Source organism: Chelonia mydas, chromosome 3, assembly GCF_015237465.2.
Source record: "Chelonia mydas isolate rCheMyd1 chromosome 3, rCheMyd1.pri.v2, whole genome shotgun sequence".
Lineage (NCBI taxonomy): Eukaryota > Metazoa > Chordata > Testudines > Cheloniidae > Chelonia > Chelonia mydas.
Genome location: NC_057851.1, coordinates 116,494,876 through 116,560,132, shown reverse-complemented (window position 1 = coordinate 116,560,132; position 65,257 = coordinate 116,494,876). Strand labels below are relative to the sequence as shown.

The window sequence follows — 65,257 nt, the reverse complement described above, 5'->3', positions numbered from 1 at the left end:
CCCCAAAGCCTTCACCCCTAACCAGAGTGCTCACCCCCTGCACCCAACCCTCTGCCCCAGTCCTAAGCCTCCTCCCACACCCCAAACCCTTCATCCCCAGCACCACCCGAGAGCCCACACCCCCAGCCAAAGCCCTCATCCCCCCCACTCCCCGAAACTCTGCCACAGCCCTGAGCCCCTCCCACACTCCAAACCCCTCATCCCTGACCCCACCCCAGAACCTTCACCCCTAGACAGAGCTCTCACCCTTTGCACCCAACCCTCTGCCCCTGCCCTGAGCCCCCTCCTGCACTCAGAACCCCTCAGTCCCACATCCACCACATGAATTTTGTTATGTGCACCAATATGAAGGTGATATGTCACACATCACCTCCATATTGGTGCACATTACAGAATTCATTCCACACACCGATGTAAAAAATTAGAGGGAATACTGATTGCCAGCGTCATCTAGTACACCACTGCTTGTTATCTGTCCAGTCAGGGTCATGGAGTAGCAGCTCTCTCCCATTCTAGCTCCCCTCTGTTGTCTGGGGAACACACCTACTTCTGGGAAATGGAAGAACCAAACAGATACTGAATTCCTTGGAGGGGGGGTTTGGGGTTTGTTTGTTTGTTTGAAAGATGTAATGCTGTATGTGAATAATTGATTAACGATGATACATTATTACTGTCATGGATATGTCAGATTTTTTATGTGTACAACAAACGCTTAGCAGCAAACAAGTGCATTTAATTCCTTCCACTGTCACAGTGCCACGAGGTCCCCCTAGAAAGTCTTTCACTTTGCTTCACAAGGATTCCAGATAAAGCTCTTAATTCTGATGGACACCCTCCTCCCCCTTTGAAATCACAACTTCATTTTTGGCTTGTCTACATTTGCCTCCTTTTCCTAACATTTCCCCTCATGGTTACTGCCTGTGCACCTCTCCCAGTAGAAGCAACAGTGGGAGCACTAGTGAAGACACATCACCAGCTTTCAACTATTGTGTGGTCTAACACTCCTCAAAGCAGCTGTAAATGATAAAAGGGCGAGATTCTAATACCCTTACATTCAGTAGTTCCTTATGTAGGAAGATGAGGCCCTGAAACAAACCCTTGTATCAGAGGCCCGGTATGAGGCCTAAGGCCTGAACTAAAGTAATGGTCAAGACTTTGTTAACATAAAGCAAAATTAAGCTGTGAGCAAGAGGCAGGCCCTGCTCAGAGTCTGGCAAGGAGAGGGCTGATGTTGCAAAAACACACATACCTAAAAGGTACTGGACACTAGAGGTATAAACATATGCCAAGATAGTACCAGAACACTCCGATATTAGCACATTCTACACAGATAGCAAGGAACATGCTGACCCATCCTAAAGACAGAGGCAAAAGGTTAATATGATGGATGGGGTTGTTTTGATTGAAGCAACATGTACAAGGTGATAGGCGGCACTTTACTACGTAGAGGGATTGTATCTCAATATGTCAGGCGTGAGGTGTAACTTGTTTGTATCTGTGTATAAGAATGCACCCCTGAGGGGTTGTCTTTGTCTGGCCTAGGGGGCAATGGTAAATCCCACCACCGAATGAGCCGGTCCATTGTCAGGGAGCATATATGTACTAGCAGAACTGTAGAAAACTGATCTGGGGAGCTAGAGACTGTGTTTCGTTTGGCAATAAGGTATGAAGGCACCCAGCCAGGTTTATCAGAGTCTGTGGTCTTTGAGGTTTCTCTCAGGGTCTGCTGTGCCAGCTATCTGCACAGAGCTAGGGCAGCACGCAGAGGGAACACACACACGCAGCCGACTGTTATCAACATTGGACAGAGCTAGGGTGAGCAGATGTCCCGATTTTATAGGGACAGTACTGATCTTTGGGTCTTTTTCTTATATAGGCTCCTATTACCCCCCATCCTGTCCCGATTTTTCACACTTGCTGGCTGGTCACCCTAGACAGAGCAGAGCACCACACTAGTGATGTCGAACGGCATTACTACTACCCAAGAACTACTACCCAAGTTTTATTCATGCCTGGTCCCCTCTGACCCTGACAACACTGACAAATAAGTTTCTTACTTTGATACATTTACCTTGCTTTGAAGATTGATTCTCTTGGATTTTGTCACTATTCAGTAATTAGTTCCGAGAAGTAGGGCTTGCAAATTTTTTACTTTACATGATATAATATACATTACAAAAGAACTCTACATCCTGCACTGACAAAGATCACTAGAGTTTTAAACAGACTAGTATAGGAGACATTAACATCTTGCTGGCTTAACAAGGACTCTATCTGGGTAGGTCTACACTGCAGCTAAAAACCCACAGCTAGCCCATGCCAGCTGACTTGGGCTCACAGGGGCTTGGGCTAAGAGGCTGTTTAATTGTGGTGTTAATGTTGGTGCTCAGGCTCCAGCCTGAGCTTTGGGATCCTCCCATCTCAGAGGGTGCTAGAGCCTGGGCTGCAGCCCAAGCTCAAATGTCTACATAGCAATTAAACAGCCCCCTTAGCACAAACCCAGGCCAGCTGGCATGCATAAGCTGTGGGTTTTTAATTGCAGTGTAGACATACCCTCTGTGATGGGATCAGAGTACTTCATAGGCTAATATGCATTCCATCCAGCTGCAAACTAAAATGAAGCCACGTGATTTCTCAAGATTTTTTTTTTTTAAGTGAGATTGAGGGCTCCATAAAATGTTGATTAAAAAGGAGTCTGAGAAACTAAATTTTCCTCTAGGTCCAGACACAAATTTACCAAAAGTGCAAAACTATACTTACCCAGGGTTCCAGCTTAGACTCGTGTATGTCTGAAATTGAAAAAGGCAAAGCTAAAATTACTAAGGGCACCTGTTTACATACACAAAACAGTTCCATACAGCATGCTTACTGCACAGAGTTCTCTCCTAAGCTAAGGCATCAAATACCTCCAATGCCAATATAAAGAAGTACAACATAAAACAAAAAAGATTTTAAACCCCAAAGGAAAACCCCAGTCTGTGCTATTTTTAGACAGACAGGGAGTTTCTGTTCTGTCTCCAATCAGTTCTGGTTTTTGCTGCCTGACCTCTATATCACAGCTGTGCTTCCACTGTTTGATTGCACACCAGTATATGCTCATGCCACCCCCATGGGCTGCAGATCACAATTTCAGGCAGCCTTCCACTGAACCTGAGCAGAGCTCTTGACTCAGAGAAGGAAACTCTTGTCCTGTTGAGTACTATGCCGCAAAGGCACTCACTTACCTCAGTAATGAGCCCAATACAAAAGTCTAGACAGAAACTAGGCACCTGAGTGGAGTAGCAGGACCTATAAGAAAGGTTAAACATGAAGATATTTACATACTGGCCTCCAATGGCCTAGTTCTGAGTCACAGAGCTGCATTCTGAGGGCCTACCAGAATACACAAGGACAAAGAAGAATAATTCCTTTCCACCTCGGGGAACTAAAGATAGAATCATAGAATACCAGGGTTGGAAGGGACCTCAGGAGGTCATCTAGTCCAACCCCCTGCTCAAAGCAGGACCGATCCCTGACTAAATCATCCCAACCAGGGCTTTGTCAAGCCTGACCTTAAAAACTTCTAGGGAAGGAGATTCCACCACCTCCCTAGGTAATGCATTCCAGTGTTTCACCACCCTCCTAGTGAAAAAGTTGTTCCTAATATCCAACCTAAATCTCCCCCACTGCAACTTGAGACCATTACTCCTTGTTCTGTCGTCTGCTACCACTGAGAACAGTCTAGATCCATCCTCTTTGGAACCCCCTTTCAGGTAGTTGAAAGCAGCTATCAAATCCCCCTCATTCTTCTCTTCTGAAGACTAAACATCCCCAGTTCCCTCAGCCTCTCCTCATAAGTCATGTGTTCCAGTCCCCTAATCATTTTTGTTGCCCTCTGCTGGACTCTTTCCAATTTTTCCACATCCTTCTTGTAGTGTGGGGCCCAAAACTGGACACAGTACTCCAGATGAGGCCTCACCAATGTCGAACAGAGGGGAACAATCACGTCCCTCGATCTGCTGGCAATGCTCCTACTTATACATCCCAAAATGCCATTGGCCTTCTTGGCAACAAGGGCACACTGTTGACTCATATCCAACTTCTCGTCCACTGTAACCCCTAGGTCCTTTTCTGCAGAACTGCTGCCAAGCCATTCGGTCCCTAGTCTGTAGCGGTGCATTGGATTCTTCCGTCCTAAGTGCAGTCCTTAGTCTGCACTTGTCCTTGTTGAACCCCATCAGATTTCTTTTGGCCCAATCCTCCAATTTGTCTAGGTCCCTCTGTATCCTATCCCTACCCTCCAGCGTATCTACCACTCCTCCCAGTTTAGTGTCATCTGCAAATTTGCAGAGGGTGCAATCCACGCCATCCTCCAAATCATTAATGAAGATATTGAACAAAACCGGCCTCAGGACGGACCCTTAGGGCACTCCACTTCATACCGGCTGCCAACTAGACATGGAGCCATTGATCACTACCCGTTGAGCCCGACAATCTAGCCAGCTTTCTATCCACCTTATAGTCCATTCATCCAGCCCATACTTCTTTAACTTGCTGGCAAGAATACTGTGGGAGACCGTGTCAAAACTTTGCTAAAGTCAAGGAACAACACGTCCACTGCTTTCCCTTCATCCACAGAGCCAGTTATCTCGTCATAGAAGGCAATTAGATTAGTAAGGCGTGACTTGCCCTTGGTGAATCCATGCTGACTGTTCCTGATCACTTTCCTCTCCTCTAAGTGCTTCAGAATTGATTCCTTGAGGACCTGCTCCATGATTTTTCCAGGGACTGAGGTGAGGCAGACTGGCCTGTAGTTCCCAGGATCCTCCTTCTTCCCTTTTTTAAAGATGGGCACTACATTAGCCTTTTTCCAGTCATCTGGGACCTCCCCCGATCGCCATGAGTTTTCAAAGATAATGGCCAATGGATCTGCAATCACATCCGCCAACTCCTTTAGCACTCTCGGATGCAACGCATCCGGCCCCATGCACTTGTGCTCGTCCAGCTTTTCTAAATAGTCCTGAACCACTTCTTTCTCCACAGAGGGCTGGACACCCCCTCCCCATGCTGTGTTGCCCAGTGCAGTAGTCTGGGAGCTGACCTTGTTCATGAAGACAGAGGCAAAAAAAGCATTGAGTACATTAGCTTTTTCCACATCCTCTGGGTTGCCTCCCTCATTCAGTAAGGGGCCCACACTTTCCTTGACTTTCTTTCTGGAAATGCCACAGAGATCTGGGACAAAAGGGGAATGGAAAGTAGCACGCTCACTCTTCACTCATATCTCATACACAGATGAAGGCTTGAACGGAATGAAGTAGAAAAATTCTCTGAACTGCAAAGGATTTAAAACTGAAACAAAGGGTCCTGGGGAAAAGAAAAGGGAACTCCTACTCTCCTTTTCCAGGAGCTCCAATCTCAACCATTCCCTAGAGAAAAACATGACTACATAAGGGCTGTCAGGCACCTTATGCCTCTATCAACTGGATTTCTCTTGAAAACCTCCTTTCCACAGGATCCTCAGGAAAAAAAAAAGCCACCTACATCAAACTAATAGACACACAAAACCAACACACAAAAGAAATTGGAGTAGATCACACTGCCAAAGCCTCCAAAGCAAAAATACTATTCTCTCCAATAAATCTCTCCTCTCCAATAAATCCCTTAATCCATTCCCTCTAATGGAAAGAAAATTAGAGAGAGAAAAATGAAAAACTGTGATTCAATATAATTCAACGTTTTTATTCAATATAAATCACGTTGCCAAGTAATATGCACTCCAATCATTCCACTTCTCTACTAATGCTGCAAAATGGATTCTGTTAATAGAACTACTTCCCCACTGCTTTTACCTCATGTGGTCACTTAGACCTGTGCAAAGTGGGTGGCAAATGCTATCACTCTGCTCCAGTACTATTTTTGCACTCTCTTTGCAAATGACCTCATGAGGTGCAAGGAAGTCGAGAAACCAACTCCCAGGTCAGGGCCTACTATAGCAGAGTCAGTCTGCAGGCAATCTAAGAAGCACATCCGGCCTGCAGTAGGCTGTCTGATTGGTTAGAAGAATTAGCAGACTGGCTCTTAAGCCCAGCAGCTGTTCAATGGCAGCTCAAAGCATTTGACCATGGCTGTGATTTTTCATGTGCCAGTTTACCCCTAGCCTTTGGTTCTAACCCTTGGCTCTGATTCCTAATTACCAACTCCTGTGCTAACCACTAGGCATGACTCCTGCTCCAACCAACGGGAATGATCACCCAAGTCCTTGCCACTGACACAGTGACTCATTTAGATATTCTGTCCTCACAAGTGTTTCAAACCTATAAATCACAAAGTCCAGGTGCAGATCACATGCAACTATTACACATAGTATCTCCATTAATTTTTGTTAGCAACAGTAACTCCTAATTCTATCGTATACATCTCCAGCAGGGCTAATTTTGACTAAAAGGAAACAGGAAACCCACAGTACTCTCTGGTTTCTTAGAATTTTGTTCAGTCAGTGTTTATCTCTTGTGTCATCAGAACAATGTGTGACTACTGTCTAGCAGAACTTGTTAAAACCTAAAATTCAGGAGGGGTGATTACAGTTTAAATAATAACAATAATCTACTTGGTTTACAGACGCTATCATTTGAAAATCATTGTGCATTCCTCTCTCATCCACACACACCCCGTTTCAACTCTCCCTGGATTTGTCCTCTGGTTAGACTACTGGATAGATGTGCCTACTGGGGACTCAGAAATAGAAATTATCTAATTATCATTGTGTTTTTTCTATAGAGCTTATACCTATGCTTCACTGCTGTTTAAAACTAACCTCTCAGTTTCTATGGTAAGTGTTCTGATTCACATTTCCTGTTCACTCTGAGTGCAGCCAGTTCTAGATTTTTCATTCTCTTCCACAAAGGCGAGAGAAGGTATAGTTCCAGGCTATAGGACTGCAGAAGGGTGGTCTTGTGGTTAAGGTCCTGGATAGTACTAAGCATATAGGAGTTCAATTCTTGCCTCAGCCATAGACTTTCTGTGTGATCTGGGGCATGTTATTTACTTTCTCTATGCCTTGGTACCACATATCTAAAACAAAGATTATATTCCTCTGACTTCCAAAAGACTTGTAAAGATACATTCATTAGACGCTTGTTAGGCAATCACATTACGGAGACAGGTTTCAGAGTAGCAGCCGTGTTAGTCTAGTGTATTCGCAAAAAGAAAAGGAGGACTTGTGGCACCTTAGCGACTAATAAATGTATTTGAGCATAATCTTTCGTGAGCTACAGCTGAAGGCATCCGATGCCTTACACTGAAGGCATCCGATGAAGTGAGCTGTAGCTCATGAAAGATTATGCTCAAATAAATTTGTTAGTCATTATGGAGACAGGAGTCATATAAACTGATATTCAGGTCTCATTCCCAGCCTACAGACAGAGGGATAAGCAAGGCTGTTGCTGTACAGATTTATCCCTAGATAATGCAGGTGAACAATGACTATATACTCCTGAGGGCATTCTGTGCCAAAAAATTAAAAATTCTGTGCATAATATTTTAAAATTCTGCAAGTTTTATTTGTCAATAAATACATGTAGAGGCTCCAGCATGACAGTGGGGAGCACAGGCCACTAGCTGCACAGAGCTGGGAGATCACCCTGCAATGCCTCCACCCCCTGGGACACTGACTCAGCAGTGAGGCTGCACCCAACCCTAACACAGCCCAAATCCTGGACCTGTCCCAGAAACACGTTGGGGCCCTGCCTCTCTGCACCAGGCACACCAGGTGTGGGGCAGGTAGGCTCAACCAGCAGGATCCAAGTGTGGAGAGGCTCAGTGTGGGGGGATTGAGGTGTGGGGTGAGAGGGTTCTATGTGGGGCAATCTGGGTGCAGACAGCTCAATGGGGGAATCTAGGTGTGGAGGGATCTGGATGCACAGAGGCTCATTTGGGGGGTGTTCCAGCATCAGGGCAATGGGACTCTGCAGGGGCTTCTAGGTGAAGGTGGTTGGGGCTCAGTGGAGGGGTCTGGGTGTGGGGGTCTCAGCGGGGAAGTCTGGGTGCTGAAGGAGTGGGACTTGGTGGGAGTCTGGATGCAGCTGGTTGGGGGTCAGTGGCATGGGGGTCTGGATGTGGGGGCTCAGGGTGGTGCAGGGGGTGGGACTCATCAAGGTGGGGGGTTGAGTGCAGGGAATTCAGTGGGGGGTGGTCTGGGTGCAGGGAGGGTTTAGAGGCAGGAGGTCTGCATGCAGGGGGCTCCAGATGCAGGGGTTAAGATTCAGTCGGGTGGGGTTTGGGTATGGAGGGCTAGGGGGGTTCTAGATATACAGGGTGAGACTTGGAAGGGGTGTCTGGGAATGGCAAGTCAGGACGCACCAGGGTTGGGGGTTGGAGCAGCTCCCCATACAATGATCCTCCCTCCCACTCACAGCTGAGGAGCAATGGGGGCAGGAAGCAGGGGAGGATGCTGAGCTTCCTGCAGCTGGGGGAGGTTTCTGAGGGTGGGTCTGACAAAGCCCCAGCCACTCCTTGCAGGGGAAGAGGAAGTCCCATCCTCTCCTGCCTCCAGCCCAGCTGGGACTAGCAGCTGATCCCGGCTCAGGGTAGGAGCCACTAGCTTGGGTGTCCCCAGCAGCATGGTGATTTACCTCTCCATCGGCTGCTCCAGGTGTCTGATGTACCTGCACTGCTAGGGAGTGGTGCATGACTGCTCTTGCAGCTTCCCTGTCAGAAAATCATTTCTCTGTGGGGAAGCAAAGAAATCTGCAGGGAAAATGAATTCTGCACACATGCAGTGGTGCACAATTCCCCCAGGAGTAACTATAGATGCAGTGGAATTGAAAGGAAGGGGAAAAGGTAGCTGGAATACAAATTTGAGGCTTCCTTAGTGGCAGAAGAAAACTGAGAGTGTTTCAGTGGGGAAATGAAAATGTCCTTCTTGTCAGGGTTGAGAAGAGGGTGGACAGGGAGATTCAGTGTCATTTGCACTTTAAAGATCAGGGACCAAACTGAGACCTAGCACTAAGCAATGCCCTACTCTTTTTTCCCCCATTATTTTCTGAAACACACACACACCATTCCTCACTCTTCTGCATTCTAGATCATGCTGTTTCTTATTTCCTCTCACTGCCTGGGTACCAGCAAATGGGTCACTGAAAGCATAAGAAAAACAGTCTCCTTGCTTAGTTCAGGTGCCAGGTACCACAGTGGGGTAAAAGTCCTGCTAAGCTACTACAGCTCTAGGAGAGAGCATGCTCAGCTGCTCTGGAGAGATGGTGCATGCACAGTCTGATGACCCAGGAGAGAAGAGGGGCTGGTGCATGCTCAGTACAGACAGAATCTTTGGAGAAGTCAGTGGCCAAACCCTGACAAGTCTCTACTGAGGATATACAAACTGTGATTATTTTAAAAAGGCTCATAACTCTGTGTGACAGTTACAGTATCCAATCAGATCTACTAACCAGGCACTCAAAGTCTGGTTACTCTGGGCATAGGAGGCAGGGAGGCACCAGGTCATCACCCATGCCATGCCAGCCCCTACTCCACCAGGGCTGCCTCCTACCTGCATCAGGTGGCTGCAGCTTCCAGCCCCGGCTCCACATGAGTCCCTCCCGACCTGGGCAGAGGGGAAGGGAAGGAGAGGGGAAAAGCAGCAAGCAGCAGGGAGATGGGGGAAGAGGAGTGAATGGGGAAAGGGGTGGGGCAGGGGTGGGGCCTCAGGGCAAGGGTGGGGCTTCAAGGAAGAGGAATAGCTCAAGAGGGAAGAGGTGGGGTGGGGGAGGTTCTGGTACTCCTGTTGGAGTGTATGTTTTTTAAATACAGTAGAACCTCGAAGATACGAACACCAGAGTTATGGACTGACTGGTCAACCAGACACCATGTGAAAGGGAAAGGGACACACACACCCCTGCCCAGAGGGAGACAAGTTTGCAAACTCATGCTGGGGCTGAGGAGGGAGCTTAGCTGTTGCTGAAGCCTGGCCTGGAGTGTCAGCTGGTGGATCTGGAGCCCAAACTGCACTTTGCTCAGAGTTACGAACATTTCAGAGTTATGGGCAACCTCCATTCCCGAGGTGTCCATAACTCTGAGGTTCTACTGTATTTCAAAATTGGCAACCCTAGTAGTCAACTCTCTCAGATTAAGAGTACAGTGATCTGGCTGCTGCAACTGGAGCTCTCGCAGGCTGGTTGATGAGCTTCCAGCTTCTTCCCAAATCCCAAAATTTTAAGTAATTAATTCTGTGCCCCTCTCAAGGCTGATTCCCCACTCTGGCACTTCGAGTGCAGAAGGTGGAGGCTCACGAGGACTCTAAAAATTAATACTTGCCACTCTGGGCTTGTATTAAACTCCCACGGTTACAGCTTTTCTCTGACCTTGGATTGGTAGATGCTGCCACCACCCAAGTGCAAAACCCCTTTGAGAACCCAGGAAGGTGCGCTTGGGAATTCCTTCCTGTGGGCTACCCTCAAGCCCTTTCACCACCACCCCCCTCCAGGGTAGAGTTGAGAAAGAAAGAAAAAAGGAAATCAGCTGTTGCCACCAGCTAATTAAACAATATGTGCACAAACCTCTTAGGACACAAAAATCCAATTCTGTTTTTAAAAAAGGTAAATTTTATTAATTAAAAAAAAGAAGAAAATACATCTGGGAGTTTAGGCTTTTGCTAGATTAAAAAAAAACTGCAAGGATTAAGCATCAAGAATAGCTCTCTTGAGGTCCATCTTAAAGGTTACGAGCAAAACAAAAGCACCTGGGGTTAGCACAGGGGAATCCACAAGCCATAAAGAAATAAGAGGGATAAATCTAATCATGTATTCCTAGACATGTCCTGATCTACTTACATATCTAGAGTTTTAGATGAATAGTTTCTAGGTATGATCCGGATGATTTTTCATACCTGGTCCAAGCTTCTCACAGCATAACTGCTCCCTGTCTGCCTCTCCCCGAGAACAACAACAGACAGACAAAAGGGGAGTCTTGTTTTGATTTTTAAAAATTCTAGCCTTCCCATTGGCTCTTTTGGCCAGGTGCCCACTCACTTCCTTTTACCTATGCATAGCAATGAGACTTTTTAATGCTTTACAGGTAGAGCAAGTAGAGAACAGCTACTAAGAGGGATTTTATAGCTACAAGCTGGCTGAGTGTCCATAAACGGGAGCTCCCCCCAGCTTCATTTATCACAGCTCCACCAGCCCAGAAATAATTATGCACTCCCAGTCCTCTCTCTGTCCATCCCTCAGCCCATCAATTTATTATGCACTCAATCTGCCCCTTGAAGCACCTCCACTCCCTCTGCAGCTGCAAGGTTTCTTCACTACCACCACCCCAAGTCTGTTGTTGCGGGAATGGAGATGGGAAGGATGAACAGACTGACCCATTGTTCACGGGAGGAGAGGGAGAGGATGGAGCAGAGCCAGCCTAAGGAGCTATTTCTGCTCCCACACTTCTCCTGTGAGAATGGTAACTGCCCCCTTTGACTCCTCCCCTCCCAAAAATCTCCTCTGAGCTTCTAAGGGGGAGCTCTGCCCACCTCTTGTAGCAGCCCAGTTTAGCTGCTTTTCCCCAGGAGGCTGGGAAGTGGGGAAGGCAGCCAATCAGAGGGAGTTTTTCCCCAGTGAGGGGTTGGAACTCATGTGGAGGCTGGAACTTCCGGCATCATTGAGAGACTGGCTCAAGTAGGGTCCAAAAACACATTATTGGTGATGAAATCATGAGAACTGGCAATGCTGCACTGTTTCTCCAAAAAAATCTTACAACCAATTCATTAATATGGGCAAAGCAACTTATTTCCCCAATTTTGTTCTCTGAAATGGATGAACCGTTTTTGCTGAAACCTTCCAAACAACTTCAGCCTGGGGAAGACACCGGTCATGGAAATTTTTAGTCTGAATGGTTAAAGTTTGGCAAAATTATAAGCAATTTAAACTAGGATCTTATAATAGGAAGAGTCAGGTAAGCTTTTTCATGGAGTTTTAAGGCCAAAAGTCTAAACTCATGTATAACATAGGCAATTAAATTACACCAAGTTACCCCTGTACTGAGCCCAGTAATTTCTGTTTGGCTAAAGCTTATCTTCCAGAAAGGCACCCAGTCTTGATGTGAGACATCAACAGATGGAGAATCCACCATTTCCCTTGGTAGTTTGTTCCAGTGCTTAACTAACCTCACCGTTAAACATTTGTGCCTAATTTCTAAAATGAATTTCTCTGGCTACAGCTTCCAGACACTGGTTCTTTTTATGTCTTTCTCTCCTGGATTAAAGAGCCCTCCCAGTATTTTCTCCACAAGAAAGTACATATATACTGTAATCAAGTCACCTTTCTGTCTTCTTTTTGATACATTAAACAGATTGAGCTCCTTGAGACCTTCACGGTAAGGGATTTGCCTGTAAAATAAGACAAAAGAATTACAGTGACACCTTGTGGTGAAAATATCTTTTTACATCCGTTATGATATTCTTGAGACTTGTCTGAGAACATGCTGCTGATACTGGTGCTTCTAATACAGTATTTATTCTGCTCCATAGAAGTTTTCTAAAAAAAACCACACAAGATAAACAGTATTGTAAGTATAAGTATATCCACTAAAAAGATTATTTCTAAAAAAAAATCTAAGCAGCCAACTGGACCAGGAGTTTGAACCAAAAGCATAACTAGAACTGTAGCTTCTACTTAATATTTCAACATGACTAATAAAATAAATAAATTAAACATATAAAAATTACCACTTATTCGCATTGAATGGAATTATATGTTTCTTCATTCATCCATCATTTGGAGAGGCAGCTGGATCTAGTGGATTGATTTCAGGAGTTTGTGTTAATATTTATATGTGCAACTGTCTGAATTTGCTCACAAATCAGATTGTTAAGTACCAAAATCAATCCTTTAATGTTAACTTCTATGTTATATTATGTTGTTAGTGAATTTGATTCGAAAGTGGTCTCATAAATTTGGTAGAGATGGAGCCAAGCAATGAATCTGAATCTGGGCCTGAACTTTCCTAAAGTTCAAATAAGCTAACTCATTCTAGCAAGGAGAATCATGTATGAACAGATCCTGCTCCTCTATTTTCTGGTTAGATTTTAATAATCATAATTTTATTTGTATACAGTGTGACAAAGTTCCTCCTCTACTTTGGTGGGTATTGCGCTAATTGGCGGATTTGCTCGCCTTGGAGCTTCACAGCAGCCCTCAGTTTGGCCTTTTTCATGAATCCACAGTCCAGGTCAACTCCTCCTGTATCTGACCAGGAGTTGGGAGGTTTGGGGGGAACCCAGGCCCACCCTCTACTCTGGGTTCCAGCCCAGGGCCCTGTGGAATGCAGCTGTCTAGAGTGCCTCCTGGAACAGCTGAGCAACAGCTACAACTCCCTGGGCTATTTCCCCATGGCCTCCTCCCAACACCTTCTTTATCCTCACCATAGGACCTTCCTCCTGGTGTCCGATAATGCTTGTACTCCTCAGTCCTCCAACAGTCTGCATTCTCACTCTCAGCTCCTAGCGCCTCTTGCTCCCAGAGGCACCTTACACACGCACCACAAACTGAAGTGAACTCCTTTTTAAAACCCAGGTGCCCTGATTAGCCTGCCTTAATTGATTCTAGCAGCTTCTTGATTGGCTGCAGGTGTTCTAATCAGCCTGTCTATCTTAATTGTCTCCAGAAGGTTCCTGATTGTTCTGGAACCTTCCCTGTTACCTTACCCAGGGAAAAGGGACCTACTTAACCTGGGGCTAATATATCTGCCTTCTATTACTCTCCTGTAGCCATCTGGCTGGACCCTGTCACAACAGACAATTTCTCAATTCCTTTAGAATGTTTTACTTGTATGTGTTTTCCGTTTGTTTTTGGATTACATATGTGTTTCTTCTGTAACTGATATAAAAGACAAGAAATAATGTATTAATTCTAAAGTATCAAAGCAATTGGAAAAATATTTGAAACACTTTTAGAAGAAAGTAATATTAATATTATGTTCTTAAAATTGTAATAAAGTTGGTAAGATTATATACATATATTAGAGCTATTAATTTCTAACATACATATACATATGGGAGTTGTTGACCTATTATTTTTAAAAGTCCTTGTGAAAATTCTACAATGCTAGATAATATATGAAAGTCTATAACAGATATGTAAACACTGGGCTTTTCCATCTTAGCATTGTTCAAGTGCTGATATCATAAGAAAAAAGTTACTTCATAAAAGTACATGATGAAATGAAAAGGCATTTGTCTTTTGTGATATATAGAAAAATTGTCAATGAATGAATGAATAGAAAACTGTCAGTTAATGAGGGGACGAGAAACAAGTGGGTGTATGTATGACAAGGCTGTTAAAATACACAGTAAATTCCCAGTCCTTTAAACACTTACTCGTGTGCTTAACTTTACCGCCATGAATAATCCCATTGAAAGCAAGCTTGATGTTCACCGGATCAGATACTAAGGATACGTCTGCATTGCAATGACATGGCTGCAGCTGACCCAGGTCAGCTGATTCAGGCTCATGGGCTTGTGCTGCCAGGCTATAAAATTGCAGTGTAGATGTTCAGGCTCAAGCTGGAGACCAGGATCTATGATCCAGCAAGGGGGCACACACTGCTATTTTTAGCCCAGCAAGCCAGTCAACTGACCCAGGCTCTGAGGCCCCTGGAAGGTGGGAGGGTCCCAGAGCTCTGGCTGCAGCCCGAGGCCCAACAGGACCACAGTTAAACAGTCTGTTAGCCCATGGCCCTGGAACCTGAGTCAGCTGACACGGGCCTCCACCAGGTTTGTAATTGCAGTGTAGACATACTTTACGTAAGTGGGTTTGACCTACAGCAGGGGTTCTGAAACTGGGGGTCAGGACCCCTTAGGGGGTTGCGAGGGTATTGCATTGGGGGTCACAAGCTGTCAGTCTCCACCCCAATCCCCACTTTGCCTCCAGCATTTAAAATGGTGTTAAATATATTAAAAAGTGTTTTTAATTTATAAGGAAGGGGTCACACTCAGAGGCTTCCTATGTGAAAGGGATCACAAGTACAAAATTTTGAGAACTACTGACCTACAGAAATAGGGAGTGGAAGAAAAGAATGTGACAAGGAGATCTATTTTACTGTACAACTTCATTAATTTGCAAAACCCATCATGATTTACTGAATTCTGAGCATAGGCGAACAAACATTTAAAAAACCAAAGATAATGCATCACAACACATATTTTGTTATTTTGACAATTGTTCAGTTCAATTTATGATCATACTTCACAATATACTATATATTTTGTAAATGTAGTAGTGAAGCTATAATAATAAGAGCCCTTAAACATGTGATGAGAAAGGGTGGAAGATTGCAATCTTTGTGTGCAAATTATGTGGATTAGTGTGGTTTCTATTGCATATTAGACGATCTACCAGTACTTCAGATATGCATATTTAGGCCAGTGGGCATCTAGCAATATGAACAAGCCACTCAAGGTTTCATCTTATTGCTTATGTCAAGGACACCATAACTCCTCAGAAGAAATTCAGTATTACAGAACCAAATTTTTCAAGGGGACTCTATCCAGCTTCCACTTTTGTGCACATTTTTGTGCTTTGCTATAACAGAAAAAATATATTTGATTTTGGCACAAAACTTGTTTTGATTTTAGTTAATGAAACAAGCCGAAAAAGCCCCAGAAGCTGCTCACAGGAGAGCAATGGAGGCAAAGGACAAAGAAAGGGAAGCAGTAAAAAGGCAGAACAACACCAAGCGCTGCTCACAGGAGAGCTATGGAAGCAAGGGACAAAGAAATGGAGGCAAGGGCCGAAGAACTGGAGGAGAAGGAAAAAGAGAGGAAGCATAACTTGGAGATGGAGAAGGTAAAGGCTCAGCAGAATATACCAACAAACCCTAGCAATCCTTCTCCAGGTACCACTTCCCATCCCAGAAAGTTCCCCACCTACAAGGCAGGCGATGATACTGAGGCCTTCTTAGAAAACTTTGGAAGGGCCTGCCTTGGATAGGCATCTCTACAGACCAATACATGGTAGAGCTGAGGCCACAGCTCAGTGGACCCTTAGCTGAGGTGGCAGCTGAAATGCCTAAGGACACATAAACGTGTATGAACATGCCACATGAACAAGTATGAACTGTTTAAAACCAAGGCGAGAGTCAGAATGGGGCTAACACCCGAGAATTCTCGTCGGAGGTTCAGAGCCCTAAGGTGGAAACCAGACATGTCATTTAGCTGACATGCCTACCACATTGTGAAACATTGGGATGCCTGGATATCAGGAGCAAGTGTTGAATCTCCAGTAGATTTGCCCTTCCTAATGCAAATGGAACAATTCTTAGAGGGGGTTCCTGAGGAAATAGAAAGATACATCCTAGATGGGAAGCCCAGAACTGTAATCGAGGCAGGAGAGATTAGAGCCAGATGGGTGGAGGTGGCAGAGAAGAAGAAAACTGGTTGCAGTTGGAGCGGAGACCAGAAGGGACAACCCCAGACCACACCCTATTACCTGGGGCTGCCCAAGGCCCCACCTACCTTCCAAAGAACCCTCCAGACACTTTATCGTCCCACCACACCATTCTCCAGCAACCCACCTCGCCCCAGTGACCCGTCAGCTGGACGATGTTTTAAATGTAACGAGCTGGGGCATGTAAAGGCCAACTGCCCCAAGAACCCCAACAGATTACAGTTCATTGCACCGGGATCACACCAGAGGTCCGCAGGCCCAGATACCTCCCAGATACCCTTGGAGCGGAGGGAAACTGTGAGTGTGGGTGGGAAGAAGGTCACCGCGTGGAGGGACACCGGAGCACAAGAGTCAGCTATCCATGCTTCCTTAGTGGACCCCAATTTAATCAACCCAGAGATCCAAGTGATGATTCAACCCTTCAAGTCCAACTCTTTCAATTTGCCGACAACCAAGTTGCCTGTCCAGTACAAGGGCTGGTCAGGAACGTGGACTTTTGCAGTCTATGATGATTATCCCATCCCCATGCTGTTGGGGGAAGACTTGGCCAATCATGTGAAGCGGGCCAAGAGGGTGGAAATGGTCACCTGCAGCCAGACTAAACCAACCGTCTCACCTAGCGCTGTTCCGGAAACTTCTACCAGGACCCGGTCAGAGGTGATGGACCCGAACCCCAGGCCAATGTCTGCAACAGCAGTAGTGGATCCAGTCCCAGAGACCCAGACAGAACCAGTCCCAGAACCAGAACCGGCGGAACAACCAGCACCAGACCCATTGCCAGCACTGAATCCAGTACTTGCAACCCCAACACCAGAGGGCCCCACCAAACCTGAACCGACAGCAGCCCATAACCCTACACAAGAGGCTCAAGCAGAGCCTGAACCCCAACATAGTGTCCCAGCAGAGAGCTGTTCACAGTCAACGGAAAGAGCCCCATCCCCTACATCGCTTCCAGAGGTACCAAGCATAGATTCACAATCCAATGAGGAACTGATGTCTCCAGCATCAAGGGAACAGTTCCAGACCGAACAGGAAGCAGATGAAAGCCTCCAGAGAGCTTGGACAGCGGCACGGAGCAACCCACCACCTCTCAGCTCTTCTAATCGATCCAGGTTTGTTGTAGAAAGAGGACTTTTGCATCGATGTTCTCAGCCACCCCAGGACTGACTGAACGGGCATACCACTCCATTGACACAGGTAATGCTCACCCAATTAAAGTCCGACCTTAACGGGTGTCTCCTCAAGCTAAAACTGCTATAGAACGGGAGATCCAGGATATGTTACAGATGGGTGTAATCCGCCCCTCTGGCAGTGCATGGGCATCTCCAGTGGTTCTAGTTCCCAAACCAGATGGGGAGATACGTTTTTGCGTGGACTACTGTAAGCTAAATGCTGTAACTCGCCCAGACAACTATCCAATGCCATGCACAGATGAAATATTAGAGAAACTGGAACAGGCCCAGTTCATCTCTACCTTGGACTTAACCAAGGGGTACTGGCAGGTACCGCTAGATGAATCCGCCAAGGAAAGGTCAGCCTTCACCACACATGTCGGACTGTATGAATTTAATGTATTCCCTTTCGGGCTGCGAAATGCACCCGCCACCTTCCAAAGACTTGTAGATGGTCTCCTAGCAGGATTAGGAGAATATGCAGTCGCCTGCCTTGACGATGTGGCCACATTTTCGGATTCCTGGGCAGAACACCTGGAACATCTACAAAAAGTCTTTGTGCGCATAAGGGAGGCAGGACTAACTGTTAAGGCTAAGAAGTGTCAAATAGGCCTAAACAGAGTGACTTACCTTGGACACCAGGTGGGTCAAGGAACTATCAACCCCCTACAGGCCAAAGTGGATGCTATTCAAAAGTGGCCTGTCCCAAGGTCAAAGAAACAGGTTCAATCCTTCTTAGGCTTGGCCGGTTATTACAGGCGATTTGTACCGCAATACAGCCAAATCGCCGCCCCACTGACAGACCTAACCAAAAAGAAACGCCAAATGCCGTTCAGTGGACCGAAGAGTGTCAGAAGGCCTTTAACCAGCTTAAAGCGACACTCATCTTCTGACCCTGTACTAAGGGCCCCACACTTTGACAAACCGTTCCTAGTAACCACAGATGCGTCCGAGCGTGGTGTGGGAGCAGTTTTAATGCAGAAAGAACCGGATCAAGAATTCCACCCTATAGTGTTTCTCAGCAAAAAACTGTCTGAGAGGGAAAGCAACTTGTCAGTCAGTGAAAAAGAATGTTACGGCATTGTCTACGCTCTGGAAAAGCTATGACCATATGTTTGGGGATGGCGTTTCCACCTGCAAACCGACCATGCTGCGCTACGGTGGCTTCATACTGCCACGGGAAATAACAAAAAACTTATTCGGTGGAGTTTAGCTCTCCAAGATTTTGATTTCGACATCCAACACACCTCAGGAGCTTCTAACAAAGTGGCTGATGCACTCTCCCGTGAAAGTTTCCCAGAATCAACTGGTTAAAATCGTCCTTGAGATGTGGAAAATATTGTTAGTCTTTATGTACTTGGCAGTATATTTAGAGGTGCATGTGTCTTATTAACTCTGTTTTTCCTAGAGCTCCAGGAAGAAATCCCAGCCAGCGTTTCACCCTAGCTGTGATTTGGGGGGGCGTGTCATAAATATAAAGGGAAGGGTAATCACCTTTAAATTCCCTCCTGGCCAGAGGAAAAATCCTTTCACCTGTAAAGGGTTAAGAAGCTAAAGGTAACCTCGCTGGCACCTGACCAAAATGACCAATGAGGAGACAAGATACTTTCAAAAGCTGGGAGGAGGGAGAAAAAGAAAGGGTCTGGGTCTGTCTGTGTGATGCTTTTGTCGGGGACAGAACAGGAATGGAGTCTTAGAGCTTAGTAAGTAATCTAGGTATGTGTTAGATTATGATTTCTTTAAATGGCTGAGAAAATAGCTGTGCTGAATAGAATCAATATTCCTGTCTGTGTGTCTTTTTTGTAACTTAAGGTTTTACCTAGAGGGATTCTCTGTGTTTTGAATCTAATTACTCTGGAAGGTATTTACCATCCTGATTTTATAGAGGTGATTCTTTTTTACTTCTATTAAAAGTCTTCTTGTAAGAAAACTGAATGCTTTTTCATTGTTCTTAAGATCCAAGGGTTTGGGTCTGTGATCACCTATGCAAATTGGTGAGGATTTTTACCAAACCTTCCCCAGGAAGTGGGGTGCAAGGGTTGGGAGGAAAGATGTTTCCAAACGACGCTTTCCTAATAAAAATAAACCCAGATAAATGTTTGGTGGTGGCAGTGGAAGTCCAAGGGCAAAGGGTAAAATAGTTTGTACCTTGGGGAAGTTTTAACCTAAGCTGGTAAAAGTAAGCTTAGGAGGTTTTCATGCAGGTCCCCACATCTGTACCCTAGACTTCAGAGTGGGGAAGGAACCTTGACAAGGACGAACCTACTTCTACTAGCTCCAAGAAAACATGTTTTTGTGGCAACCCAAGAAGGCCTTCCTCATACCAAATGGGTTTCTGTGTAAGTGATGAAGCACAGACAGGATCATTAGCCTGAGGTGCAGAAAGAGGAGTAGACACTGGAGCATCAGACAAATATTTTTCTTAATGCCCCAGCTCCTGGAGTCAGGTGTTTATATGAGCCTCAGCTTTTATTTTTTATGTACGTTTCTAGCCGTCCTGAGAAAAGCTTGAAACCCCTAAAGACGGGGAAAAAATCAGCAGACGTATAAAAAGCACCAACAATTTATTCTTTGTTAAATCTCATATTTGAGCCTATTTTGTGATTTTTAAAGGCCCTGACTCATAATCTTTGTAACGTGGGGACAGGCTGCATCTCTCTCCCTCGCACACCCGCCCGCCTGCGCCACGTGTAAGGAGCCTGACAGACAGAGCTGCGCGCTGGCGCGAGCAGTTGAAAGATCAGGAACAGCAGGGACACGCGACCCACCCGCCCCCATCAGCTGCCCCGTGAAGCGTGACGGCCGGAGTGCGCATGTGCGCCACGCTGGACTTGCCTCCCGAACCGGAAGTGCCCCGTTCCGACCAAGTCGCAGTTTATCCTGGAGACTGTTGCCAAGGAGCGAACGCCGCGTCGCTGGGCAACAACCGAGCGCGGATTGTTCCGGGGGCCCTGAGGCGGCTGGGCTGAGCCCCGCGCCCCGGCAGCGGCCATGGCCACGGCCTCCATGCTCCCCGCGCGCAACCAGGAGGCGGTGGCGGCAGCAGCCAGCGGCACCTACAGCTACTGCAGCCGCCCCCGGACCCTGCCCGCCCGGCGGAGATACCGGGGCGCCCCGGGACACAGCGAGCAGTGAGTCCGGCCCGCAGCCCTTCAACAGCCCGCACTGGCCAGCCCGGCTCCGACCGGGCCCCCCGGGAGCCCCGTCCCCCCGCGCCCCCTGCCCCTCGTCCCGCCCCATCCCCCCGCGCCCCCTGCCCCTCGCCCCCCCATCCCGTCCCGTCCGTGCCCCCTGCCCCTCGTCCCGACCCATCCCCCCGCGCCCCCTGCCCCTCGCCCCCCCATCCCGTCCCCCCGCGCCCCCTGCCCCTCGTCCCGACCCATCCCCCCCGCGCCCCCTTGCCCCTCGTCCCCCCATCCCGTCCCGTCCGTGCCCCCTGCCCCTCCTCCCGACCCATCCCCCAGCCCCCCCCCGTCCCGCCCCATCCCGTCCCCCCGTGCCCCCTGCTCCTCGTCCCCCCCATCCCGTCCCGTCCCGTCCGTGCCCCCTGCCCCTCGTCCCGACCCATCCCCCAGCGCCCCCCTCGTCCCGACCCATCCCCCAGCGCCCCCTGCTCCTCGTCCCGACCCATCCCCCAGCGCCCCCTGCCCCTCGTCCCCCCATCCTGTCCCGTCCGTGCCCCCTGCCCCTCCTCCCGACCCATCCCCCAGCGCCTCCTCCCGACGCATCCCCCAGCACCCCGTGCCCCTCGTCCCACCCCATCCCCCAGCGCCCCCTGCCCCTTGTCCCCCCATCCCGTCCCGTCCGTGCCCCCTGCCCCTCCTCCTGTCCCATCCCCCAGTGCCTCCTCCCCCAGGGCCCCCTGCCTCCCATCCCCCGGTCCCGCCCTATGCCCTGGACCACCCCCTGTCCCCATCCCGTCCCACAGTGGCCCCTGGCCCAGCACCCCCGGCCCCCTCATCCTGTCCCCCAATGCCCCCATCCCATCCCCCAGCGTCCCCCTGTCATTTGTCCCCACAGAATCCCCCATCCTATCCCCCAGCGCCCCCCTGCCCCATCCCCTTGCCCCATCCTCCAGTATCCCCCTCCCCCCCGTTCTGTCCCACAGTGTCCTCTGCCCCAGCACCCCTGGCCCCCTCAGCCTGTCCCATCCTGTTTCTCAGTGCCCCTGTCCAGTCCCCCAGCACCTCCTGACAACCCCTCCCTGCCCCCTTACCCCCAGCGTACCCCCCCCCCCCCAGTACTCCCTGCCCCCCAGCATCCCCGCCCTCACACCGCACCCTGTCCCTTCCTGCCCGAGGCACATCCTGTCACTAAGCCTGGCCTGGGGAGGTGCCAGGACCGTGGGACTAGGGTGCATCAGCTCTGCAGTGTGAGAGGCTGCCTGCCTAGTGAATAGCTGAGATGGGCGTGTACAAGAAGGGGGATACAGGGGCTAATTTCTTTAAGTAGCATCCCTGTTTTTGCTGTGGTTTGTTCTTTAGGCCTTTATTGACATCCAGCTGGGTCTCACTCATCAGAGATAATAATTTTATTAAGATAATGTTGAAATAAGAAACGGTACAGAGTTCAAGCATAGAAGTTTCTGGTTGTCAGGGGATAAGGTACAGATTATCAAGGGGTGTAAAATTTGATTTAGGAGCTGGTGGAGTAAGGATTACATAATAATCTGCAATCTCCCCGACTGGGGGTGAAAGTTTAACCGGTCAGAGTACAGACATTGAGATATGGGGTAAGTTATCTACACAACGGCTATGTTCAGTATGCAGAGTATAGTGAGTGGATACGATGGTGGGGGTGGGTCTACCCTCATCTGGTGGGATTTAATGTTCAGTGGGTTTATGGTTCCAGTTCATACGGTCCAATGGGGAAAACAATGTGACACTATCCATAACCAGCTCTGTTGATTTTGTTTCTTTATGCTGTGATGTACTACAGAGAGGAAGAACCTGTTCGCTATGCGAACCTCATGTATGATAGGAGAGTGGTACGAGGAAACACTTATGCCCTTCATGCATTACCTTGGGTAGGTTCTGTTTACATAAATCTTATTATAACTTTGTTAAAAACTAAGAGTTAATAGAACTATTATAGAATAATAATTTTTACCCATTTGTACTTTAATTTTACATAAAGCACAATCATGGATTCTCCACTTGGATTAATATGTGGGTTTTTTCACAGTTTTAGTTTCTAGGAATGCTGTATTTTCATGTGAACTTCCACTGTTCAGATTTTTTTTTAACAGTGTTGGGAAAACTTTAGACTAAGAAGTTTTCTCCTTTTTCATTTCCTTTTTGTGTATATGCTATTGAGTATAAGCCAGCACAACTTTATTTACTTCCTGGTTTGTTCATCAGCATCTCAGTGATATTAGCACCACTCTGGGAATATTGTTTCTAAACTAACTTGTGCTCACTTATCCTGTAGATGCAGGATTATTCCAGTAAGTGAGCAGCAGACACTTAGTACATCCTCTCTACACACATGCACGTCATACATCATTTGAAAGCTTATGTCAATGTTAATATGAGATATGATGTGGAGCTGTGAAGTGGTGCCATTACCATAGAAATCGGGATAAACAGTGACACTATCAACATGTTAAAATGACCACTTTGGGACAGTTCCTCAGATTTGTCACCTAAAAAGAGTGGCTCAGGTTTGGGAATCTCCCTCACACCTTCAGTCATGAAGACTGATGCAAAGAATTCATTTAGTTTCTCCACAACGGCCTTATCGTTCTTGAGTGCTCCTTTAGCATCTTGATCGTCTAGTGGCCCCACTGGTTGTTTTGCAGGCTTCCTGCTTCTGATGTACTTAAAAAAAAATTTTTTTTTTTTTGCGATTACTTTTTGAGTCTTTGTCTAGCTGTTCTTCAAATTCTTTTTTGGCCTTACTAATTATATTTTTACACTTCACTTACCAGAGTTTATGCTTCTTTCTATTTTCCTCACTAGGATTTAACTTCCACTTTTTAAATTATGCCTCTTTGCCCCTCACTGCTTCTTTTACTTTGTTGTGTAGCCACGGTGGCACTTTTTTGGTTCTCTTACTATGTTTTTTAATTTGGGGTATACATTTAAGTTGAGCCTCTATTATGGTGTCTTTAAAAAGTTTCCATACGGCTTGCAGGGATTTCACTTTTGGCACTGTATCTTTTAATTTCCATTTAACTAACTTCCTCATTTTTGTGTAGTCCCCCTTTCTGAAATTAAATGCTACCATGTTGGGCTGCTGTTGTGTTTTTCCTGCCACAGGGATGTTACATTTAATTATATTATGGGCACTATTACCAAGTGATCCAGCTATATTCACATGTTGGACCAGATCCTGTGCTCCACTTAGGACTAAATCAAGAATTGCCTCTCCTCGTGTGGATTCCAGGACTAGCTGCTCCAAGAAGCAGTCATTTAAGGTGTCAAGAAACTTTATCTCTGCGTCCCATTCTGATTTGACATGTACCCAGTCAATATGGGGATAGTTGAAATCCCCCATTATTATTGAGTTTTTTATTTTTATAGCCTCTCTAATCTCTCTGAGCATTTCGCGTCACTACCACTATCCTGGTCAGGTGGTCAGTAGTGTATCCCTACTGCTATATTCTTATTATTCAAGCACGGAATTACTATCCCTAGAAATTCTATGGTACAGTTTGGTTCATTTAAGATTTTTACTTCATTTGATTCTATGCTTTCTTTCATATATAGTGCCACTCCCCCACCAGCATGACCTGTTCTGTCCTTCTGATATATTTTGTACCCTGGTATTATTGTGTCCCACTGATTATCCTCATTCCACCAAGTTTCTGTGATGCCTATTAAATCAATATCCTCATTTAATATGAGGCACTCTAATTCGCCCATTTCTAGCATTTGTATATATGCACTTTAAAAACTTGTCACTTTTTAGCTGTCTGCCATTATGTGATGTGATTGAATGGGTCTCTTTTTCAGTTGACTGTTTCTCATTAGATCCTACCCATATTTTATCATCTTCCATCCTCTCCTCCTTACTAGGACATAGAGAATCTCCATTAATAGATCCTCCCCTAAGGGATGTCTCTGTCCGAGCCACATGTTCCTCCGCACCTGTTGGCTTTCCCCCAGCCCTTAGTTTAAAAACTGCTCTATGACCTTTTTAATTTTAAGTACAAGCAACCTGGTTCCATTTGGTTTAGGTGGAAACGTTCTAGCCCTTTATAGAGAATTGTCGCATGCCTAGTGTTCACAAGCAATGCCTATTTGAAGCAGAGCCATTCAATGTCTTGTGATATTTCTGATTAATATTTTAGAGGTATTTAGTTTCCAGAGAATGTTCTCCAACAGATCACTTTTAAGAGTAGATCAACTTTTGGATTTAAAGGACCACTGTACTCAAAAGTGACTTTGTGAAAATGGTTCCATGGTTATTATCTCTTTCTGATTACATATCAAATTTGCTTTGTTTATAAAGTTTAAAAAATGATTTCCTAACTGACAATTCTGCAAATGCAATATTGAATCTAAAAATCATGGGTACCTTCTGGCTCACCCTTCACCAACAATAAAGATTCGGAAATCAGAAGTTAGTAAACAATTCTGTTGACAATATGCAGCCTAGAACAGAATCCTTTTCACCCTCATAGCTGTCTAGGCTATGCTCCGCTAACTAGAGTAAAGACTTGCTTTAGACAGTAAAGTAAGCTGGCAGGAATGATTGAAAAATTTCAGAGAGCAGGTCTCTCAGTAAACTCATGCCATTTTTACACAGCTTATTTTTCAAAATAGAACCACACTTTAAGCTATTGGATATTTCCAAATAGCAATTTAGCGTAGCTAGCACACTACTTCCTTAGCCCCCTATCCTGCAAAGATTTACACACCCGTTTAATTTTATGCACTGAAGTCCATGGGACTACTCACAGTATGTAAAGTTAAGAAGCTGTGGAAGTCTTTGCAGGGGCCATATCTTACAGCTGATCTATATTATTTGATTTGTAGAAATTTTTTAAAATCACTTATTTAGAAATTATTTAGTAGTAATTTTTTGTACAATTTGTGCTAGCATTTTTCCCTGCAAAACTAAGAAACTTTTTGTATCAAACCCCAGACTGCTCAGCCTGACCCTCTTGAGATCCAGAGACAGCGAGAGGCTCACAGGAAAGCACTTGCCAGAAAACGAGCAAAAGAGCAGCTTCACTCAAGAACTCCAGAACCTGTAGAGGGAAGAAAGCATGTTGATGTGCAGACAGGTAAAATGTTGAAAAAATCTTGATCTAATATTAAAAACAAAAAACTTTTCATTGATCGATATTAACATACTTAGTTTAATTCACTTTGTTACTAGTATTGTAGGAGGAGCTGATAGTAAAATCTGTACTTAAGGTTGTCCGTCCCTTGCGATTATAACATCCTGTTTTCAGTTGTTTACAACTTTAACAAATTTATCCATTCAGGCTGAAATTTTCCATGTTTGGTATCTGGCTCAGGGAGAATTTTTTTTTTGAAAGTTTGGGCAAAAATTGTGGAGCCATTTCCAAAAATAAGGTTACTGTTAGGAAAATAAATAAAGAAAAACTACATCTTTTTTTAGTCGTCAGTGATTTGGAGCAGGAACTTAAAATTTGGCAAGAGAATAGCTTTCAGGTCAGTGCAGTGCCTTTCGCTGCCTCTGAAAATCTGTTCAGATTTGGCTTAGCTGTACACTTTGGGAAAAATGCCATTTGCACATGCTCACAGGACACTTTTTCTTAATTTTCTGAATTTTCCAGCTGCAGTGAACATGGTCCCAGACTCAAGTGAGCATCCTGCCCTCCTGTTTCCCAATTGCAGCAGAAATGGCTTTTCCCCCATTTAAATTCCTTTTGACCCACGGGAAAGTGCCCTGATCTGAAAGCCGTGACACTATTAGTTCTAATCTCTTACTTTATCCACTGAATAGTGTTAATAATCTTGTACACTTCCCAGCCCTTATTACTGAGCAAGGTCTTGTATCTCCGCCCTTCCCTGCCACACACACATTTTACAGATGTGAAACTGCTCAGATTCTCATTTATCTGAAGGTTATTTCTGAAAAGCTAGAAGGAGAACTCAGGTCTCAATACAGCAGACCTAGTCTCATCCACTTAGCCAGTGCCTCTCAGAATGAACATACCATGGAGAATTAAAACACACACACATTTTAAACATAGCTGTTAGTAAATAGCTATCTGTGGCCTCTCTTTTAACTTGCTTTATCAGAATTAACTCCACCTGGAACAGTATTTCACAAAGTGAGCTAAAACCTGATAGTCTACACTTAATCAAAATCACCTCATCAACTTCTGAAATCTGACAAATAAAATATCAGTTTATGAATCATATCCCATTAAATATATCAGACACTATGGACAATATGATAATGGTAGTTCCTACACAGAAAAATGGGTGTAAATATTATATTGAGTCTTTAACTTTGTAGTAATCATTTTATTGTACATTATTTTGATATGATAATTTACCTCTGTTAACAATTAGTTTGCCACCTTGGCTTTTTGTGCAAAACAGAACCCTACATACAGTATTCATCATACTATTGCTTCATAGAGTTGTATCTGGAAGAGCTTGGTGACCGCATAATAGAGGTTGATGTGGAGTGTCAAACAGATGCTTTTCTGGACAGACCACCTACTCCACTCTTCATCCCAGCCAAAACAGGGAGAGATGTGGCCACACAGATAGAAGAAGGAGAGGTACAAATGCAAATTTTGGTCTGCAACCATAGCAAGATTTCTTATGTATAAAATAAGTTGTGATACAAAATGAAGAGTTGAACTCAGTCAAGAAACAATTCAGAAACATGGAGGATCTACTCTTGGTAGAGAGATTAAAAATTCCCTATAATGTCTAAAGTACTTTACTGTGAGGATAATGATAATGTTAAGGAAAATGCCTCTCCCTGAATGCTATTGTTTTACTTATTTGCAGTAAAAATTAAAACATTCAGAAATTCTCTGCATGTCTGAATAATAAAATTCAGCATGAGGGGACTAGGGATGTGTATGTGAGCATGGTTTGGATCCAGTCTAGCCTTCTGCCTCTGACTGGGGGCCCCAAAAGTGACTGTGTTTTGAACTGGTCTGTTAATTAGGCCCACCAGACAGACTTAGACCTATTGCATGTTGCTGTGGATGCTTTCTTAAAGAGAGGGGAGCCTAAAAGGGTCTCAGACAGAGAGAGAGGCTGAGCTGCTGAGGTGGCAGGAACTATCATTAGCGGAGGGGAGTGAATGACAGAATTACCAGTATTCATGTTTACTGGTATTTAGTCTGGATCATACACATCACTTAGTGAGGACTGGAGGAATGCTTTTGTTAAACCTGTGAACTAACCTAAGTCCTCCATATGATCTGGTACTTCCCATCTCCCAAATAGCACCTTATCCTTTCCTTCTCTTTTTGCCCCATTCTGAGTTCAGAGTTTCACACATTCCTTGCCACAGTTGGTAACATTACAACTGTACAAAACTGTCTTCCCAGCCCTGTGTTAACACCAGCGATCTTGCCAGCTATTGCAGATGTAAGCATTTCTGTTCACCTTGGTAAGACTTTAAATTGATTGGGACCTGGATGCATAAATCTCTGTTTAATGTGCTTTCATCCTCAGCTGTTTGACTTTGAGATTGAAGTCAAACCAATGCTAGAAGTTTTGATTGGAAAAATCATTGAACAAGCTTTGCTAGAAGTCATGGAAGAAGAGGAGCTGGCCAATCTGCGGGCACATCAGTATGCATATGAGGAATTACGCAATGCCGAGCTTGCTGAAGTACAACGCCTTGAGGAGCAGGAGAGGCGACACAGAGAGGAAAAGGTATCGATACAATAGCGCAGTCCAGCTATGTCTAAGACTCAGTGTCTTGACCTTTGGTCTTCTGCAAGCTTGTATTCATTTGGCTTTACACCACTGGAAGACAAAGACAAAACCTAAAATAAATTTGATTAACTTAAAGGGGCAATGTCAGGTTAGACAATTATAAAAATAGCTCGATTTAATGCCTTTACTGCTGCTTTTTTTAGTAGTTTCCATATATCAGCATAATGTTGTGGTTTCTGTAAAGTACTGATATTCAAACTGGAATGTAACCACTTAACAGAAACGTACCTCATACATAGTACAGAACCTGACTTCATTTTGCCTTATGTATCTGATAAAATAATTAGTCAAGCAGTTAACTGGAGGTTTCCACAACAATACCTCTTAAATGAATGCTTGCAGTGCTCTAAAATGAAAAAGAAAACATCCAACTTCTTAATACACAAAATCCTGAGTGTGCAAACACTTCTTTCGTGGTCTTTCAAATGAGGTATATTAAAGTGCCCAGCCATCAGAACGTTTAACTTCTCAGCAATAAGCATTTTTTGGAAACAAAGGTCAGTATTTGGAAAATTACACCATATATCGTAGTAACATTTTTCAGACCTAATCTTTTTTAAAATGCTTAGATCCTCTAGCTGCAAGCAAAAGAGCCAGAGATCCTCAGACAGCCATAAAGTGGCAGTGATAGTCATGGTTGCAGGACTAGCTGCATCTCTTTTTCCTTCTCTGGTCTCCCTGAGTGCACCCCATAAGATGTCAATTCTCATGCCCTTACTGTCTCTTGGGTGGAATTCCACAGTTCTTCCACTTATAGACAAAGTCCTCATCTACAGTACCCCTGTGTATTGATTGTGCTTACCCAGCATGTCCACCTGGACTTTGCCTGTGGTTCTTCCCTTGGGGAGCTCTGATCAATAGTGACTGTTTTTGTTTAACATTCAGCAGTTTTATTTGTATTTTTAATACTGTTATTTTATACTAAATAGAACAGAAAATGAGAGCGCTGAAAACTTTAGAAAATCTTTAAGTAAAACCAGATTTGCCTTTCCCCACCCCAAAAGCAGACTCCCTGCTTTATCAACAAGAGGGATTTTCATGTCATTAGCCCAGTTCATGCTGAGGTACCAGAGAAGGCCATGAAGCCAGCAAATGCAAAATCACAGATGTACCAAATATAAAAAAAGTAAACAAAGGGAACCATTTTGCTGAAATGGCTGTGAATAATGTGGTTTTGGGCATTAGCAGTTTTGAATATAATTTGTCCATTTTAAAAAACATTTTTGTCCACCTGAAAGGTCTGTGTACACACAGGTGGACCCCATATGAGTCATGTGTACTTATCAAAGGAACAATTGACCTCCCCCAGTTTATATGCCTGTTGTGTGTTTTAAAAGTTCAATTTTTTTTAATATTCTCTTTTTTGGATTTTGGAATTAACAGCTAAAAGGCTGGAAATTTTACATATAATGTTCTTTTGACAGGAACGTCGCAAAAATCAACAGTCACAATTGCTTCAAAAGCATAAGGAGACTTCAGAGAAAATTGCAGCAAGGGCATTTGCTCAGCGTTACCTGGCTGATCTCATTCCTTCAGTCTTCAGTAGTCTTCGTGAGAGTGGATATTTCTATGATCCTGTAGAAAGAGGTTTATACTATTTTTTTTCTTTACAGGAAGCATGTAATCTAACTAGGGCTGTCAAGCGATTAAAAAAATTAATCGCAATAAATCGTGCAATTAAAAACATTAATAGCGATTAATACTATTTATTTAAATATTTTGGATGTTTCCCACATTTTCAAATACACTGATTTCAATTACAACACATAATACAAAGTGTACCGTGCTCACTTTATATTTATTTTTGATAACAAGTATTTATACTGTATAAGAACAAAAGAAATAGTATTTTTCAGGTCACCTAATACAAGTACTGTCGTGCAATCTCTTTTGCATGTAAGCTGAACTTACGTAGTATTATGTACAAAAAAACTGCATTCAAAAATAAAACAATGTAAAATTTTACAGCCTGCAAATCCACTCAGTTCTACTTCTTGTTCAGCCAGTCACTCAAACAAGTTTGTTTATGTTTTCAGAAGATAATGCTGCCCACTTGTTCACAGTGTCACCTGAAAGTGAGAATAGGTGTTCTCATAGCACTGTTGTAGCCAGCGTCGTAAGATATTTTTGTGTCAGTTGTGCTATAGATTCATATGTCCCTTCATGCTTCAACCACCATTCTGCAGGACATGCGTCCATGCTGATGTTGGGTTCTCCCTGATAACAATCCAAAGCAGTGCAGACCGACTCATGTTCGTTTTCATTATCTGAGTCAGATACCACCAGCAGGAGGTTGATTTTCTTTTTTGGTGGTTTGGGTTCTGTAGTTTCCACATCGGAGTGCTGCTCTTTTAAAACTTCTGAAAGCATGCTCCACACCTCATCCCTCTCAGATTTTGGAAGGCACTTCAGATTCTTAAACCTTGAGTCGAGTGCTGTAGCTATCTTTAGAAATCTCACATTGATACCTTCTTTGCACTTTGTCAAATCTGCAGTGAAAGTGTTCTTAAAATGAACAACATGTACTTGGTCATCATACGAGACTGCTATAACATGAAATATATGGCAAAATGCAGGTAAAGCAGAACAGGGGACATACAATTCTCCCTCAAGGAGTTCAGTCACAAATTTAATTACCGCATTATTTTTTTAATGAGCGTCATCAGCATGGAAGCATGTCCTCTGGAATGGTGGCCGAAGCATGAGGGGCCTACAAATGTTTAGCATATCTGGCACATAAATACCTTGCAATGCCAGCTGCAGAAGTGTCATGCAAATGCCTGTTCTCGCTTTCAGGTGATATTGTAAATAAGAAGTGGGCAGCATTATCTCCCATAAATGTAAACAAACGTATTTGTCTTAGTGATTGGCTGAACAAGAAGTGGGACTGAGTGGACTTGTAGGCTCTGAAGTTTTACATTGTTTTGTTTTTGAGTGCAGTTATGTAACACAAAAAAACCTACATTTGTAAGTTGAACTGTCACAACAAAGAGATTGCACAACAGTACTTGTATGAGGTGAATTGAAAAATACTATTTCTTTTGTTTATCATTTTTATAGTGCAAATAGTTGTAATAAAAATATACACTTTGATTTCAATTACAACACAGGATACTATATGAAAATGTAGAAAAACATCCAAAATATATCATCTCAATTGATATTCTATTGTTTAACAGTGTGATTAAAACTGCGATTAATCACAATTAATTAATTTTTTTGAGTTAATCGCATGAGTTAACTGCGATTAATAGACAGCCCTAAATCTAAAACATAAAATAACCATAAAATTCACAATAACTTAAGAAGTTTACAATCCTTCTATCATTTAGTATTGGTTATCCAAATGTAAACAATAAAACTACATTTCATTCATTATTTACATTTGTGACTGGGCATATTGGTATTTTTTTTAAAAAGTCAATTTTAAAACTAACATAGCTGGTCACTCATATGCAACTAGATCCTATTTGTGACAACAATAGCTAATAATTATGTTTTATTGAAAAGAGCTAAATTCAATGCATTAAAAACTTGCAACTTAATTTAAATGGAAAGTAAAAGTTAATGGGGACACACACAAACATAGGTGTGAGCTGTAGGTGTGATAAAGTGGGACACTCAAAGAGTTCAGATTTTTTGAGAACCATTTAAAAACCCTGTTAAAGTTTGTTTGCTGTGTTGCTTGTAGCCATGCTGGTCCCAGGATATAATAGAGACAAGATAGGTGAGGTAATATCTATTATTGGACCAAATTCTGTTTGTAGAAGGTACAAGCTTTTGAGCTCCACAGAGATCTTCTTCAAGTCTGGGGAAGGAAATCAGAGTGTCTGAGCAAAATACAAGGTGGGACAGATTGTTAAGCATAAGGGGTAACACATGTTGTAGGTGGTCACTTGAAATGAAGTGTGCAGTTGAGGGTTAGATTGTTATGCATAAGGATGGGGTTTGAAGTGGGCAATTAAGGGTAGCAGGCAGTGTGGTGTGTTACAGATTATTGTAATGAGCCATAAAACCAGTGTCCTTGTTGAGTCTATGGTTTTTGAGTTATGAATTTCAGTTCCCAGGCTAGCCTTTTGAAGGTGGTTATGCTGGCTTCCTTTGAGAAGGAGTATTGAACGATCAAATATAGAGTGACTGCTTTGTGAAAAGTGTTCACCTACAGGAGATATGGTGTTTTTGTCTTTTATCATTTTTCTGAGGGAGTTCATTCGAGAGCATAGTGATTGTCTGGTCCCCGCCCCGCCCCTAAAAGCCAGAGGGATCTGCCGGGGGGTGAGGTGGGGAGTCCCGGCGGTGCTTACCTGGGGCTGCTCCCAGAAAGCATCCGGCAGGTCCCTCTGGCTCCTAGGAGCGGGGTAGCGAAGCTAAGGGGGGAGCAGGGGGAGCGGCCGCTCCCCCCACTGATCACATCAAAAGTGGCACCTTAGGCACCGACTCTGTGGGTGCTCTGGGGCTGGAGCCCCCACCAGCAAAATTTGGTGGGTGCAGAGCACCCATCGGCAGCTCCGCACCCGGCCCCAGCTCACCTCCGCTGCTCCACCTCTGCTTCTCCACCCACCCCACCCCACCCTACCCTACCCCCGCTTCCCACAAATCAGCTGTTCATGCGGGAAGCCGGGAGAGCTGAGAAGCAGGCGGTGGCTTCGCGCTCAGGCACAGGGAGGCGGAGGTGAGCTGGGGTGGGGAGCAGTTCCCCTGTGGGCCCACCAGGTTACCTGCTGCGGTACAGGCAGCCCTCCTCACGCCCCTCTGCCCCAGCTCACCTCCTCTCCGCCTCCACCTCCCTGGGCCTGAGCGCGAAGCTGCCGCTTGCTTCTCAGCCCCCCCCACCCCCCCGGCTTCCCGCGCAAAACAGCTGATTCGCGGGAAACTGGAGTGGGGGATGGAGAAGCAGAGCGGGGCGGCGCGTTCAGGGGAGGAGGCGGAGCGGAAGTGCGCTGGGGCCGGGCATGGGGTGAGGAGCTGCCGGTGGGTGCTCTGCACCCACCAAATTTTCCCCGTGGGTGCTCCAGCCCCAGCACCACTTTTGGCTGGTTGTTAAATTTAGAAGCCCTTTAAGAACCGGTTGTCCCGTGGGACAACTGGTTTTTTTTTCATAGATATTTAGGTCAGAAGGGACCATTATGATCATCTAGTCTGACCTCCTGCACAATGCAGGCCACAGAATTTCACCCACCACTCCTACAAAAAAAAACCTCACACCTATATTTGTGCTATTGAAGTCCTCAAATCGTAGTTTAAAGACTTCAAAGAGCAGAGAATCCTCCAGCAAGTGACCCGTGCCCCATGCTACAGAGGAAGGCGAAAAACCTCCGGGGCTTCTTCCAATCTGCCCTGGAGGAAAATTCCTTCCCGACCCCAAATATGGCGATCAGCTAAACCCTGAGGTTCTAAAAGGGCTTCTAAATTTAACAGCTGGTTCCAGCGAACCAGTGCGAACTGGCTCCAGCTCACCACTGCCTACACATAGGAGCCGGAGTGGGGACATGCTGCTGCTTCTGGGAGCTGTGCGGAGCCATGGCACACGTGGAGCAGGACAAGCCCCGGACCCTGGCTGGAGCTCGAGGGCCGGATTAAAACGTCTGAAGGGCTGGATGTGGCCCCCAGGCCGTAGTTTGCCCACTCCTGTTATAACACATCATTAATAAAAATACTTTGTCTTGCTTTCTCTCCACAAATCTTACAGATGTTGAGAAAGAATTTCTTCCATGGGTGATGGCAGAAGTAGATCAGACATTGGAGAAGAAGATTCTGGGAAGGACAATGCTTGACAGTAAGTTACAAAGTCATGGAATATAATATACCCTGCTTAACTTTTTTCAGTCAAAACTGCAGGATTATCGTGAAATAAAGAAGCAGAGGATATTTTAACAATATTTGCAATTGTCCAAATGGGGATGTATTTTACCATTTTCTTTTTTTTAATCACCTGACTGTTGGACAATTCCCAGACCCATTTTATATTGTTGTTTTGTAATTATTGGTCAAGTGAAAAAAATAGAAATACCAGGAGTGTTTCAGCAGCACATCTCTACTGGTAGTACAAAACATATGTGGAATGTCTCTGACAGAGAGGTTCCTGTTATGTTCAGGAGAAGTGGAGTGGTAAATGAATATTAATTGTTTTCTTTTTTCATTTACATAGTTTATATTCCTCATTTATTTCACAGACAATGAAACTATGTTCTTGTACAGTAAAAGCTGTGTTACCAACCAGAAAGCTCTCGAAACTGGCTTTTAATGGATATCAGAAATGTCCTGTTGGCGTGGGGCTGGCAGGCTCCCTACCTGTCTCCGTGTGGCTCCCCAGAAGTAGCTATATGTCCCTGCTGCTCTTAGGTGGATGAATGGCCACAGAGGCTCCGTGCACTGCCCCAAGCACTGGCTCCACATCTCCCATTGGCCAGGAACCAGCTGCAGGGGTGGAACCTATGGGTGGAGGCAGCATGCGGAGCCACCTGGCTGCGCCTCTGCCTAGGAGCAGCAGGGACATGTCGCCGCTTGTGGAGAGCTGCCCAAGGTGAGCGCCGACAGATCCAGCACCCTGAAACCCCTCCTGTGCCCCAACCCCCACCCCGAGCTCCCTTGCACACCCAAACTCCCTCCCAGAGCCCATGCCCTGCACCCTCTCCCACACCCCAACCCCCAGCCCTGAGCCCACTCCTGCAGCCAAACTCCCTCCCTCTTAGTTAACCAAAATTTTTGACTTACTGGCACCCCCCATTTTCCCAACATGCTGGATACCAAAGCTTTTACTGTATTTAGTTTTCCATTGAACAAACTGAAGGCTCTTTTGTTCCTCAAATTGAAAAGCATATACATTGTTTAAGGCCTCCCATACATAACACAAGGCCTGGTGGCCTCACATGTATAAGTTATGCCAACCATGTAGCAATGTGGTCATTCTAAATGAAAGAATAAGAACAGAAGAAAAATTCTTGGTCATGATTGGCTGAAAAGTCATGTGGCTAGTAACTTTCCACTATTAATTTTAGACATAAACAATATGGTAGTCTGGAACAGTGTAAATCAATCAGATTTTTCATGGAGACATCTGCTTGGCTCCTTAGCAATCAATAATACTGGACTTTCCCCTGAACTAAAACAGTAATTAATCAGATAAATGAACCAGTCTCTGATTCTTGTTAAGCTCTGATGAGCCAATCAGTATTTTTTAAAATGTCTACCTTTACAGGCTGCAGTTAAAGCACCAATCTTAAACCAGGCAATAATCATACAGTTATAATTAATGCATCTCAGTGTGTGGTCCCAGATTAGATTAAAATTATTTTTAAACACACATTCATCCTTTTTTGCATATGTTTCATCCTTATGGTGTCACTGCAAGTCAGACTTAAGAAGGTTGTTTGAGTACCCTAACTGTGCATTTCTATACCTTGACTTTGGATTCTTTAAAATTTAGTTGAATTCTGAATTTCTTGGGTCTATGATATAGACCTTATTTCTTTGATAGTTACAACTTTCCTCTTATGTATTTTACCCTAAATTACTGATATGTATTTCTCAAACTTATCCCTTTACTAATGAAATTTTGAATGGGGAATTTTTTTTATTATTAAAAAGTTCATCCATGAACACTCAACAAGCACCCCAAAGAGAATGTTGCCATGTGATATACTAATGACTGGAAGATATGTAGTATCCATCTTAATTTTTTTTTTTAATTTGCTTTTAAATTTGGTGGATCTGGCCCGAAATGTGTTCTAGCTGCTTTGCACCACCTTACGGCAGTGCAAAGTAGCTGGAGCATGCTGACCGGTTAACAGTTACTTTGCCCTCCTGCCCTCTACATTCCGTTGCACCACCCTAGTTTTTCTCCACCTGCCTTCAGTGTTTAGTAGGTCTGTTGTTTTCAAAAATTACCCATTGCATCAGATCTACTAAAAATCATCTGTCTCCCGATTTTTGTGCAGATAGATAATGCATGAGCTGAGACCATTTGGGACAAAAATAAAAGATCAAATAGAGTGCTTCATTTCTCATGGGATTAATCTTTTAAATTAATTTTAAGTTGGAAATTAATTAATGGATTTACTTCTAAATTCAAAGAAAATTTATTCTGTACTCACAGAGTAAGTGCTACAGTTTTGGGGAGGATACATAACAGAGAGGGTGAATCTTCTTTAAGTGCAACACTCAACTCAGTCATAACCATGGAGCTGTTATTGGCACCTCCATATTGTTCCATTTTCTGTATTATTTTAAAAATAAAAACCTTTTATGGTTAATTTTGGGGTTATTTTCATTTGTCACATTTATTATTCAATTTTTTTTAAAGTGGGATCCCACAGTTTGTGATATTTATTGATCTTTAAGGGAATAAACAGTATTTTGCTGCTGCTTTTGTTTCAGTGAAAGTGATCTTCAACTGCACTGCTCTCCAGACATGTATGTTAGGTTCTTCTTGCTTTGGAGGGATCCCTTGCTTTCAATATTTACTGTCCCCTCACTAGCACTGGTTCCTGGCATTGTGACCTGCTCCAGCAGTCATGAAGGAACAGAGATAAGAGAAGGGGGATAATGAAACAGTGGAACAGAACCTTTTAAAATAATTACCTTGAGGTAACTAGAACTAATTTGGCTAAGCATATATCACAATCTCAGGTAAAATTTTCTGCATTTACTATTACATTTCACTGTTGCCCTGTGAGTCAATCAATAATATAATAATGTATAAAATCATCTCTAAATATTGCATTTTTTTTATCCATAAAAATTTCTGTTCTGCCCTATAGTAACTACATTTGTCATTTCAGCACTGATTCGTGAGGTGGTTAATAAGAGGTTAGATGCATTTGATCAGCCAGAAGCATCTAGCCAGCCTGCTGGGCAAACAGAAACATCTCATCAAGGCTCTATTCAGACAGAAGCATTACATCAAACAGAAACTCAGGAGCGTGAAGCTAAGTGAAGACTAAACCAAACATCTAGTAATCAGGTAATGGCCGATAAACAGTTGGCCTAGTCAAAAGATGTGTTCATAGCTATTTACAAATCTCATACACTAGCCTTGGTGAAGGATACCAAACAATAAGATTAGCAAAGCCTAAAATAATTTTTTAAAGTATTGACATAGCTTACTTGACTAAAGAAAAATGCAGAGAGGTTACTACTAACAAACTACAGAAGGGTGTGAGTGAAATTCTGTACAGTGTTCAGTTCAGCATTGGGGTTGCATTTCTATATAACCAGCCCAAGTGCAGGTCTTTTAAATTGAAAAAGTAGTGCTGCCTGACACCTCATTGGGGGAGGAGGGACAGGACTATATTAACTTCACACTAATTGACAGAAACATTTGCTAAAACTAACTTGCATGTTTTCATTCGCAATACAGTGTACTATTATCCTAATATTTTTAATCTCAACAGGAATGTAAATTCCTCAAATCTTAATCCCTCCACATTTATTTCACTTTAAGACTCAGCATGGCTATCAAGACAAAGTCAGACCTGTGTCTTGTCTCTCTCACCAACAAAAGTTGGTTCAATAAAAGATATTACCTCACCCACCTTGTCTTTCTAAGTCAGACCTGACGGTCTGGAACGGGGCATGTATATCGGTCTTAGGATGGCTAAAGCCCTGTTTTCTGTGAACTGAAAGAGGTTACCTCAGGTTAATTATGGACATCTGAGGCTAATTAAGGGCAGCCTGTGACCTTTCAAAACCTCTTCCAGTGAGAGAGAGGATAGAAGGGAAGGAAAGGGAATCAAGTTGTAGGAAGGTTGTGCAGAGCATGGGGAAAAGGCTTCTAGGTAAAGAGCTTTGTCTCTATAAGGGAAATCTTGTGTGTATTTCTGTTTGGGGAGGGGCCAGCATAAGACGAGGCAGTACCCCGGTGGAAGTTGGCGGGGGGGGAATTTGTTTTTGTTTTTTCATTTAAAAAAACTCCCAGGGTCTACTCTGTAAATATTGTAAATAAACCAACATGAAGAACTATATCTCCAGAGTACGACTGATTTACCCCCAGCCCTCCCAACACCGGCGCCTTGGTGTGATGTCACTATCTAATCCTGTTTGTTTTGAAGGATAATATGTCAGAACATCTTAAGAGTAACCTCTAGGGAAACGAAGATCAAATTTTAAAATTCTAACTTGCAAAATATTAATTTTCATTTGGTTTTGATAGATGCACAGTGCTAAAATTATAGGAATTAATAATTTATGTAGAGAGCAATCTAATTTCATTAAAAAGAAAGGAATACTTGTGGCACCTTAGAGACTAACAAATTTATTTGAGCATAAGCTTTCGTGAGCTACAGCTCACTTCATCGGATGCATGCAGTGGAAAATACAGTGGGGAGATTTATATACACAGAGAACATGAAACAATGGGTGTTACCATACACACTGTAACAAGAGTGATCAGGTAAGGTGAGCTATTACCAGCAGGAAAGCAGGGGGGAAAAAACCTTTTGTAGTGATAATCAAGATGGGCCATTTCCAGCAGTTGACAAGAACGTCTGAGGAACAGTGGGTGGGTGGGCGGAGGGGGAAATAAACATGGGGAAATAGTTTTACTTTGTGTAATGACACATCATCTCCCAGTCTTTACTCAAGCCTAAATTAATTATATCCAGTTTGCAAATTCATTCCAATTCAGCAGTCTCTCGTTGGAGTCTGTTTTTGAAATTTCTTTGTTGAAGAATTACCACTTTTAGGTCTGTAATCGAGAGACCAAAGAGATGGAAGTGTTCTCCGACTGGTTTTTGAATGTTATAATTCTTGACGTCTGATTTGTGTCCATTGATGCTTTTACGTAGAGACTGCCCAGTTTGGCCAATGTACATGGCAGAGGGGTATTGCTGGCACATGATAGCATATATCACATTGGTAGATGTGCAGGTGAACGAGCCTCTGACAGTGTGGCTGATGTGATTAGGCCCTATTATGGTGTCCCCTGAATAGCCACTATGGATGTAGAAGCCTTCTACACCAACATTCCACACAAAGATGGACTACAAGCTGTCAAGAACAGTATCCCCGGTAATGTCACGGCAAATCTGGTGGCTGAACTTTGTGACTTTGTCCTCACCCATAACTATTTCACATTTGGGGATAATGTATACCTTCAAATCAGCGGCACTGCTATGGGTACCCACATGACCCCAAAGTATGCCAACTTTTTTATGGCTGACTTAGAACAACGCTTCCTCAGCTCTCATCCCTTAATGCCCCTACTCTGCTTGCGCTACATTGATGACATCTTCATCATCTGGACCCATGGAAAAGAAGGCCTTGAGGAATTCCACCATGATTTCAACAATTTCCATCCCACCATCAACCTCAGCCTGGACCAGTCCACACAAGAGATCCACTTCCTGGACACTACGGTGCTAATAAGCGATGGTCACATAAATACCACCCTATACCGGAAACCTACTGACCGCTATGCCTACCTACATGCCTCCAGCTTTCATCCAGACCACACCACATGATCCATCCAGACCACACCACATGATCCATTGTCCACAGCCAAGCTCTATGATACAACCGCATTTGCTCCAACCCCTCAGACAGAGACAAACACCTACAAGATCTCTATCAAGCTTTCTTACAACTACAATACCCACCTGCTGAAGTGAAGAAACAGATTGACAGAGCCAGAAGAGTACCCAGAAGTTACCTACTATAGAACAGGCCCAACAAAGAAAATAACAGAACGCCACTAGCCATCACCTTCAGCCCCCAACTAAAACCTCTCCAACACATCATCAAGGATCTACAACCTATCCTGAAGGACGACCCATCACTCTCACAGATCTTGGGAGACAGGCCAGTCCTTGCTTACAGACAGCCCCCCAACCTGAAGCAAATACTCACCAGCAACCACACAACAAAAACACTAACCCAGGAACCTATCCTTGCAACAAAGTCCGTTGCCAACTGTGTCCGCATATCTATTCAAGGGACATCTTCATAGGGCCTAATCACATCAGCCACACTGTCAGAGGCTCGTTCACCTGCACATCTACCAACGTGATATATGCCATCATGTGCCAGCAATGCCCCTCTGCCATGTACATTGGCCAAACTGGACAGTCTCTCCGTAAAAGAATCAATGGACACAAATCAGACGTCAAGAATTATAACATTCAAAAACCAGTCGGAGAACACTTCAATCTCTTTGGTCACTCGCTTACAGACCTAAAAGTGGCAATTCTTCAACAAAGAAACTTCAAAAACGGACTCCAACGAGAGACTGCTGAATTGGAAGGAATTTGCAAACTGGATACAATTAATTTAGGCTTGAATAAAGACTGGGAGAGGATGTGTTATTACCCAAAGTAAAACTATTTCCCCATGTTTATTGTCCCCCCCACCCACCCACCCACCGTTCCGCAGACGTTCTTGTCAACTGCTGGAAATGGCCCATCTTGATTATCACTACAAAAAAGGCTTTTTTCCCCCTGCTTTCCTGCTGGTAATAGCTCACCTTACCTGATCACTCTTGTTACAGTGTGTATGGTAACACCCACTGTTTCATGTTCTCTGTGTGTATATAAATCTCCCCACTGTATTTTCTACTGCATGCATCCGATGAAGTGAGCTGTAGGTCACGAAAGCTTACGCTCTAATAAACTTGTTAGTCTCTAAGGTGCCACAAGTACTCCTTTTCTTTTTGCGGATACAGACTAACACGGCTGCTACTCTGAAACCTAATTTAATTGGTGATTCTTCAAGACAGGTAGAAAACAAAAGTATTTTTCAGCCAGTGTTAAAATAATAAGGAAGAGTAATGTGTTTGTCACAAACAAAGGTTATGAAACTGTAAATGCTGTCATATCATTTAATTAGGTATTAGCGATTTAATACATACCTTTTAAAAAGCTTAAACATCTTTGCTGAAAGTTACTATGTTTTACCATTAGATGTCAGTAGTACCATTAAAACTAAAATAAACTTTACCTCTTGTTAAAAATTATTCTCTTATACACACACTCCCATCAATTCTGTTTTCCATGAGTGGCTGAGGCTGCATGCACATTATCGTAGAATCCTAGAATATCAGGGTTGGAATCCACGCCATCCTCCAGATCATTAATGAAGATACTGAACAAAACCGGCCCCAGGACCAACCCTTGGAGCACTCTGTTTAATACCGGCTTCCAACTAGACATGGAGCCATTGATCACTACCCATCGAGCCCGACGATCTAGCCAGCTTTCTATCTACCTTACAGTCCATTCATCCAGCCCATACTTCTTTAACTTTCTGGCAAGAATACTGTGGGAGACTCTGTCAAAAGCTTTGCTAAAGTCAAGGAATAACACGTCCACTGCCTTCCCCTCATTCACAGAGCCAGTCATGTAGTCATAGAAGGCAAATAATTTAGCAATTGTAATTTGCAGCCTATTTCAGGGTAAAATCCTTCATAGCATTGTTCCTGATTGTCATATATTTTGAGTTGTGTGACAGTTTTGCTAGAATCTCCCCAGACTTAGCTAACATTGGTTTATAAACTAGACTTTCACTAAATAGGTAAGCGATTAATTAAAGAACCATTGTCAGATTTATTAGTGTGCCCCTTAGGTATGAGGTAGTATCTTCTGAGTACCTTTTCTAATACAAAATCCTAACACTGAAATCTCGATCAAAATTGCTGCATTCCAAACCTGACCAATCAAATATGACCTGCAGAGGGACTGTGGGAGAGTTAAGCCTATTACAGGGTGCATCTGGCACCCTAAGTACAATTCTGGCCCTTACATTCCTGTTGCATAAGGACCATGGCAGTCTAGCATGAAAAACAGTATTAGACGCCACATGAGCAGTGCAGATTTGGTGGGCAGAATTCTGGGAGAGAGAGCGTGCTGCACCTTGGAAAAGGATGCAGTAGTGACTATTTTTGGGTACATTTCCTGAGTTCTCAGAGAGTCTTTGTCTCTTTTTGAGAGTGTCTGCCAATGAAAAACCTTGCTTCATTCTCCTCACCCACACAGTACTGTCAGAGACTTAAAGCCACAGTCTTGTCTTGGGTTTTCTTTTTAGTTATGCAGGTGATTGGACTAGAAGACCCCTCAAGGTCCCTTCCAGTCCTACAGTTCTGTGATTCTGTACTTTCCTATTGATTCATTCCGTGTTAAACGTACCAGGCACTGATGGCAAAAAGCACCTGCAACTGCTGCCCCACATACCTGGTACATATTGACATTCCTAGTAGAACATTGCCTCTTAAAAAAACACCTCTACATTCCACTGCATCAAAGCAGTTTAATAATTAACTATGCTGATGAAGATAGCCCCACCTTGTCAAAACTCTCTCCTCTTGTTCCTCCTTTCTGTGGTACTGTGTGCAGTAGTCAGCATGTTAGGCCCAGATCTTAAAGTGGGATCTTAAAAATTCAACACTAATGGAAAAATCGGTATTGCACATTATATATTCTAAATGAGGGCTTCCCAAAGTGTTTCATAGTGTGAAGTACCATTTCATGCAAATATTGCCTCATGGACCACTTGGTCTTCTACCATCAATGGCACATGCTACCTTCCCTCCCATTTGGAAACATAATATTCTTATGGCAACTAGATAATTGCTTAACATGGAAAAGTCATACTGGAAAGTGTTTATTGTAGTTTAGCTGTCTTTTAATTAAATTTAGAAGTTGAAAATAAGGAGGAGCCAACCAGCCAATTCTCCAGGACCCACCAACCACAATTTGAGCTACTGCATGTTTGAATGCATGCTGCTTAACTGACTGCTCAATAGTTGAGAAAAACACTGATGTATGTACAGTATTGGATATTTGAGTTCAAAGCCAGGACAGCAGAATCTTGAGTAGTTTTTTAAAGATTGTCTATGCTGTAAAAACCCCTTTGTTTGTTAAGCTTTAACAACAATCAACAGACAGTATTCCATTTTAGTCTTTTGGTAGATTACCATCGTTTTATCGCCTAGGGATTGGGAACTGTACCTTTAAGTGGTTTAGCTTCAGAGATAGGAAGACATAGGAAGGGGTCTGCAGAATTCCATGTTCGGTTTTGCAGATACTCTTTATTCAAGGACAAGTTCCAACTGTATCTCTTTCAAGCATGTTGGGCCAAGAGTGATTCCTGGACACCATGAGTCAATAGAAATTTAAGAAAATAACCTGATATCTGCTGGGAGAGCAATACAGCAGTGCATAGACAATCCAGAAAGTTTTTGGAAAGTGTAGGGGACAATTTCCTGGTGCAAATGCTGGAGGAATCAACTGGGGCAAAGCTCTTTTTGACTTGCTGCTCACAAACAGGGAAGAATTAGTAGGGGAAGCAAAAGTGGATGGGAACCTGGGAGGCAGTGACCATGAGATGGTCGAGTTCAGGATCCTGAACAAGGAAGAAAGGAGAGCAGCAGAATACGGACCCTGGACTTCAGAAAAGCAGACTTTGACTCCCTCAGGGAACTGATGGGCAGGATCCCCTGGGAGAATAACATGAAGGGGAAAAGAGTCCAGGAGAGCTGGCTGTATTTTAAAGAATCCTTATTGAGGTTGCAGGAACAAACCATCCCGATGTGTAGAAAGAATAGTAAATATGGCAGGCGACCAGCTTGGCTTAACAGTGAAATCCTTGCTGATCTTAAACACAAAAAGGAAGCTTACAAGAAGTGGAAGATTGGACAAATGACTGGGGAGGAGTTTAAAAATATTGCTCAGGCATGCAGGAATGAAATCAGGAAGACCAAATCACTACTGGAGTTGCAGCTAGCAAGGGATGTTAAGAGTAACAAGAAGGGTTTCTACAGATATGTTAGCAACAAGAAGGTGGTCAGGGAAAGTGTGGGCCCTTTACTGAATGGGGGAGGCAATCTAGTGACAGAGGATGTGGAAAAAGCCAATGTGCTCAATGCTTTTTTGCCTCTGTCTTCACGAACAAGGTCAGCTCCCAGACTAATGCACTGGGCAGCACACTATGGAAAGGGGGTGACCAGCCCTCTGTGGAGAAATAAGTGGTTCAGAACTATTTAGAAAAGCTGGATGAGCACAAGTCCATGGGGCCGGAAGCACTTCCTCCGAGGGTGCTAAAGGAGTTGGCGGATGTGATTGCAGAGCCATTGGCCATTATCTTTGAAAACTCATGGCGATTGGGGGAGGTCCTGGATGACTGAAAAAAGGCTAATGTAGTACCCATCTTTAAAAAAGGGAAGAAGGAGGATTCTGGGAACTACAGGCCAGTCAGCCTCACCTCAGTCCCTGGAAAAATCATGGAACAGGTCCTCAAGGAATCAATTTTGAAGCACTTCGAGGAGAGGAAAGTGGTCAGGAACAGTCAGCATGGATTCACCAAGGGCAAGTCATGCCTGACTAACCTAATTGCCTTCTATGACGAGATAACTGTGGATGAGGGGAAAGCAGTGGACGTGTTATTCCTTGACTTTAGTAAAGCTTTGTTACGGTCTCCCACAGTATTCTTGCCAGCAAGTTAAAGAAGTATGGGCTGGATTAATGGACTATAAAGTGGATAGAAAGCTGGCTAGATCATTGGGCTCAACAGGCAGTGATCAATGGCTCCATGTCTAGTTGGCAGCCGGTATCAAGTGGAGTGCCCTAAGGGTCCGTCCTGAGGCCGGTTTTGTTCAATATCTTCATTAATGATTTGGAGGATGGCGTGGATTGCACCCTCTGCAAGTTTGCAGATGACACTAAACTGGGAGGAGTGGCAGATACGCTGGAGGGTAGGGATAGGATACAGAGGGACCTAGACAAATTAGAGGATTGGGCCAAAAGAAATCTGATGAGGTTCAACAAGGACAAGTGCAGAGTCCTGCACTTAGAACGGAAGAATCCCATGCATTGCTACAGACTAGGGACCAAATGGCTAGGCAGCAGTTCTGCAGAATAGGACCTAGGGGTTACAGTGGACGAGAAGCTGGATATGAGTCAACAGTGTGCCCTTGTTACCAAGAAGGCTAACAGCATTTTGGGCTGTATAAGTAGGAGCATTACCAGCAGATCGAGGGACGTGATCATTCCCCTCTGTTCAACATTGGTGAGGCCTCATCTGGAGTACTGTGTCCAGTTTTGGGCCCCACACTACAAGAAGGATGTGGAAAAATGAGAGAGTCCAGCAGAGGGCAACAAAAATGATTAGGGGGCTGGAGCACATGATTTATGAGGAGAGGCTGAGGGAACTGGGATTATTTAGTCTGCAGAAGAGAAGAATAAGGGGGGATTTGATAGCTGCTGTCAACTACCTGAAAGGGGGTTCCAAAGAGGATGGATCTATCCTGTTCTCAGTGATAGCAGATGACAGAACAAGGAGTAATGTTCTCAAGTTGCAGTGGGGGAGGTTTAGGTTGGATATTAGGGAAAACTTTTTCACAAGGAGGGTGGTGAAGCACTGGAATGTGTTACCTAGGGAGGTGGTGGAATCTCCGTCCTCAGAGGTTTTTAAGGTCAGGGTTGACAAAGCCCTGGTTGGGATGATTTAGTTGGAGATTGGTCCTGCTTTAAGCAGGGGGTTGGACTAGATGACCTACTGAAGTCCCTTCCAACCCTGATATTCTATGATTCTGTTATTCTAATGGAGCATCTAAAACCTCCATCAAAGATGAAATTTGCTGAAATGTGGAAAATAATTGAAAGAAATTTAAACAGAACTTCACTCTGTATCTGCAAGCAATGGGTGCAATTGATAAGGAAGACATTCAGAAGGTAGTCTTTTTTTCTGACAATAGCAGGTTCCAATGCACTTGATGTGTTCAACAGTTTTCAATTAACTCAGGCACAGAAAGCTTACTATGAAACTGTATTACAAAAATGTGAGCTGTTTTGCACTCCACATAACAATGAAACATGAGGAAAATTTTTCACCTGAGAATACAAAAGGAAAGTGAAACTATTAAAAAAAGTTTGACTGCTCTAAGGCAGTAGTTTTCAAACTGCAGGTTGTGACTTGGCACTGGGTCATGGCAGCTCTGGTCAGCACCAACTACCGGGCCATTAAGTCCCATCGTTGGTGCTGCCCGGCTAAGGCAGGCTAGTCCCTACCTGTTCTGACACCACGCTGCACCCCAGAAGCGGCCAGCAGCAGGTCCAGCTTGTGGGGGGGGCGCCACAGGGCTCCGCGCACTGCCCCCGCCCCAAGCACTGGCTCCGCGCTCCTATTGATCAGGAACTGGCCAATGGGAGCTGGGGGGGGGCAGTGCCTGCGGGTGAGAGCCACACAGAGCCGCTTGCGCTCCTCCGCCTAGGAGCCGGACCTGCTGCTGGCCATTTCCAGGGCGCAGTGCGGTCCACGGTGCCAGGACAGACAGGAAGCCTGACTTAGCACCCCTGCTGCGCCACTGACCATGAGCCACCTGAGGTAAGCCCACGCCCCAATCCCCTACCCCAGCCCTGAGGCCCCCCAAACCCAGAGCCCCTTCCTGCACCCCAAACCCCTCATTCCTGACCCTACCCCAGAGCCTGCACCACCAGCCCAGAGCCCTGACCCTCTCCTGCACCCCAACCCCCTGCCCCAGTCCTGAGCCCCACAAACCCGGATCCCCCTCTTGCACCCTAAACCACTCATCCCCGGCCCCACCCCACAGCTCTCACCCCCACACCCAAACCCTTTTCCCCAGCCCTGAGCCCCTACTACATCTCAAACCCCTCATCCCCAACTCCGTTGGGTCACAGGCATCAACAATTCTCTTCAACTGGGTCGCCAGAAAAAAAGTTTTAAAACCACTGCTCTAAGGGTTTATCTACAAAGCACAAGATGTGCAAAGGCAAGCCTATCCTAGCTAGCTTGAATCTAACTAGTACAGGTAGCATTAGCAGTGACAACAGACCAGTGCGAGCTTCAGAGCAAGCCAGCAAGCCAAGTATGTACTAAGGCTCTGTGCCAGGCTTGTGCTCTCCACCCTGAAGCTTGCACTGCACTGTCTTCATTGGTACTGTTATTCACAGCAGCTAGATTCAGCCCATCTTGGGTGGGCTAGTCTTTGCACAGCTTTTGCTGTGTAGACATATCCTAAGTCTGAAGAGCCAATATTGCAATTCTGTCCCCAATAAGAGACCAGATTGAGATTGGAATCTGGAACGAAAATCTCAGAGAGAGACTACTGGGAGAAGCAGAATTAACCCTTGACAAGGCCATTAGAATTTGCCAAGCAACATAAGAATGAACCTTATGGAGGATGGACAGTGCTCTGACAATGTAGACATGATAGAGAATCCAAAATACCACAAAAAAAGAGACCTGAGGCAAAAAGGCACATAGAGCTCAAAGTCAGAATCATGCAAAAACAATAGCACATGGAGCTACACGTGTTGTAACAAACAGCACAAGCCAGGACAATGCTCAGCATATGGGAAAAGATGCAAGAATTGCAGTTGGCTTCATCACTTTGCAAGAGTTTGCAAGCACCAGATGGCTGATACCAAGTACTTTTCTCTGCTGATGTGTCAGCAGGGTTTTGGCAGGTGGCCTTAGAAAAACAGAGTACACATTTGTCCTCATTCAGCACTTCCTTTGGGAGACACTATTTCCGCATACTGCCATTTGGGGTGTGTTCAGCACCCAAGGTAGATACAAGATGGAAGATACAAGATGTTTACACTAGAAGAGTATGACCAAAGGGCTCCAGGCAGTTCTAGGAAGAGCCAGAGCTGCTTGGCTAATGCTAAACAAACAAAAATGTAAACTCCATATTATGGAAATAGCATACCTGCAAGATACATTAACACAGCAACATGTATAGGTAGATCACAGTAATGTTGAGTGAGGCCATCACCAACACATCTGTCCCAACAGAACAGGAAAGGGTACAAAGATTCCTTGGAATGGTGTACTATGTAGGGAAATTTTTGCCTCATATAACTACTCAAACCAGCAACCTGGAAGTGCTACTGTGCAAAGATGTCCAATGGACATGGAATGAAATCTTAATAGTGAGTTTGAGAAACTGAAGGAGTTAATTAAAGATGACTCAGTCAGGAGATATTATGACAGTAAGCACAAGACTAAGTTGTCCATCGGTGCCTCCAGAAAGGGTAGTGACACAGTCCTCTTATAACAGTGTAGTCAACTGGAGATGCGTGGCTTATGCATCATACATGCTAACAAAAACGGGAGTGTCAGTATACTCATATAAAGAAAGAGGCTTTTCCTTTAGTACTTTGTTGTAAAAAGTTTCGGGTCCTTTTTTTTAGTTGAAATTAACCATAAATGATTTATTACTATTGCCAAAATGGAGCTGGCAAACACCCTCTCCTACCCCAAGAATACAGAGATTATATTTTCAATTACAAATGTATGATTTGCAAATTGACTAGAAAGGGTAAAGATAAAAGGGGGAAACACTGGGGTGACATCATTGTAGGAGTTTACTATAGACCACCAAATCAGAAAGAAGAGGTGGATGAGCCATTTTTAGAACAAACAACAGAAATATCCAAAACACAAGATCTTGTAGTAATGCAGGAATTTAAATACCCAGACATCTGTTGGAAAAGTAATACAGTAAAGCACAAAATTCCTGTAAATCCTTAAAATTCAGGACAACTTTTGTTTCAGAAAGTGGAGGAATAACAAGGAGGACAGCCATTTTAGATTTGATCGTGAGTGACCAACAGGAAGGAATTGGTTGTGAATCTGAAGGTGTAAGGCAGTTTGGATGAAAGTGACCATGAAATCATATATGTTATGATTTTAAGGACAGGAAGGAGTGAGAGCAGCAGAATAAGGATAACTGACTTCAGAAAAGCAGATTTTAATGAACTTAGAGAACTGGATTGTAAGCTCCCATGGGAATTAAAATCTAAGGAATAAAGGAGTTCAGGAGAGCTGGCAGTTTCTCAAGGAGACAATATTACATGCACAACTGTAAACTATCCCAATGCGAAGGAAAGATCAGAAGAATAGTAAGATGCCAATATGCTCCATCAGGAACTTTTTAATGACCTGAAAAATGAAAAGGAATCCTCCAAAAAAAAAAAAAAAAAAAAAAAAAAAAGGAAATATGGACAAATTGTTAAGGACCTATCTTTTAAAAAGAGAAACAGAGAGGACCCAGAGAATTATAGACCTATCAGCCTAACTTTGATACTTGGAAAGTGTGACGTTATTGAATTGAACTGGGACCGTAAAGAACATTGTTGCAACAAAGGTCCTGTAGTGGCACCAAATCTTGTATAAAGGGGATCAAATAAGGTGTCTCAGACAAGGTTATGGTTTGCTGGTTATGATTATTCTATCTGTGTGTATCATTTTTGTAGTTAAAGTTATGAATATTAGCTCTATACTGTCTGTAGTTCAAACTTGTGCTATGCTTCTGGGTGACACCCCAGACAAGTTGGTGTCAGCTCTGCCTAGCCTGCTTGATGGCCCATTAAGGACCATCAGCTATACAATTTCAGAGTAGCAGCCGTGTTAGTCTGTATCTGCAAAAAGAAAAGGAGTACTTGTGGCACCTTAGAGACTAACAAATTTATTTGAGCATAAGCTTTCGTGAGCTACAATTGACCCATTGAGAGAAGGCAGACATGCCTTGGGACTCAACAAGGCATGCAGGGACATGCCTATGGACAGAACTCTGAGGTTTTTCCATGCCATGTGATGGACAGCTTGTCTTTGGAACAAAGAAAGACCACGTGGCAAGAGAATATAAAAAGCTGCTGCAGCTCCTCCATCTTGTCTTCAATCCTGCTTCATACCTCTGGAGGGACTTTGCTACACTGGAGCTTTGAACAAAGGACTGAAAGACCCATCCCAGCTGTGGATGTACTCCAGAGACTTGATTTGAACCTGCAGTTTATTCTACCACTGCTGCAAGCCTGATCCAAGAACTTTGCCATTACTGTATGTAATTGATTCCATTTAACCAATTCTAGCTCTCATCTGTATCTTTTTCCTTTTATGAATAAACCTTTAGATTTTAGATTCTAAAGGATTGGCAACAGCGTGATTTGTAGGTAAGATCTAACTTGTTTATTGACCTGGGTCTGGGGCTTGGTCCTTTGGGATCGAGAGAACATTTTTTCTTTTACTGGGGTACTGGTTTTCATAACCATCTGTCCCCATAACGAGTGGCACTGGTGCTGATACTGGGAAACTGGAATGTCTAAGGGAATTGCTTGTGTGACTTTTATGGTTAACCAGTGGGGTAAAACTAAAGTCTTCTCTGTTTGGCTGGTTTGGTTTGCCTTGGTGTGCATAGAAACCCCAGCCTTGGGCTGTAACTGCCCTGCTCTAAGCAATTTGTCCTGAATTGGCACTCTCAGTTGAGTCCCGTCAGAACCAGCATCGTTACAGAAAGATACTGAATAAATGATTAAACCATCAGTTTGTAAGCACCGAAAGGATAATAGGGTTATAAATAATAGCCAGTATGGATCTGGGGATGATAGTGGATCATAAATTGAATATGAGCCAACAATTTGATGCAATTGGGAAAAAGGCTAATATTATTCTGGGGTGTATTAACAGAAATGTCACATGTAAGACATGGGAGGTAACTGTCCTGCTCTACTCAGCACTGGTGAGGCCTCAGCTGGAGTGCTGTATCCAATTCTAGATGTCACACTTTAGGAAATATATGGATAACTTGGAGAGAGTCCAGAGGAGAGCAACAAAAATGATAAAATTATTAGAAAAACTGACCTATGAAGAAAGGTTAAAAAAAAACCTGGCATCCTTAGTCTTGAGAAAAGAAGACTGGGGGGGGACAGCATGTTAACAGCATGTTAAGTGCTGTTATAAAGAGTCTAGGTTTACTTGGTTCTGCCTCAGTGCAAGGAGCTGGATTTGATGGCCTCTTGAGTTCCCTTTCAGCCCTACATTTCTGTGAAACCTGGGAGAGATTTGGGGGTTGCAGACATACCCTCTAGAGCATTTGACAAAAATACAGTGGAGCAAAGTCCAGAGCTAGACATTGTTCATCTCAGTTTGGTTTAAAAGAAAGAAAAAAAGAAAAAAGAAACACTGTTCAGTCTCAGACAAAATGTGGACTGTGATTGCCAGAGCAACAGCTCAACCGTGTGGCTAGGACAGCATGTTCCCAGCCCCTGTCACCAATTCATGGGGGAGCACTCAGTCCTAAATGGGATTTTGTTTAAAGATACCAGGATGGTGGTACCTAAGGTGTTAGAAAAAAAATATTTTTAAAAGGATACATGAAGGTCATTTAGGGACTGAAAAATCTAAGAGAAGGCCTAGAGACATTTTATAGTAGCCTCAAATGAACAGCAGCATTGAGGAAACTGTCAAGGCTTGTTCCATATACCAGAAATACAGGCCATACCAAGCAAATGAACCCCCATGTTAATGGCATAGGAAAAAATGCCCCATGGGAGCAAAGTAGTCATAGATATATGTTTATGTTGGTTGGAAAAAATAATATATTTGTTTTAAACTTACTCTAATTTCATTGAGATTGTTTTACTATTATGATTATTATTTATTATCTGTATTATTGTAGCACCTAGTCCTAGAAGATACTACAGCTAAACAGGTGATTGTACACGTCAAATCTGTTTTTGCTAGGCATAGTATTTCTGACATAATAATGTCAAACAGTGGACCACAGCTTACTGGGCATAGGTTTAAGCAGTTTACAGTACAGTTTGGGTTTAGACATGTAATCACTAGTCCCCATTATCCCCAATCCAACAGGTTGGTGGAAAGTGGTGTTAAAATCATAAAATAGCAACTGAAAAAGGCTGCAGAGTCAGACTCTGATCGGTACTTAGCACTGTTAAGTTGCAGGATGGCAGCAATACAATATGGTTTGTTATCTATAGCAATATTGTTTATCAGAAACTGAGAACTTGACTCCCTGTAATGGTAGAAGCTGATGTCAGAGAAAGTGGAGACTTGCAGAAGTATGAAGAGACAGATAAAGCTAAACATAAAAACGCAACCTGATTTGGGGGTCTGGGAACTGCCACCACTTCCTGAAAATGATGTCGTGTTCATCTGTGATGGAGATCAGTGACAGTAGTGTCACGTGAGGTTGCCCCACAGTCTGAATGTTTGTCACATGAGACAGACACATGCTGAGGAGTAGGCAACACCTTTTCCAATTTCCAGAAGGGAGGGAGATACGAAGCAGTGAGTTGAGATAATACAACAGGTTGAGACAGCCAAACCCTAGGACATAACACTACCAGAACAAATTACCATCTCCTGTCAACAGTAGTACTGATATTTCAAGGGAGATTTCCACAAGTCCAAGGAACAGTGCAAGGCACCTCAGAGATTAATTGAACATTGTTAATAAGTTTTGTTAGCAGGTGGGCTATACATTTTGGAATTGTGTGTTGTATCACATTAAGTGTTGTTATAATTAAGTTTGACTGGGAAAGGAAGATGTGATTTGAGGACTGTATCTTTTAGTGGCATAGCTTCACAGACAGGAAGTTCTGGCTGCAGAAGCCATGTTCTTTTATGCAGAGGCAGTGGAACTGGTCAGTGAATTGAGTATTTCTTTCACGCCCTTTGGGCCTAAAGTGATGCCTGAACGCTACAGGCCACTGACTTCAATGGGGCCAGGATTTGTCCCCTGGTTTCGATACTGCCTTCCTCAGTGACCCTGAATAAGTCATTCTCTGTGTGCCTCTGTTTCTCTATGTTTAAAAAATGGTGTCATTTCCTAACTTCTTGGGATTGTTGAGGCTTGGTTCATTAAAATGTATAAATTATTTTTAGATCCTTTGGTGGAACATTATATGTCAGTGCAAAGTATGATTTATTATTAAATGTGATTTTTATGTCTTTACAGGGGGCTTAGCTGTAGCTAAGAAGATTGCTCTTGATCATTTGTGAAAAGAAGATTCAATTTGTTTAGGAAATCGTCCCAAGAAGGGAGCAATAAACTGAAGATTTTTATTTTTGCAAATTTTTAACAGGCTTTATGCTTTATTTCATATCAAATTTACTTAAAGAAAGAGTGGCTGCATGATTATATGTGTAAATAGTGTTTAGTATTAATCCTTTTCACACTTGGATTACTATACAAAGAGTTTCAGAGTAACAGCCGTGTTAGTCTGTATTCGCAAAAAGAAAAGGAGTACTTGTGGCACCTTAGAGACTAACCAATTTATTTGAGCATAAGCTTTCGTGAGCTACAGCTCACTTCATCGGATGCATAAAGTGGAAAGTACAGTGAGGAGATTTTATATATACACACAGACCATGAAAAAATATACATTGTATATACAAAGAGTTAATGAATTCACTATATGCATTGCAGTAATATAGGAATATTGGCTTAAGAAGGTTCTATAGTACCCTTTTTGTTAAGAAATCCAAATCAAGTATCCATTGCAGATACATTACATTTTATCCTTGAAGTCCATTCTGCATTTGCTCTGTTACTTAATAAAATCCTGGAGTGTGTACATGCATATGAGGAAAATAAAGCAAGTTCACTCAACTCTAAAAAGATGTATTGCCAACTTCAGTTGAAATGAATGGCATTTTTAAAAAAGAAATGTAACTGAGCGTGCTTGTTTATGGTGTTGCAAAACTAACAAATTATCAGTAAAGTTAGCCTCAGATGTTTCTCTTCCCAACTGTGCTTGGCTTTTTCCCCTTTAATGAGGGTTGAAAATAATTTTGGAAAGTTACTAAAAAATTGCAATCCACCCATTTTTCCTAGAAGGTCAGTTATATGATACAGTGACATTTCTGCTTAATTAGTATTTGTGAATACAGTGCAAGCTTGTAATCATATTTATACTTTTCAGATTGTATTAGTGAAAAAAAAGTCATGATGATAATATATTGCAAAAATTCTCCCACGATAAAACTTCCACAGTGCAATATAACAGGAGTGTCCATTCTCTTTGATCCTGAAGTATGAGCGATAAGTGTTCTGTTATCAACGGCTAATAGTTCAGTTAGTGCCCAATGTTTAAGATAAACCAGATTCCATCCTATTTAAATGCAGTACTAGTTTAAAGATAACCACAGAATGAATCCTATGAAAGTTCACATAATGAAAAAAATCTCAATACTTGTATATGCTATATTTAAAGTAAAAAAAAAAAAAAATTATAGCATCCATTTCTGATTCTCTTCTTTTGAGTGGCTGTAATGTGGAAGAGGAACATAATTTGTCCAGGCAGCCAGCCAGCCAGCTTTCCCTGTTTGAATGAGAATGTTCTAAGTTAACACTTAACACTGACATTTATGTAAAAACTTGCTTTCCACAAACACGTGTCAATAAAATATCATTGAACTTTAATACAACAGATGCATGATTATGACTGAAATAAATTCATCTGAACGTTTAAATGAATAGGATTTTAACACTATTTTCCCAGATCGACTGACCACACACTTTCTGGACTTCATGATCTATATTATGCATCTTCAATTGACTGATTAGGCATTAGACAAATTGTACTACATTTCCTTTCCTCTGCCCCAAACATAAAATAACCAATAATCTTGGAAATATGCAGAAGGGGACAGTTAAGAAGTAGCCTGGTGTATTTGGGTGGAGTAGTTTGGTAAAGGCCATTCTGGAAGGTTGGCCTACCTGGGTGGGAAAAGAGTTACAGTTTGCTTGTAGTATATGATGTACAATAGTTGTGGTAGTGATAGGTGGAGAAGAAGATATATGCTGTTAGGCGACTTAACTTGTAATTTTCTTGGGTTTGTGTCAGGCATAGTAGATGTGGGGCAACCTTAACTAATGCACAACAGAGATTTTGTGTATGAATATACTGTAGATTAGGCTGGTAGCATCACATATTACTAAGGTTGTCCGACACTTCCCATTCTAAGACCCTGTTTTCAGTTGCTTATATCTTTGCCAGACTTGAACTGTTCAGGCTGAAATTCTACATGTCATGTCTGCCTCAGGCTCCCTTTTTTTTTTTTTTTTTTTTTTTTAAATTTTCAGCCAAAACGGTTCAGCTACGTCTGAGAATGAGGCTACTGAAATAGATATGGTTTTGCCCATATTAAAAATGGTGACAACTTTTTATTTTAGAAACTCTGGTATCCCCATACTTTGAAGCAAGGCCTTGAAATTTGGCAGGGGGTGGCCTTTGTGTCAGGGATGGATCTTTCTCTGTTCCTGTGAAAGTCTGTTCCTATGAAAGTCTGCCCAAATTTGGCCAAGTTATAAGCCTATGAAAAACAGCAGTTTGCACATGCTCAGGAATGAGCTACAGCTTGGCAACTAAAAACACCAAAGATTTGGTCATCACTGAGCATGATACAGCCCAGAGCTGAGCTGAACTTTCCCTGCAATTGCAGCCCTAGGCTGGATCCAGGCACTGGAATTGAGAGCACAGATTCTCTCTCTACTGTGTTCTCCCTGCTGGGCCCAAGCAACACAGTGAAGGAAGCTGCCTGATTTGAGCACAGAAGACAAAACAGCCAGACCTGGGGTTGTCGGGAGAATAGATTGGGACAAGGAGTCCTGAAGAGGGGAAAAAGATGATAAAGTCATATCATGTGATGATGATATCACCCTTTTTCATTCCATTTCCATCTCACGAGGATGTTAAATAGTAGCTACTAGAGTCAGACATTTTTAAATCAGCAGGTCCATATAACTTGCATCCAAGAGTTTTAAAAGAGCTGGCTAAGGAGCTCACTGGACCATTAATGTTGATTTTCAATGAATCTTGGGACACTGTGGAAGTTCCAGAAGACTATAGGAAAGCTAATGGTGTGCCAGTATTTAAAAGGGGTGAATGGAATCACCTGGGTAATTATAGCCCCGTCAGTCTGACATTGCTCCTGGCAAGATAACGAAGTGGCTGATACAGCACCTGATTAATATAGAATTAAAGGAGGGAAATATAATTAATGCAAACCAATGTGGGTTAGTGGCAAATAGATTCTATCAAATTAACTTAATATCTTTATTTGATGAGATTGCAAGTTTGGTTATAAAGGTAATAGTGTTGATATAATACACTTGGCCTTCTGTAAGGCCTTTGACTTGGTATCACATGACATCTTGATTAAAAAACTAGAACGATATAAAATTAACATGGCACACATTCAGTGGATTTAAATGATAGGTCTAAAAATGTGATTGTAAACGGGGAAATATCATTGAGTGTGTTTCTAGTGGGTCCCACAGGGATTGGTTCTTGGCCTCACGCTATTGAACATTTATTAGGGACCTGGAAAAAAAAAACTTTAAATTCTCTCTGATAAAGGTTGCAGATGATACAAAAATTGGGGGAGTGGTAAATAATGAAGAGGACAGGTCACTGAGTCAGAGTGATCTGGATCACTCGGTAAGCAGTGCACCAACAAACAATATGCATTTTAATATGGTTATATGTAAATGTACACATCTAGAAACAAAGAATGTAGGCCTTACCAACAGGCCGAGGGACTCTTGCCTAGGAAGCAGTGACTCTGAAAAAGATTTGGGGGTCATGATGGACAATCAGCTGAACATGAGCTCCCAGTGTCACACTCTGGCCAAAAGAGCTAATCCAATCCTGGAATGTGTAAACAGGGGTATCTTGAGTAGGAATAGAGGTTATTTTACCTCTATATTTGACACTAGAGCAACTGCTGCTGGACTACTGTGTCCAGTTCAGGTACCCACAATTCAAGAAGGATGTTGAAAAAATTGGAGAGGCTTCAGTGTAGAGTTATGATAATGATTAAAGAATTAGGGGGAAAAAGCCTATAGTGATAGGCTCAAGGAGTTCAATCTATTTAGCTTAACAAAAAATGGTGAAGGGGTGACCTGATTACAGTCTGTAAGTACCTACATGGGGAACAGATATTCAATAATGGTCGCTTCAATTTAGTAGAGACAGGTATAACACAATCCAATAGCTGGAAGCTGAAGCTAGACGAACTCACACTAGAAAGAAGGCAAAAAAATTTAGCAGTGAGGGAATTAACCATTGGAGCAATTTACCAAGGGTCATGGTGGATTCTCCATCATTGACAATTTTTAAGTTTTCCAAAAAGCTATGCTCTAAGAATTATTTTGGGGATGTTCTATGGCCTGTTTTCTACAGGAGATCAGACTATATCAGTGGTCTTAAACCTTTTTTGCACTGTGCAGACCCCCAAAAATTTCAAATGGCGATGCAGACCCCTTTGGAAATCTTAGACATAGTCTGTAGACCCCCCCGCCAGGGGTTTGCGGACCGTAAATTGAGAACCACTGTTCTATAGAAATGACAGTCTTTCACAGACCCCCTTAGACAGTCTGTGGACCACAGGTTGAAAACCACTGAACTATATGATCACAGTGGTCCTTTCTGGCCTTACAATCTGTGTACAGTTACTGTTTATTCAACAAAATGTCTAGCTCCTTATCCCACTGTGCATGGCTCATTCCAATAACTTCTTAAAACTTGCTTTTTCAAAGAGGTCCACAAATGCTGACCCACGTCAGTAAAATGCTGCTGTCTTTCCCCAAAAGCTGTTAAGTAGCACCACCGGCCATGTTTCCCAGTCCACTTTTGTTGTTGTTCAATCACTGACTATTTAAAATTCTGCCACTCTTACACATGCCAAGTAGCATCACAGGCCCAGATTCCACAAGATTATCTGCCTGGGCAGACCGGACCCCAAATAGGACCCACAGAGATCAGCTTGTACGCTTGTGGCCTTATTGCATGAGTGGTCCTATTTAAATGAATGGGACTACTTGTGGAGCAAGGAACTAGCTTGTGGAGCAAGGAACTATAAGAAAGCTTGGCAAAATAGGCTCTTAAGGCACGATCCTAAGCCTGCCAAAGTCAGGGGAAACTTTTCTATTGACTTCATGAACTTTGGATCAGGTCCCTAGATTGCAAACTCCTTGGAGCAGGGACCACAGTTTCCCTGATCTTGTGCAGGGCCAAGGATGATGTCATCAGTTAAATAATAATAATCAAAATATATAATAAGTGTAACCCTTCTGCCCATCAGAGTTGGCAGCAACAAGGGCCGGCTTCAGTATCTAGGGGTTCCATTCCAATAACACAATGCAAAAGCGGCTCGAGCCCCCACCCAGTGACCTGGGACAAATATATAGCACCCCCGCTGGGCGCCTCCAAGAGGCAATACTTCCCCTCTCGCAAGCACAGAGTCTGAGTGTAGCAAAAGCCTTTTAATAACAGAGAGAAACAATGTAGCATTATGTTGGGGAAACACCACCAACAGGATTCATAACACAACCCATGAGCAAAAACCCACCCCAAGTAAATTGGGGCATGTCCTTTCCCTTTGGTTCTTGAGTCCAGCAACCCAAAGTCCCCAAAGTCCACAACTCAAAAGTCTCTGTCCCTAGTCAGGGCAGCCCCAGAGTTCGAAAGTTTATCTGCAGAGTTTTACCTCCCAACCTGGGTGGAGATGGGGGGGGCTAAGGGGCACCTTACGTGGTCCAAAGCTGGTTGCCCCACCTCTCCATGGGGCTCCGCTCTGTCAGCCGCCCCAATGAGCTGCTCCAGGCATCTGACAGACTGCTCTGCTCCACCAGCCACTCTGCTCTGCCAGCTGTCCCGCAAACTGCTCTGCTCCGCCAGCCGTCCCACAAACTGCTCCACCATATATCTTCAGGCTTTCCCACTACTTAACACAACACTCAGTGATTTCAGCTCTTAGTAAGTTTAGCTCTTTTGTGATTTCAGCTTGTAGTAGGGGAGCCTCAGTGCTGGTGCACCATTAGCCCAAAGTGAATTCAGCTCAGCAACCTGTAACTAGACTCCTAATGGAATCAAAATTAGCTCTGATATTCTACGGTAGAGAAAGGAAGAAGTGCAATTAGTATGTAAGGCCCTCACCAGGGGGCCCATATCACCCAGTATTAATACCTATCCCTAGCCCCTTTCTCTCTTTCTCTCTCCACTGGGTTTTGGAACCCATAACCCTTGCCTAGCGAGTGCTGCTTAGTTGATGGTGAGTCCCTCCATCATAACAAAAGGCCAAGTACCGTTCCACTGTCCTTGATACACATAATCAGGATAATAACAGTTTATTCCTACCCCAATAACAGAGAAACTGGGGCTCCTACAGCAGCCAAAGTGACCATCTAGGCAGGGTGGGTGTGCCTATGCAAATGAGATCAGTCCCTGAAGTTCTTTTCCACAACCCACCATGACTCGCCACCAGATGTCAGGGTAGAGCTCATCCTGACTCTGCTTACATAAGCACTTAACTTAGCAGGACAGATACTCCTAGTTGTATCATGTCCAGTGCCTCAAAAGCTGTTGATTTTGGACCTGATGGAATTAGGGGGTCCAATCTCAGAACTAGGGGTTGGTGCCAGTATACATTTTTGTGAAATGCTGCAAGGGAAACATTTTGGATCTTAGTATTTTACTAACATGAGAACAGTACATTCCTAAAACAACTTATGGTGTGTGTGAGTGCTTCTAGTTCCTTGATGAGGCATCTAAAAGGAAAGTCGTACAAAGCAGCACAAACATGGAACGTGCTCTTAAATCAGTATCTAGGAAATGCAGTAAGAGCAGGGCCGGCTCTACCTTTTTTGCTGCCCCAGGCACCGGCTTCCTAAGCTGGTGCCTAGAGCCGGCCCTGAGTAAGAGGAACACTGGGCAACCCAAGCTAAAATAGAAACCAGGAGTTTTCTTCTTCTTGCCTACTATAAACCTTAGCTCAGCTGAGGAGAAATGAGCTGAACACAAGATACATGTCTATAGATATATTTGTATGTTTAAGCAATTGTACAAGAACAGCTCACCCTTATGAAAATATTACTTCTGCAATGATGCCAAAGTCACTGTTTGCATGGTTATCTGCAACATAAGTAGCAGTTTCATAAGATAATTTTGCCTAATTTCTACAAATATTTTACCAATTTCATTTTGGAGTCAGCATTCCTGTCTCCCCTATGAGTTACAGCATGCACGCCTCTCTATAAATCCTGCATCACACACCATAAGTTGTTTTAGGAATGTACTGTTCTCATGTTAGTAAAATATCAAGATCCAAAATGTTTCCCTTTCAGCATTATCATCTGTTTTAAAGAAATACTGATTGGATGAAAGTTAAAGGGAAGACGTTAATTGCTTGATTTTTTCCAAATTAAAAACAAATCGCCCTTGATACAGGACGTCATATGCAACAGAGGTTATGCCGTCTGCAACAAGAAATCTGTCAATCAGTAGTAAACTTTGATCAGGCTATACAATGTGCTATGTAGCAAAATTACATTTTTTTCACTTCACCTCTGCTCTGGGAAAGTACCAGCAACTTGTACAGTGGAATCAGCACTAGAATATTTGTGCATCAAAAGTGTCTCCTTTGGCAGCAAAGATGGAACAGGAGCTGCCCTCTTGAGGCAAATCTCTTGCATAATAGAAGCCAAACTCTATCTGACTACTAGTCTACCATACAATCCAGCATACTTTGCACTAAGCAGCTTGTACCACTAATTAGGTCACTCTGGTCCCAAATCTGCCCTCAGTCAGACCCTCCCCTCCTCTCCCATGCCACCCCTGCCCTCCATCTCCAGTAACTTCCAGCTGCCTCAGTTTTCCCATCTGCAAGATAAAGATAATACTAATCTTTGTAAAGCAGTGTGAGATTCGCTGATTAAAAGGGCTAATAAAGAGCTCATTGTTAAGAGAAACTGAGAGTAGAATTGGATTCTACTCCTATATTTAAAATCTATGGTTGTATCTGTTTACCCAAGCCTTGATTAGTAGTAGCATGCAAGAACATTCACTTATTTTTAAGTGATGAATTCTCCCTTTTGGCTACATGGAAGATTCATACCAAACTGATATGTGCCAAAGCAAAACACTCAACCATATTCTGCCCAGGGTTCTACCCAGGCAACCCCACAGAAATAAAAAAGGCTGCATGGGTTTAACTATGATCAGAATTTAGCCCATTGCTAATATGGTCCCAGATCTTTGCAATACAAGTTCAGGGGTCTGCCCAAGCCATTCTCATTACAGGTTTCGGGTCTAGAGCCGGAGCAACAATGTATTTAGGCTCCTAATTTCCACTGAAAGCAAATCCCTTTGTGGATCTGGACCTTCAACAATAAAACGTCAGTATCTGAGCTAATCTATCTTGATTTATATGCCACTTTCTTTAAAAGTTGATGTTTGAAGTAACACATGCACACTTCTCTTATTTTTGTTTCCTTCACATTTATTTCAGGCCATAGTAGGTGTACGTATTTCTAGACTCTAGTAAAATAAATGCCTAAGGAAGTCTAAAGTGTTCCATTATAATATCCTCTTTAAAAATCTCAGGTTTTCAAATAGTGAATCGAAAAGAAACACATTGAAGCAGCCATTATTATTTATGACTGTGGAGACAAGAGAGAATTCCTCAGACATCTGGTGCCTCCCAGCCCTGCAGGGGCCAGGCTGCATCTTCTGCAGGGCAGAGTGCAGAGGGAGCTCCTGCTGTGCAGCAGCTACCCCTGTGGGGCCCTTAGACCTTTAGGCTCCCTGCGGCTGCAGCTTTTGCAGGGGTTCTGAACTGGCCCCGCACACGTGTGTCTTTTTGGCTGAGAGGTGCGCTGGTGGCATGATATGAAACATCACGAGTTCACCTCAGTAGCTCGAGCTGTACAGCTTGGTGCCAGCTAAAGTCTAGGCCGAGCGGGAAGTCTGTTGTGCACCAAAGGACAGTACAGTTACCCGTCTCCACACCCCTAAATACAACTACTATGCTGGCATGGTCAGTGAGTGTTATTCACCATTATGGCTGAAAGTGGCCAGGAGATTACATTTCGCTTCTTATGCATTTTCTGGTGTATTAGAGGCAGTGCATGCAATGACTGTTTGTTTGAAATGGAGAGCCCCTTTTTAAAAAAAAAAATGGTGCATACCACTTTCAAGAAGCTCACTGCCACCAATGGCACACGTACCACAATTTGGGAACTCCTGATCTAAGTTCTTATATTGGCACCCATCAATGGCGTATCTGATCACCTCCCACAAGTAAAGAACCACAAAGATACTTCTCCCCAGCGGGCAAGAGTCAAAATTAGCTTGTTTTTTAAATTTATGTGGAAAAATGACAAGACTAACTTCAACAATAGGTCTGAAAAGAATAAATATGAGACCAGAAAAGTGAGTATGTTTTAAATTAGGACTTTATATAATTGGGGAAGAGGGGAGGTTACAAAATCTCCATTATTATTTATAATACCCTTTTTGAGGTTTGAAAATACAAATTCTTTCCCTGATAATTTTGTGCCATTTATTTTGTTCCCCTTTTTTAATAAAAACGTGTTGAATGGGCTAAGATCCACAGATATCTACTGGTAAAATAAACTGCAGAAGTTAATGGGGAAGGTATCAAACAGTTAAAAAAAGGGGGGGGGGGACCAGAAGTGGTTGTGGTTACTAATATCCAATAATTTTTAAAATGCAGTTACCATGTTGAGGAAGAGGTAGAACACTGTGCTGTGACACGCATGGCAGCATCTCTATTAAGACACAAGGACAGTTACAACTGCAGAGCAACACTAATTGACACCCTGGAAGCATGAGCTGTCAGTATACATGCACACCATTTGCAGAGCCCTCTGTATGCATAGGGATCCAATGGGACACATTATTAATTTAGAGTATAACTACATTTTATTCTACATTTTGTAAAGTTTCAGTGGTTTTGAAGGGTCTGATCCTGAACTCCTTATTCAAACCAAAATCCCCTTGGGATCAGCCCATAAATTAGCTTATTATAGCAGGGGCACATTACAACTATTAATGTCTGCCAGTGTTTCCATTATAAACTCCTACTTTAAAGGTTCATAACTTGGCAATAAAATGTACTGTTGTGGACTCAAATTTAGCATAGCAAAACTCAATCCAGGAGAAAAATCTGTTACTGTTATGTGCAATTATTTTTACAAGACTTAATTAAATGTTTTGAATTAACTTGTTTGAAAAAGGCTTATTTTTTGGACCAGGAATATGCCGTGTACACTGAACTGTTGAAACAGGCCACTGCTAGGATATCAAAGAGAGGGGCTATTCACTAACCCGCAGCAAAATCAACAGCAATATTCACAAGTCACAACCCAAGTAGAGGGCAGTGGTAACTGGCAGCCTCCGTCTGCCGTTGTACCAGGGAGAGTTCAAGGAGACAGAGTACAAAGAAAGGAACATGACTACTCCTTTAAAAAAATCTGGAGAGCGAGACATAGGAATCTGTAACCAGTTAGGGAGTTATCATTTGTTTGTGTCTAAATGCTGACTTAAAATATTACGTCTGATAACTGAGTGGATAAGGGAGCAGAAATGCGTGTGACAGGAAAACCAGGTCATTGCCAATATATATATATACAGGGGTGCTCGTGAATGGTTGTTTGTTCCTTTTGCTTGCCAGCAGACTTTCTTTTGTTTTCTGGTGAGTCCTGGAGTGCTCCTGAAACATGCAAGTGTTACCCTTTCAAGAGTAAAAGAAATGTTTAAAAGACCATATACTTTTTCAGAGGACTTTTGAGTTTAGAAGGTTTGCTCTGTCTGGGGGAAGTAAATAAACAATTGGATAACTATACAATTTATGTTATTTTGGATAATTCCAAGGGGCTAGTATAGAATGTAATTACTGGTGGGTTGCTAAGGGAACTTTATTATGTTTGTTGTAAATTTTGAATTTGTCATGCAAAAACAGCCAGTGAAAGCTGCAGTTCCAGGCTGGCTTCTGATACCTGGGATGATAGCATGAACTTTCAGCCCATGACCTTTTGGGAAATGTAGTTTATTACTATTTATTTGTGTTGTGGTCATTGGTGCTAGAACAAGGGGTCCTGGGGATGCTGCCACACCCCCTGACTTGAAGTGGTTTCCATCACATAGAGGGTTTACAGTTTGGTTCAATGGCTCTCAGCACCCCCACTATCATAGGCGCCAATTTTCCCTGGCGCCGGTGGGTTCTCATGCCCCTCCCGCCCCTGGCCCTGCCCTGACTCCACCCTTTCCCTGCCCCTGCCCTGCCCCCATTCCAACCCCTTCCCCAAAGTCCCCACCCCAACTCCGTCCCCTCCCGGACCCTATTGGACCCCTTCCCCAAATCCACGCCCCGGCCCTGCCTCTTCCCCGATTGCGCTGCATTCCCCCTCCTCCTCCCCTCCCTCCCTGCCACAGGAAACAGCTGTTTTGCGGCGCAAGCGCTAGGAGGGAGGAGGAAAAAGAGGGCACACGGTGCGCTTGCAGAGGAGGCGGAGTGGAGGTAAGCAGGAGCGGGGGGGGCGGGGCTGGGAGCTGCCAGTGGGTGCAGAGCACCCACCAATTTTTCTCCATGGGTGCTCCAGCCCCAGAGCACCCACGGAGTCGGCGCCTATGCCCACTATACAAATTGTTCCAGCACCCCAGGTTGTGGTAGTGTCTAGAAGCTCCAGTCATGGCCCAGGACCTAATTATGTTAGGTGTTGTATAAACACAGAACAAAAAGACAGTCCATGCCCCAAAGAGACAAGGGATAACAGGTGGTTACAGACTGAAAAGGTGGAGCACAAGGAAACTATGAGACAATGTGTAGTTTTATCACATGACCATTTGATTGCAGGCATTGCTGTTTATGAGTGGTTAAAGAACGTGAAAGGAATTTCTGAACCAAATTATGATAGATGTAGAGCAATCACCTACCATTCACTAAATAAATAGTAACAACATGAAAAATGTAGGACAAAGCTTATATTTAAAGGAAACACCCAACAATGTTTTGTTCAGTGTATAAAGTCACTGGATCACAGTATACGATCCTTTGCATGATTATTTCTGAAACAAGGAATAAAGTGCATTCTTTCTGACTTCATAAGGAATGTCCTTTAAAATAAAGAATGGCCAGACACCCTAGAGGAAGTACCTAATCTGATACTATGGCGATGGGGCCACCTTAGTACCGAGAGTGATAAGAATACATGTAACTTAACTGGATAGGT

At 43.5% G+C, this 65,257-nt stretch overlaps 1 protein-coding gene across 2 annotated transcripts; it reads left to right on the top strand.

Moving 5' to 3' along the window:
• Positions 1 to 20,188: 20,188 nt before the first annotated feature.
• Positions 20,189 to 56,422, top strand: RSPH3 (radial spoke head 3). Of its 2 annotated transcripts, none has more exons than XM_037895081.2 (9): positions 20,189 to 20,706; positions 22,514 to 22,601; positions 25,667 to 25,808; positions 27,142 to 27,287; positions 28,201 to 28,404; positions 29,892 to 30,054; positions 34,157 to 34,243; positions 37,248 to 37,429; positions 53,177 to 56,422. In XM_037895081.2, exons 1-8 carry the CDS (start codon positions 20,567 to 20,569, stop codon positions 37,400 to 37,402), a joined length of 1,125 nt encoding a protein of 374 aa, XP_037751009.1. In that variant the 5' UTR covers positions 20,189 to 20,566; the 3' UTR covers positions 37,403 to 37,429; positions 53,177 to 56,422. The 2 variants fall into 2 exon arrangements, with proteins under 2 accessions (XP_037751009.1, XP_037751010.1); XM_037895082.2 differs by lacking the exon at positions 53,177 to 56,422 and adding an exon at positions 49,113 to 49,457 and having other exon boundaries at positions 20,372 to 20,706.
• Positions 56,423 to 65,257: the final 8,835 nt, after the last annotated feature.

Excerpts from the sequence above, each read along its gene's own strand:
- RSPH3 (XM_037895081.2), top strand. The coding sequence starts at position 20,567 with ATGGCCACGGCCTCCATGCTCCCCGCGCGCAACCAGGAGGCGGTGGCG. Across the intron at positions 22,602-25,666 it reads CCCTTCATGCATTACCTTGG|ACTGCTCAGCCTGACCCTCT; the intron begins GTAGGTTCTGTT and ends ATCAAACCCCAG. Across the intron at positions 34,244-37,247 it reads GGGAAGGACAATGCTTGACA|CACTGATTCGTGAGGTGGTT; the intron begins GTAAGTTACAAA and ends TTGTCATTTCAG.